The sequence below is a fragment of the Dermacentor andersoni genome, chromosome 7 (genome assembly GCF_023375885.2).
Source record: "Dermacentor andersoni chromosome 7, qqDerAnde1_hic_scaffold, whole genome shotgun sequence".
NCBI classification, from domain to species: Eukaryota; Metazoa; Arthropoda; class Arachnida; order Ixodida; family Ixodidae; genus Dermacentor; species Dermacentor andersoni.
In genome coordinates, this window is record NC_092820.1 from 97,470,029 (window position 1) to 97,542,117 (window position 72,089).

Here is a 72,089-nt window from a genome sequence, read left to right on the forward strand (position 1 = left end):
ACACAGACGAGAGATGCTATTTACACGCTATTTACACTGGAGCCAGGCAGCCAGGCTAACACTCGCTCGTGCCGAGGGCACCGACCAACTTCTTCGTCGTTCTCGCGGCTGCTCGTCTCTCGCGGAATCATATCGTAATAATATATTTAGAAGAACACTCATTGAAGAAGGCGAACAAGACACAAAATTAAACGTTCCCAGTGCAATGTCATGGATACGCATTGTTTCTATCGCAGATGCAGGTAAAGCACAAAGGAAATGAAGCAAGAAAGGAAGCTGCGGCTAACCAGCTGCGTCTACTCTATGGAATGCGCCGCAGTACTTGGCTGGAAACACATCGTACACAGGCGCATATTTGTGGCACACAACACATGGGACACATACACACTGCATACACATGTGGTCTTGTCTTTCTTTAGGGAATATTCGTGGCCCCCAGATTAACACACAAGGCGCGGACAACGTTAGCGCAACCCGCGCAGATTTAACGCACCGACACAATAGCAATTGCGGTCGACACGGTTGTAACCTGCACCATACGAGTGATGAAACCTCGTAGATTAGACGCTTTCCGACTGAAACAGTTGAAACGCGCAAAGAAACATCCCACGCCGCACATGTGTACCTCTGGGGTCATGATAAAAAATTACGAGGCTGATATTTACACTAGCAGCAAGGCATCTGAAACGAAGTGACGGCGCAAGCATTGCAGGTAGCACAGGCAGGAGCGCTAAACGTAAAGGAGGGGCGTCAAGACAAACATTCCCTCTCTTCCGAAGCCAACTTGTTGAAATCATGGCCGCTTTTTGTATGCATCGAAGCACGCAAGCAACTGGAACGCCAATGAATTTCGCCGAACAGTTTCAGAACTATCATATCGAAACTGCTACAAGCTTTAATATTCATTTCAATTGAACAAACCTCACCAGCTACAATTAGCAATTTGAACATGTGCAGGAAAGTCATTAATTAGGAAGGTAATTAGTTGGACTTTTTCTCGTTTAGTAGAAAAAGTCTCAGTTTCGCCCGCAAGGCGAAGCACTCATTGCGACAGCAAATTAGTAGATAGCTCTACGAAGTAATCATACCAGTTTTATGGGCCCTATAAACATTCAAAAATTCGCTTACTAAATAAATTATCAATGATAATGTTTTAGCACGACTCAACGAGGAGGTACAAAGATAGAGACACAGAAATCACTGTCTCTTTCAGTCTCTTTTTTTTTTTTTTACGTCATCGTTCTGCCGCGCCAACGCATGGTATCATGGATTCAAACCGACTAGCCTGCCAACGTGTTTAAACTAAATAAACAACGAGAGCGTCACGCGCACACAGATAAACATGAACACATCTCGCTCGATGAGCGCGGAAATTCGCTGTCAAAATGCTGAAGTGAGGAATCACGGCGGCAATAGCGATCGAGTTAAACTTCGCGCATCTCTCGCTTTCACGTAAACGAAACGGCGAAAGCATAGCGCACACGAAGCCACTGGCAGAACGTGCCCTCTGCAAACATCGCAGATCACTTTGAAAATCAGTATCTCGGAACTAGGGCTGTTCAGACAATTCGTTCCAAGTGAATGTGCCTTGCGAAATCAGCGGCTATAATTTGCAGATTAATATTTGTTGCATAAAATAATTAAAAATGGTGATTGTCCTGATTACGTTAATTATGCAAATGAACGTTTTTATTTCCCGCAAAAGTAATGACCCACTCATCGAGTTATTTAGATCATGGGTTTGCATTGTACTACCTGCCATAGGCAATTCTGCAATACGGTGTGCCTGTGTACACCTAACGCAGGTTGGTTCGTTGGTATCAGTGCTTCAAATATTAATAATAGGCAAATGCTAATTGATGTTTGCGGTGAGAAAGCTCGTCCCACAAAAAGGAAAGCTGTGTACATCTCAGCATTGGGGATGTCTGTTTACAACTTGCGTTTAACGTCCATGGCCGCTAAAAAAGCTTCAATATCTGAGTACTTTATTTTACGGTTTTGAAGATGCTTCCTATTAATATTATGATTTCTTCACTGAAAAGATTTGTCCTTTCGACGGTATTCGTATGCAATGTGTCGCAAGAATTTGTTTAACATTTTAATTTTCAAATATTCAACTCGGTAAGAATTACTCTTTTCATTAGCACTGCAGGCAAAGACACTTCCGTTATCTTTGATCATGAGACTATAATTTCATATTTTTTGTCTCCTTCAGATCAATATTACCACCTGCGTCTGCGAAATTCATCAGTCGAGAACGTGCCCGTGGATTGCGCAAAATACTTCCTTCAAGCTTTGCCACAAGGAGAGACCTTCACGACATTTTATAGTAATTTATGTCTCAATATTCCTGAAACATTGAAATAATTTTTACTGTTCGTAAAGAATAACTTAATTCGATTTCAGTAAGCAGAAAATACTGCCGCAACCTCTCCGAAGGCTCAATAAAGAAATATATATTGCCTTTTTCTGACGTGTTCATTTTTACAGCATTAGCTGACCTTTACATCAAATTCAGCCATAAGCGCCTATTTTAATAAAGCAATTACAATATTGTGTTTCAGGATGATGCCGAACCTAAACACTATAAAAGTGCAAGTTAACAATCTTACTTTTTAAAGGGCAATCTTGGACAAAGGAATGTCCGAATCGCTGGGGAAGGGCGGTATCAGATGCATTTCCAGTGACGTCAACTACTTACGCGCGATTTCTTGAAGCATACGGCAGTTGCAAGCTCATGAAAAGTATTGGTATAATATTAACAAAATAGAATGTTTGATAAGGATGGAAGGAGAGGATTTGCTCTTATTCGTAGAGCAATATTTACTTTTTACGGGGCAGTATTGTCGGCTTAACAACGTAAGATAATAACGTATCACAGCTTTCTTTGGCTCTTACTGGTGCTTTATAATACGATAAATGCAGTAAGCCGCTTTCTTATTGCGACAGCAATTATATGGACACTCGAGGCGCATTTTCGCCGTCACCTTGAAGTTCTGTGTGAAGTCCTAGCACGATAACACTGTCTCCGCGTGTCGTATGCTGTATGTGCAATCAAAACCACGGGAGGGAAGGCGTCCATCGCGGTTGAATTCGGCGCGCGCGCTGAAAGAATGCGGACAGCAAGCAGTCTTCAGTCCCGCGGAAGCTCCTGGTAGAAGGGAGGAAGGAGGGGACGGGTGGCGTTGTGGTGCGGCAGCAACTGACCGTTTCGCGGCCGGGCGCTAGGCAACTAACGATCGCGGCTCAATACCGCGCGCTATACGTTAAGTAAGGCGGGGAGCCAGCGTGGGCTGGCGCGAGGAGAACGGCGTCAACTCCTGCCAACAAGCGCATACTTTGCATTGCCCCGCGTGATCGCGCGCGCCGTGTCTTGTAAGGGATCTGCAGACGGCTCATACTAGAACACTGTAGCTCATACCTATGTGCGCGTTCTGTTCTCGCCGCTCTTGTGCTGAAGCGATAGCCCACACGAAGGTCTGTTCACTCGCTGCTGCTGCCGCGCTTGCTTACGTCAGCGTCTTGACATCGAGTGTCTGCGCTCATCGAATGGGATATGTTCATGTTTGGTGGCGCGCGTTGACACCATCCTTATTAATTCAGTTTGTAAGCTAATCGTTCCCAGATTATATGGCGAACAAATCTAATTTCCTTACATAGTACTGCTGTCTACTAATTTGATATCACATTCGATTCCTCGCCTTGGAGTGAAATTGCGACATTTTAAAATTTTTTCTTGTTATTCCAACTGATTGATTCCTGATGAATGTTGCCATTCGCCCACCACGACTTTGAGGCGGTCTCCATCATGATCAGCGGGTCCAAGGGCCCGCACCACCGACGAGAGTTAGCACAGAGCCCTGTCAGTTCTGGACTTCTATATAAGCACTGTGGAAAAAAGGAACTGCATTTATTTTTAATTTCTGGCCATAGAGACCCGAACTAACCAACATTTCAACTTGTACGGTGCGCATACATGGAAACAAAAGCGGGGCCACGACGAGGATTTAACGTGCGTTTGTCAGCCTTCTCACTGGTACGCTGGCGGCCGCACTAACCAGCGCTTCCATGAATGAAATGCAACAGCCTCGAGTGGTACGTCAACCACAATACTCTACGGAGATTTTAGAAAAACGAGAATGTCGGTGCAGCCTTAGAACGGATACTAGTTTTCGCATATATATCTTATAGTGGTATATGTGAACATCATTGTGATGTTCTGTTTTGCTTACTACTGTTACACGCTGATCATAAATTGAATGGTTCCGGAGATACGGCGGTCCATAACCTTTTGTGCTTCACTGTGCGTTTGCATGTATGACTATTCTAAGAAAGCTTCTGGCCGTTTCCACCGAACAGTCTCCTACGATAAATGCTAAACTGCTGCAATAGCCCGCAGCACGTGTCTATAATTCACGGCACCCACATCCGCGCGTGCATACAGCCGGCGTGTAAATTTGTATGACTTTATGCCAAGCACTCTGCTTCCTCCCACGTGACCAATGGGACGAGGACGCGCCCATCGGCGTGCGGTCTCTATACTGTTTCCTTCGGCGCAGTATCACACAGACGCCGGCTCTTGCAAATACAGTTGCTGTGGAAAGTCCACAGAACAGAGTTTCTGTCGTGTTTCCCTATTGCGACTGGGCGTTTGCACTGTTGTAGAGCCCTGCTCAGTTAGGTTATGGCGAATTCAATCAACTTCAATGGGGCACCGTCTCAGTAATCTGGAAAAGTTACATAGTGTTTTGTGCAACTAGGGCATGGATGATTGGCAGCAGCGGTCCTGAGACTGACGCTAGGAGATGCATCTCGGCAAGTGTGGACATGCGCGAAAGAACTGCTGCAACTTTGAGTACGTACGATATCAATAGTGTACATGCAGTTTCGTTAACCGGAATCGATGAGTGCCTTGGGCGAGTCAAAAAACAGACGCGTAGTTTGCTGCAGAGCTTTGCTCTAGAAGCGATTTGTCCAGGTTCGGACAACAGAGAGAACTTCATTTCAAGACAGCTTCTGTATTAGGAAGAAGCAAGGACGAGTAATTTGGTTCTGCGAAGTAAGACATCAACTGAAAACATCGACGCGCTAAATGAATGCCTCGAGCTACGTGTGTTACGGAACTATGCACACTACTAAATCTGGTTACACATTACGATGCATTCTTGGGGAATTTGGCAACACTACTTGCGCCGCTGCGTAAGTCGGTAGGAAAGAACATACCTTGGCAATAGGAAGCTAAGCGAGACGTTGAATACAAGGTATTGAAGTAACTGATAAAGGAGGCGCAGGTTTTGACCCACTATGACCGAATAAAACCATTCATATTGGAAACGGTCGCATCTTCATGCGGTGTCGCGGCAGTCTTGTACCAAAAAGTGCACGCGCAAACCAACCAATCGGGTTTCGATCTCACACCCTATCTTCAGCCGAGCGAAATTATGCACAGATTGACCGCGAAGGCTTAGCGCTGGTATTCGGCGTGATGAAGTTGCCGAAATGCTTGCTCTGAAACAAATTTACATCGGTCACGGAACAGAAGCAGCTTATCCGCCTTTTTAGTCCAGATAAAGCAATACCACCCTCGGCAGCAGCAAGGATAGAACATTAGGAACCAGCGGTAACAAGTACTCCATTCAGCGGAAATTTGGAAAAGACATAATTGTGTCCAACGCTTTCAGCCGTTCCCGTGCAAGTGCCACATGATGACAAGACAATTAAGTCAGTGTTGAAAGACGAACGAAACTATGTGCTGCTAGCAGACCATTAGCGCACTGCACTGGTGTATCCGCACAATTTGGTCGAAATGACGGAACGTGATGGCATGCACACGCCGGTTATGTGTTATTTTCGGGAAGGTTGGCCAAAGAAACAGCCGGCAACACAAGAAGCATTGCGGCCATTGTTCCAAAAGAAAGACGAGCTGAAAAGTAGCCATGGCATTCTGATACCCATCAAGGCATGGCAGCGACTAAAAAGCTGCTTCCGGCACTCTTCTGGTATTTCGGAATTGACAAGAACGTCCAGAATATTGTGCACGCATGTACTGTGCGCCAGCTAGACTACAGCATGTCATGCGCGTAAGATCCGGTTCCGTGGCCGGACACATTTGAGCGATGGTCGAGAATCAACGTTGATTTTGGTGATCGCGAATAATTGGTGATCGTAGTGGATTCACATACCAATTTAATCTAAGTTGTTCCACTGAAAATAGCCTGCGAATTAACATCATCGAAGCCTTGCGGGGCACTTCAAGCAGATTTGGGTTGCCGCGAAGACTTCTTTCCGACACCGGTCCGCTGTTTACAAGTACACAGTTCCGCAAATGTATGGATGGTAGTGACATCCTACTCATACGATTATCCACCTATCATCCGCAATTCAGCGGGCAGGCAGAGAGGGAAGTGCGCACTTTTAAAAAAGGGCTGCGCAAAAACGTGCATGGTACCGTTGAAGGTGCCTGCAGTCCGATGGCTGTTGCTTTATCTGCATACCTCCCTCCGATACGACGGAAGACATCTGACTTCCTGCTTGTCGGCTTGGAACCGCGTTAACTGTTTGGCAATGTGGTGTGCAGGACCTTTTTCTGCTGCCGTTCAACTTCCACACAGAGATTTGGCCGTAGAATCCGTATGGTGCAAGAGCTAAGGGGCAGGCGCCAGCTGGAGAGACTCGCAGTGATAGCGCATACCAGGGGTGTCCGCCTGTGCATGTTCTAGACGAATGATGGGGAACTGTGTGAGCGTCATGAAAATCAGCAAAGGTACTGCGCGGAAAGTCATCAACCAACATCATTCGACGAGGAACTGCATACCCTCTGCTGGGCTTCTCAGGTGCCATGCTCTTTTCCTCGGCCATCGCAGAGCACGAAACAGAAGCTAGCAACACTGGGTGTACCGGAAAAGCACGACACGCGTGCTGACAATGCTGGACCTTGGGCAGTACTAGTTCGCAGATGAAACCGGCGTGGCAAGGCGCCAGACTGTTTCTAGAGCTCTCCTTGAAGGAACGAAATTGACGTAACGTCTGTAATTCACGCATTCCACAAGCGCATGGGTCAATGCCTCAGTTACATAACGTAACGACAGAGTTGGACTACATAAACGACTAACTCATGAAAGCTACGTTCGTTCCTGTTCCGGCGTCTGTTACTTGAAACCCTTTATTAACATCCCATGAAATGCATGAAGAGTTTATTTCGGTCTATAAGGGCAAAACACACCCAAAAAGTTCCACAAAGGCTCTTCAGATTGCCTACGTGTGCGAATTTGAAAGCATTGTAATCGCTTTAGGCAAATGGTTTCGCTTATATATTGATCCGCATGTCGTCCTGCACGTCGTGAACTTCTGCTTTTCTCTTGCCTCCTCTTCTGCTGCGTGCTTCCGTGGGCGACCACGTTTCACAAATGACGCTCAAGTAGACGCTCCGTAGTACTATCATGTAGACAAAGCATTGCTACAGTCCATAGAGCAAGCGAAGCGCGGTAGGCAGCGACGTGACGTGACGCACGAAGATTATCTACTCCTGATTTGGCGTCGAGAGTGCATCGCAGTAGACACAGCACCGATGAAATTCGAACAGCAAATGACATGTGGGAGGCAGTGACGGGGGCAGTGACGTGATGTGTGCCGTCAATTCGAGCATTCGGGAATTGTTTTCACTCGTCGAGCAGTAAGTATTTTTGGTACCTTATTTCGGTCACGCCACCGGCGATAACACCGGATTTTCGCGTGATGGGGCATGAAATGCTGTGGCGTTAATAAACGTTATCAACAAAGCCAAAGCGATATTTTACGCAAGCTTTTCCAGAAATGGGAGGGAAACAGATAGCAGTAAACTAGAAGTGTGGATCCCCACGAGCCACCCGTGGCATCGCTTGAAATTTCTACAGACACTTCCTCATATAAAAGTTTACACATTTGTTTTACGTCCCCTGTGAGAAGCGAGTATAGCTGGAGATCTTGGATAGCTATGTCTCCTCTGCATACCATTTAGGCACAACGCGAGTCGCGTGCGAAAAGTTTTTTTTTTCGTTCAGTGTTGCTGCTGTAAACACATGTACATAAATTAGCTGAAGTCTGCTCACGATGACTCTCGACGCTAATGCGTTAGCATTGAGTAAATACAGCGACATAACGTAATGCCACAATCGAAAAGACTTATGTATTAGGCATGCGTTACAAGGGCACTCCTCTTTTGCACTTTCCTAAGAACACTAACGTCATCACTGCTGTGAAGCCTGCGGTCCGTGTCAAAATGTGCTGACACAACGTACATTTTGAATCCATATGAACTGGAGTTTTCATGCAGCGTTTCAGCAAATGCTATGAGGCCGTTGATATTCTGCCGCGAATTTTAAAGTCAAGAGATCATATGCCTTGACGGTAATCAGTTATTCGCGGAAACACCTACTGCGCAACTCACGAGATGCACGGATATGCGGAATACACTGCCTCTTAAATTGATCGAGCTTCAAATGTGCCATCTCCTGCATGCTGCCAGTGCACTATTGCACCATCTCCGCAAGAATACCGACCAACTGCACGCGCCAAACCCTGAGAAAGAGCGCAAGCTGAGATTCGTTTTCAATATTCAATTCTGATTTGCCGCAAGGAAACGGAAATTGCATTTTTGTTGCAGTTAAATCGAAAAAATTTTAAAATGAGGCAAATTTGAAAATTGGCGGGCACACATTGGCGTTTGTCTACAACCAATTCCCAATGACTACAAATATGAATTTCACTGTCGCTTGTTTAAATTGGGGCGGCCCCCAATAGTCGTCGTTACTGCTTGATGTACTGAGGTTGTGTGGAAACTCGCAGTATATAGGTGTTTAGTTACCTTTCCTGGATCTTTTCTACATTAAAATTCAGACCTCAATATTTTACGTTTGTGTGTGCCAGTAACGACTTCGGCTCTATCAATCTCTTCATTATATATTTGCCACCAATACAGCTAGCGTCTCTTCTTTTTGGATTGATGACCATGAAATGCTTCCATGCGATTTCAATTCCTGCTATCCTGAAACGCGTACCTTGCCTACGGTTTCGCCACATCCGGTCACTGAAGCACCCTCTATTTTAAACTTTAGGGTAAACAATTTCAAAACTTCTTAAGACATTACGTTCTTTGAAGCATATTTTAGAAGCGAGGAAGAAATAATAGTTTATGTAAAGTGTAATATAGTGAAAAAGAAGTAATATAAACAAGCGAAACAGAATTCCACTCTCAAGTGCACCGTGTACCCTTTTATCATTTGGATAAGTTGGAGACAAAATTTTTTGCTGTATAAACAGTAGTCTATACAGCAAAAAAAAAAAAAAGAATAATGGTGAAAAGTATAAATTTTTCAAGAAAACTGCTATTTCAAGAGTGTTGTCATACCTTTAGCGGATTCGTTTTAATATCACTTGCTCTTTGTGATCTATTGGCAAGATCCAGAACTAATCAGGGACAATATCCGGAATGATTTTTTTATAAAGCTATGTGTTTAAAACGTACAAATTCAGACGTCATCTTTAGCCAAAAAGTTCTTATCAGGGTCCGGGCATAGCAAATAAACAGGTGCACTGACGTACATCGCGGCCTAGCAATCCTGAATTCAAACCATGGGACGGCTTTTTGGTGCTAAAGGAGCTGAAATTTGAAAACAAAATCCCTCTTCTCGAAAGGAAGCCCTGCTTGAAGCTAGGGAGTGAGCGTCACACAGTCTAATGCCCTTGCGTAGGACGCACTGCCTGCTACATTTCTGATCATACACATGACTTCGCTAAATCAGCCCATGCAGAAAGCCTGCCGATGCCACTGGAATGCTGCAAGACACAAAAACTAAGAAAAACTGCTATTAGCGCTCGTGATTTAAATGTCACGTTGTCTCTAGGCTACGGTATGGGAGACGGTAGAGATGAAGGCTTGCGGACACAAGTTAATGCAAAGGAATAGACTATCTGTGTCCATGCGAAGCTTATTTCATTGCAGCATAGCCACCTGGCATTTTCAGGTTTCCTATATCTAAGAATGAACAAATTTGAATAACCATTATGATAAACTGCTCGTCAGGGGGCACTTTATAAATTCAGGATATCACCAAATATTTGAATAGTGCATGAGAACAGATCCATTTATCGAGAACTGGTACTTGAAATTTCACCCGTTTAAAATATTTCGAGATATTTTTACGAAGGTTTTTTTCTTTTATTCACCTAAAGATACACTTACCTAACTCGAATTTTCTTAAGGGAAGACTTCTCCGTATTCTGGTTTCGTGAATTCTTGTCAGGATTTTAACAAACATGCTCGTGCTGGCTTTTACTTATTCTTTCTTCGATTTGAGAATTTTGGGGATTAACAGGCGCCTTCCCAAAAGTTTTTCTCTGTGAATGATATGTTAGCTGCGCATATCAATTCGCAAAGACCCCTTATTAGCAAGTTAGACATGCGCGTAAAATATGTTCTAAAGGACACATTTGCCTCATAGAGGGCACACACATAATGAAAACACATTGCCGAGAACTTCGTCGGCAACGTGATTTCTTTGCTGCTAATATGCGTTTCAGCGTATGCCATCCTGGCAAATATGCAGTTGTTTTGAAAGTCTTTCTCACTGGGTGTTAAATTTCGCCAGGGTTTTCTATTTTACTATTAAATTCTGGCTAAAATTACGGGACTAGCTAATATAGCTACTGTGTCAGATTGTTTTATAACCCTCTCTTTCACCACATTCTGACTGGCTCACACGAGCAGAATTACGCATACTTCCAAATGAATGTGCAAGATATTCTGCTCCTAGCTCGTCAGAACAGCTCAGGAATACCGGAGCTTCTTCGCAGGTCAGCTCTTTGTGTCATCGACATTGATAATGCATTGATTGCACGCACAGTTAGCGCAAAAACTGAGAAGCGGGGTACGTTGATAATTACTGATACATAAGTTGGTTGCTTTCTTCTGGCGACTGCCTAGAAGAGCGCACAACCACACTACCTACTTCATTATTTGCAATGATCTGTTAAATGAAGTTCTCATCAAAGGTATGGTGTTAGTATAAACAGTACAAGCTGCTAACGGCGGCTATCAAGCTTCAGTGCAAAAACGAAAGGTGCCGACCTCAAAAAAAAAAAAAAAGTAGAGCCTGTAGGAGTTGGTCTGCATGTAATTCAATTTTATTACAAACATCATATTGCGCCAAGCAATTCGAGCAATTCTTTTTCTGTAGTAATTTATTTGCTTCTTGCCAGACTTATACAATACCGGACATAGCTAGATATTGAAACGGTGATCACCTTTCCCATCATAAACGGCATCAAGCCCGCTGGCTCTAAACAAATGGTGGTTCCCTTTATTATTCTGGGGGACTTTGTGATTATGGTATTACGAGGAATTTATCATGCTACAACAGTGGCTCTTAATGATACTAATACTCGTACTGTTTTCAGTCGAGTGTGTAAATTTTTTTTTGTGATTAAAGTCCTACTAGAGGGGGGGGGGGGGGGACGTTATGGACACTTCAATTGCAAACGACAACTGGGCCACGGGGCTTCGCATGTTTCATGCAGAACATCAAGCATGCCTCTGAAGTACCGTTAAACTTTAAGAATATCCTTTAAGAGGACGGCTAAAGCTGACGTAAAATCTGATCCTGAATATTGGTTGATAAGTTAAACTGATTTATACAAATCAGAATTGAGTGCACCATGCAAGGAAGATTTCGGAAAACAATAGCTTGTCCCTAGTACTCGGTGTGGTATTTACGATTTAGTGAAACTAACATTCATTTAGGTAAGTATTTACAAAAGATATTGTGCTCATTGAATGTAATATTGCAAAATGTGCTTCAATTCGGCAGAAAGCTTTTTAGGTTCTGTAAAACATATAATGTTTTGGATAGAATACAGTGGTTACATTTGTAGTGATTCGATCAAACCATTTATTTTTGGTAAACTGAAGCAAGCGTAGAAAGCGATTAAGGCTTTTTAACATATTACTTAAATACCGAGGCATAAGTATAAAAGAAAGTCGCAGTTCACAGATGGTAATCCGAAGGACACAGAAGTTCACTGGGAGATGAATGCTTGAAGTGATGAGCCGCGATATAATAAGGAATGTCGTTGGAGCCACGTTTCGCCAACTTGTGAAAAGCAAAGTGCAGGTTATTTATTTTGAAGGCAGTCATAGAGGGGACTCATTGTTTCTTTTCTTTTTGCAGAGAAATATTATTACGAGATAGAAAAATAACTACATGTCAGAAACTACCCTATTCCTTTTACGCGCGTGTTTGTGTCAGCTTTACTCAGAGAAGGTGACATGTGCGGTGAATGCGAATGAACGGCGCTGCGACTGAAAACTCATTAGGAATAAGAAACTATGTTATTGCGATACACAATTATATGGACACTCCAAGCCAACTTTAGCCGTATTCATTGCTTTCGGCATCACCGTAAGCTTCTGCGTATATTTAGGTATATGTATCCTATGTTACATACGGTATATGTGCGTTATATTACCAAGGAAGGAAGGAAATCAACTTTATTCAGGTCCTGCAGGCCACGAGAGCTTTGGGCTCTCATGGAGTGGGCGTCTCCCACGACGGAACCGGGATGTCGAGTTTCCTGGCGGCGTCGTGGACCTGCTGGACGGCCCAGAGTTGGCGAGCGAGTTCTTCGCTCCGGATGGCCTCTTCAAACTTGCGCAAAACATTCTGTCACTGACGTTTCTTATGCCACGTCTTAAATTCTTAAAAACATTGTTCCTGAGAACTTTGAGAGGGACAGCGCGCAATAAAATGTCATGAAACAAGATACCTACAGCGCGTGCCTTTTACCTTATCTATTCTCAGACCTGCATTATAAAAGTAGGAAATCACACCACTCCAACATGAAAATAATGTAATTTTATTGTCACCGCTGCGCTCTACCTCCAGGATTCCCACAGGAAAGAGGTTTGAGGCATCCCCGATATGAAAAAGGGCTGCAAAAGCGCTCAGAATGACGCTGGCGTTAATTAATAAGCATAAATGAAATTGTCCGATGAAAGGATTGAAACAGAGAACCCCGAGCTAAACAGCTCGTTTTTACTCAGTCAGCCTGCGTCTACTTCAGTTCATAATGGCACTACACACTCCTAAAACAGTTGCACCTTTTTGGTGTGTAAATTTGTCCCACAGCGATAACAGTCATCTGCCTCGCTTGCGCTTCGTTTCTTAAAAACACTGCGCTCGCTGCTTTCCTTTCGAGAATGATATGTCAAGCGAATAACGCACATGCCGTTCGTGAGATGGAAAGACCGGGCTCGTAGCGTTAAAGAAAGGAAATCCGGGCAATACAGGTGTCGATTGTTGTTGTGGGACAAGGTCCAAAGGGTGTAAATGTTTTAAAGAAGGCAACCAGGAGTCTTACACATCCCTTGGTATTCTAACAGGTTTCTTTCGCATTCATTGTACCACCGTAAAGCGAGCCTGATGTATTTAGTTTGCTACACTCAAACACGGCACAGATATTTGGAGAGGCGAGTGTAGTACAGAAATATGTATTAACCAAATACGACTAAATTAACAATTGTGTATAATCGTAGAAGAGCGTATCCGTATCCGAATTCCGCCTACACATTTCAAAAAACGGGACTACTATGCGATCTACGGTCCATGGAAAAAGGTTCTTCTTACATATCTCATTATTAAGCTAACCGTGAACCCAAGACGAATACAAATTACCGTTCTAAAGAGAAATAATTTTATTACAAGAAGGGTGGATCCACTCTATTAGAGCGTGTGGAATAAATGAATCCCAAACACCACTGCTGATGATGATGATGATAGCAACTTTATTGTACCGCCGGATAAGGAGGCCCCTACTCCCCGTCCCCGGTACACAGGCCTTGGGGACGGGGGCCGGAACCTCCGCGATTAGAAGCAAGCAAAGAGGTCTTGACTCTTCGCGGCTTCTTCCGCCAGGCGGATGGCGTGTTGCTGTGGAGTAGCTGCTGTTACAACTTCTGACGTGTACTTTATACTGGCGATATAAGCGAGCAGAACGATCAGACCAGGTTACAATCAAGAGAAGCTTTAGTACAGGATATTTATATATTTTGTTCAAAAGGTGCAGACATAAAGCCTTTGAAGCGTGTTTCATGTAAAACAAGGAATGTTTAGCTTTTGTTGATGTCATATGATCGCTTTTAGCAAAATAAAATGGGCTCCTTTGCGACACACCATTTGGAGAGTGGGTGTTAGGTGCGATTGAGAAAGATCGCAGACGGAGCATGCATGTTCTAGTTCTTGGATGCGCTAATCCGATAAACGTGACATGACAAGAACTTTATTTGAGTCCTGAGGGACTGAGACCTTGGGGAGCTAAAACCGAAGGCTCCCGAAGATCAAGTCGCTGGCGCCACCCACGATGGGACCGGAAGATGAAGTTCCGCCGCAATGTCGTGGGCCCTCTGGACAGCCTGGAGTTGCATGTGGAGATTGCTGCTCTTGAGAGATTCCTGCCATTGTTCTTTCGTGATGGGTGGAGAGGCGTTAAGGGCTCGGCACAGCCAGAGCATCTGTTCAAAAGAGAATGAGTCATGACCACATGTGGGGCACGACTGTGAGTGGGCAGGATCTATCCTGTTAAGAGACCGAGGAGTGGGATACGAACTGGTTTGCAGAAGTCTGAGTGTGCTAGCCTGAGGTTTGTTCAATTTAGGGTGAGGGGGTGGAAATGTCCTCCTGCCCAGTCAATAATGGGAAACAATTTCGTGGAAAGTACATAATGGATCTTTGTGGATGTTGACCTCGTTACAAGCCTGGCTACCCGCCACAGCGCGGTACGTGAAATCGCGCGCTCTCCGGTGGGCCTGCTCGTTAGGATTACATGCAAGCGGGTTAATTGAGCTATCTAGATGGGCTGGGAACCACGAGATGTGGTATCCGCCTTCGTTGCTCTCGCTAGTCCTGTGAAGTGCTTTAAGCAAAATACTGTTCGCCTGTTCAGATACGAGAGTGGACGAGAAGATAGTAACCGCCGTGCGCGAGTCCGAGAAGATGATAGCGGGAACATTTGAGCTGTGAAAAGCCAGAGCGATTGCCGCGTCCACCGCCACATGGGCAAACTTCGTATAAACAGAGGCTGCATTGACCAGGTTGCCTGCCGCTTCTATCACCGAGACAGAGAACTTATCCCCACTGTCATATCTGGCAGCATCGACAGAGAGGGCATCTAGTTTCTGCTGATTTATCTTTTTAAGGATGGACTTGGCTCTCGCTAATCTCCTACCCTCGTTATACACTGGGTCGATGTTTCGCGGAATGGGTTCAACCATGATGCGAGTTCTGGTTTCCCGGGTCAAGCTAACTTTGGTCACCGGTTCATGTCTTGGTTGGATTCCCGCTTCTTCTAAAATCTTGATCCCTGGCTTAGTGGATGAAAGTCTAATTATTTGACCCGCTGTGTGAGCTTCTATTAGCTCACCCATGGTGTTGTGGAGTCCTAGCTTCAGTAGCTTCTCAGTGCTTGTGGACTGCGGAAGGCCGAGCACGCGCTTGAGGCCGGTTCTGACTAGGGAGTCGAGCTTGGCCTGTTTCGCTTTACCCCAATTAAGGTATGCCGCGATGTAGATAACATGACTCAGGAAGAATGCTTGATAAGCTCTGAGCAAATAGTCCTCTTTGAGACCGTCTCTTCGATTTGAGACGTGGGCTACAAGTCTTAGGACATTACTAGCCTGCCCAGTGAGCCTGTTGAGGGCCGTCGAGTTACAACCCTCGGCATCAATGAGGAGACCCAGAATTTTGACCGAGTCCATCCTCGGTATGGGATGCCCATTTTTAGCTCGAATTTCTATGGGCAGAGTTTCCAGAGGCGCAGGGTTTCTGACCCCCTGTCTGGACTGGCGGTATAACAATAGCTCTCATTTAGCGGGGCAGAGTTCAAGGCCCGTGTTTTAAAAAAAGTCTTCAGTAGCCTCCAACGCGCTTTGTAACGAGTGTTCGAGCATGGCTAGGGATCCGCCCGGCTCCCAGATCGTGATATAATCCGCATAAATGGCGTGACCAACGTTTGGGATTGCAGCGAGGCGAGTGGAGAGCTTGTGCATGGCTATATTAAATAAGAGTGGGGAGAGGACCGAGCCCTGCGGCGTGCCGCAGGTGCCTAGTTCGTAGGGTCCTCCTGTGACCATGCATAATCCGAGGTGCACCTTGCGATCCGCGAGGAAAGATCTGGTGTAATCATGAAACCGCTGGCTCAGGTTGAGAGACGAAATCTCCGTCAGTATGTGTTTATGCGCGACCCTATCGAAGGCTTTGGAGAGGTCCAGTGCGTGGATCCCTCTTACGTCGCGAGTAGGGTTATCAAAGATTACTTTCTTAAGCAAAAGCGTAGCGTCCTGTGTAGACAACGCCTGTCTAAAGCCAATTAGGCTGTGTCTGAAGAGTTGCTTGTTTTGAATATGTTCAGTTCCCCTGTTGAGTATCGTGTGCTCCGCAACCTTACCTCCGCATGATGTAAGGGAAATAGGCCGCAGATTATTTATATGTGGGGGTTTTCCTGGTTTGGGTATGAGTACCACTTTTGCAGTACGCCATTCTATCGGGACCTGTCCACTTTTCCATACCTCATTTATTTTGGCCGTGACTATCTCGATTGCCCTATCATCTAGGTTCCTGAGGAGTTTGTTCGTGATTCCATCAGCTCCCGGGGCTGACCTGCCGTTTAGATTGAAGAGAACGTGTCTGATCTCTGACGCGATGAAAGGTTCGTCTATATCAGGTGCCGAGAATCCCATGTAGTTCACACGCTCTACCGGGCGATCCGCTTCTTTAGCGAGTGGGAGATAAGTATGAGCTAAGTTGTTGGCTAATTCCATGTCGGTGAGACCGATTGCAATTTGCTTCTTAATGAGCCTGTCCTTTTCAAGGTTAAGGGTATCCTTAGACTGTTTATCGTTCAGGAGACTTTTCAAGAAGGTCAATTTGCTAGCTCTTCGCATACGCCCGTCCGTTTCGCTACACGTCTCATCCCATTGCTGCTGGGCGAGCTGGGCCGAATAGGTTTCAATCTCCTTGTTAAGAAGCGCAATTTTGGATCTTAGTCTACGATTAAGCTTTTGGGTCTTGTGGTCTTTGGGTCTGAGAGGGCGTGTTTGGCCTCCAGAAGGTGAGTTAGTCTCGAGTCCATTTTAGGAAATTCAAGATCCGTAATGATTTCTTTGGTTGCTCCTTAAACTGCCAAGTTCAGATTCTCTAGCAGATCTGCATATGTCTCGTCTGACGGGACTGTGTGATTTCTGATTTTTTGGAAAAGGTCCGAGTCCACATAGTCATATCTCGCGGGTGGTCTGGGTTTGACACGCAACATAATTTCAAGTATGGAATGGCCACTGCCTAGTCCCTCCTGGAGGTTGCCCCACGTGCCTTCGATACCTCGGAGGACGGTGAGATCAGGGGTCATATCTAGACTGACCGAATTACCGGGTCTGGTGGGGAGCCTTGGGTCTGTGACGAGTATTAAGCCGAGATCTGCAGCGTTGAAGGCCAAGTTCGTTCCTTTTGCACTTTTGTAACCGTACCCCATTCGGTATTGGGTGCGTTAAAGTCACCCGCGACAACGACAGGCGCGCTTCTCGCCGCCCTAGGCGTGGTGCCTAGTAATGGTGCGCTGTACACCTTGAGAAAGAAAATGCGAGAATGGATTGTTTTGTTGAGTACGATCTCTATTAACTGGGCCTCGAGGCCCGCATCGTACGCGCTGACCTCGTGCTCAACGAACGAGATCTTCTTTCTGATTAAGGTAGCGATACCTCTGCCCTTTTCTCTGCTTACATGAATACTGCGAAGCGCCACACATATGCGTTCAGTTGCCTTAGGCAACCTCACATGTGCCTCTCAATTAATGAGATTACGAAGGAGGCTGAAATGTCGCCATTACCCTGAAGCAGCTGTCTCTTTTCCTTAAAAGCTACTCTTATTCAACCGCATGCTTATCTTCAGGGTTGCTTCTACCAGTTCCGATAATTCGGCCGGTGCTGTGATTGTCTCATGAAGTTCCTACTCTATACAGCTAAATGCTTCGCATTTATGACCTTGGGAACAGTCGAACTCATCCTCATCATCATCATCAGCCTGGTTATGCCCACTGCAGGGCAAAGGCCTCTCCCATACTTCTCCAACTACCCCGGTCATGTACTAATTGTGGCCATGTTGTCCCTGCAAACTTCTTAATCTCATCCGCCCACCTAACTTTCTGCCGCCCTCTGCTACGCTTTCCTTCCCTTGGAATTCATTCCGTAACTCTTAATGACCATCGGTTATCTTCCCTCCTCATGACGTATCCTGCCCATGCCTATTTCTTTTTCTTGATTTCAACTAAGATATCATTACCTCGCGTTTGTTCCCTCACCCAATCTGCTCTTTTCTTATCCCTTAACGTTACACCTATCATTATTCTTTCCATAGCTCGTTGCGTCGTCCTCAATTTAAGTAGAACTCTTTTCGTAATCCTCCAGGTTTCGGCCCCGTACGTGAGTACTGGTAAGATACAGCTGTTATAAACTTTTCTCTTGAGGGATAAGGGCAACCTGCTGTTCATGATCTGAGAATGCCTGCCAAACGCACCCCAGCCCATTCTTATTCTTCTGATTATTTCAGTCTCATGATCCGGATCCGCAGTCACTACCTGTCCTAAGTAGATGTATTCCCTTACCACTTCCAGTGCTTCACTACCTATTGTAAACTGCTGTTCCCTTCCGAGACTGTTAAACATTACTTGAGTTTTCTGCAGATTGATATTTAGACCCACCCTTCGGCTTTGCCTCTCCAGGTCAGTGAGCATGCATTGCAGTTGGTTCCCTGAGTTACTAAGCAAGGCAATATCATCAGCGAATCGCAATTTACTAAGGTATTCTCCATTAACTCTTATCCCCAATTCTTCCCAATCCAGGTCTCTGAATACCTCCTGTAAACACGCTGTGAATAGCATCGGAGGGATCGTATCTCCCTGCCTGACGCCTTTCTTTATTGGGATTTTGTTGCTTTCTTTATGGAGGACTACGGTGGCTGTGGAGCCGCTATAGATATCTTTCAGTATTTTTACATACGGCTCGTCTACACCCTGATTTCGCAATGCCTCCATGACTGCTGAGGTTTCGACTGAATCAAACGCTTTCTTGTAATCAATGAAAGCTATATATAAAGGTTGGTTATATTCCTCACATTTTTCTATCACCTGATTGATAGTGTGAATATGGTCTATTGTTCAGTCGAACTCACGGCTCCTCAAGTTTCCAGCTTTTCTACAGTTAAGCAACTGCCTATGTGCTTAGCAATGATCCGTGTTTACATAAACCATCTAGGCTTTTTGAGCAGGTGGTAAATGAAACAAGGCATTCTAGCAATGAAGCTTTTGAGAACGACCATGTTGTTATAATTGCCTTCCGACACACAAGAGTATTCCTGCCAATGACAGGGCAGGAAAAACAGCGTGCTCAGGTCACCAGGAGGAGCAGCACATAGTAATACTGCTGTCGAGAACCGATGCAGCTCGGCAAGTTTGCTCACTTGCACGTAGAATTACATTTCGACATTGTACAAGTCGGTTGATTGTACCAACTCTCGATTTTTTTCACTGGAACCTTGCTTGGTATCAGTTGGACCGCTCGGATTCTCCCTTCGTAAAGCAACTTTACTTCACGCTTGTGGTTGGGCGTCGCAATCAGGAAGGCTTCTTCGTTCTCAATCCAAATGAACAGCGCCGTGCGGTACCTTTGCAGACGTGATGAGACTACTGCCCCTTCAGTTTCGCTGTATACATTTGTGGACGGGACTCATTTTTGCCATTACCGTGCAGTTGTGGGAAGGAAGAGACCATAAATATTAAGCTTAGCTTAAATTGAACGTTCTCATCGGTTCAAGTACATTCACTTTAGTTCTGCAGGAAACCTATCGCTACAGAAGATCACTTTGGATCAGGTAACAGCAGATTTGTTGAACGATGGTGAGCACATTGTCCTAGAAAAACTGGCGACCCTGTATACACAATGACTCATGACCTCGAGCGTACCGGAAGCTTGGAAGAACGCTAACATAATCCCAATCCATAAGAAAAGGGACGCCAAGGACTTCAAAAATTATAGATCGATCAGCTTACTGTCCGTTGCCTACTAAGTATTTACTCAGGTAATCGCAAATATAATCAAGAACACCTTAGACTTCTGTCAACCAAAGGACAAGGAAGGATTCCGTAAAGGCTACTCAACAATAGACCATATTCACACTATCAATCAGGTGATAGAGAAATGCGCGGAATATAACCAACCCTTATATATAGCTTTCATTGATTACGAAAAAGCATTTGATTCAGTCGAAGCCTCAGCAGTCATGGAGGCATTACGGAATCAGGGTGTAGACGAGCCATATGTACAGATACTGAATAATATTTATAGCGGCTCCACAGCCACCGTAGTCTTCCATAAAGAAAGCAAAAAACCCAATAAAGAAAAGCGTTAGGCCGGGAGATACGACCTGAAACCCGGAATGGGAAGAACTTTGGATAATAGGTACTGGAGAATACCTCTGTAACTTGCGACTCGCAGATGATATTGCCTTGCTTAGTAACTTAGGGGACCAATTGTAATTTCTCCGCTCTCTTTCATTCTCTCTTAATATTTTCCTTCCCACTTCCCCTACCCTGTGCAGTGCTGTTGAGGTGTCCTCCTTTGAGAGACAGTTACGGCACTGCACTTCTCTCTTCCTTTCACCCTTATAATCACTACACACACCAATTGTAATGCATGCTCACAGACCTGGGGAGGCAAAACAGAAGGGTGGGTGTAAAAATTAATCTGCAGAAACCTAAAGTAATGTTTAACAGTATCGGATGAGAACAGCAGTTTACGATAGGTAGCGAGGCACTGGAAGTGGTAAGGGAATAAATCTAGTTAAGGCAGGTAGTGACCGCGGATCCGGATCATGAGACTGAAATAATCAGAAGAATAAGAATGGGCTGGGGTGCGTTTGGCAGGCATTTGCAGATCATGAACAGTAGGTTGCCATTGTCCCTCAAGGGAAAAGTGCATAACAGCCGTGTCTTACCAGTACTCACGTACGGGGTAGAAACCTGGAGGCTTACGAAAAGGGTTCTACTTAACTTGAGGACGACGCAACGGGCTATGGAAAGAATTATGGGTGTAACGTTAAGGAATAAGAAAAGAGCAGATTTGGTGAGCGAACAAACGCGAGTTAATGACATCATAGTTGAAATCAAGCAAAAGAAATGGACATGGGCAGGACATGTAATGAGGAGGGTAGATAACCGATGGCCATTAAGGATTACGGACTGGATTCCAAGGGAAGGCAAGCGTAGCGGGTGGCGGCAAAAGCTTACGTGGGCGTATGAGATTAAGAAGTTTGCAGGGACAACATGGCCACAATTAGTACATGACCGGGGTAGTTGTAGAAGTATCGGAGAGGCCTTTGCTTTGTGGTGAGCGTAACCAGGCTGATGATGATGATGAAGCTCAGCTATGGAAAAACTTTGCTCATTCCCATAGGTTGCGAAACAACGCTTTCGTTTGGTCTTTAAAGAATTGCCAGTAACATCCGGTGTTCCAGCTAAACTTAGCAAAGCGGTTCTAAGAAAACAGTGCATAAATAATGGTGGAGTGTATGGCTATAAGAGGTTTAGTGCTCGGTAGAGAGACCTGTGACGAACGAATATCGTATGTTTGTAATTGTATATTCCAATAAGATTTGTTCTTGATTTATCAGAATTTACCTAACTTTGTGTGCGACACGTTATATAAACTTGTTACATATAATTGCTGTGCGACTACTTCTTGCAGGGGTCTACACGAGGTTATTTTTATGTCTGTTTACCACCTGTTCATCTATGTAATATTTTGGTGCTACAGACAACGATTCTAGTGAAAAAAATGATAGAAGTTGATTTATCGTTTGCTTCCGATACGTTATAAATGATGGGTGCCACATTCCCGGCAACGCCGTGATGCATGATTTCATGTTTTTACCATAATTCATGACAGATTAATGATGGTCCAGCATGCCTAATCTTCTTCGAAAACCAAATGATCCCGTCTGTAACGAGAATTTGTGTATATTCGAAAGCAGCCTATTCGCGAGCCATATCTGCCTTCTAATATTGGTTTTAGCTTGCGGTCCAATACATCAAAATGACAACTGGCGTACGCACTAAGTCAATGCAGATTGGTGCGCGTTTCGTTATTTACTTTGTAATGAGATTTAATTACAACAGCGATAATAATTCAAGGAGTACCTTAGCAGCAGCCAACTGCACCAGCTCTCCTGCGATCACCGCACAGGTCATCGTCGTCGTCGTCTTCGAGCTGCCACCGAAAACATGAAACCGTCTGCTTCATTACATTGACCTCGGGCGTGAAACGGAGCCATCTTGGCGACTCAGGGAGCGAAGAAGATAATGTGGTCGTACTATGGTTTGGCGTCGATAACGTGCACTGTCTCGCGACCCCAACAATGAAGGCCCTGCAATGGTGTGGCGGGTTCAGCGACATAGTTCACAGGTGAAGTGAACGCCCCGCCAAGATGATGCGCCCCGGACGGTGGCATCACGCAAGTAGCTTAAAAGAAAGGTCAGGTCTGTGAGGCGGCATCCATACCGAAACAGGGGTACCGGTGGGAAAGTTTGGGAAGGCCTAATGACTGTCACGTCATGTCACGTCATGTCACAAGCCAGCTAGCAGCTCTATTGAGCGTAACGGGTGACTTCTGAAATTGTAATGCGCTGACAGGCGTCAGGTGAGTAGGAAGTACCGCATCAATCTGACACGAAGGCTCGCGTTCACACAAGAAAAAAAAGTTGAAACGCCAGTGGTTGCTTACGTCGTGGTGGTATATGTGAAACTAATGATGCGGAGTACGGTGCCCCAAATGATGTGGTCAGACGAGACGTATATCCTAAACACGTCGACGAATGTTCGATTGAAGCACTCAGCGAGACCGTTGGTTTGCGGGTGATGCGCGCTCAATTTCCGGTTAATTGTGCTTTATTCACGAAGGAAGGATTGTATTACATTTGAGATGAAGTCACGACGCCAATCATTCAGTAGTTCTCGAGGAGCACCGTGGCGTTGGACGAAGTTAGGAACAATGAACATCGCAGCATCACGCGCGGTCGCGGCGAAAAGGGCCGTGTTCTCGGCGTGGTGCGTCAGGTGATCGACACCAAGAAAAATACAGTGATTTTTACAACCGCTCTGTGGAAGCGGGCCCTAGTTACGCGGTAGTTACTGCAGTGCGTCAGGAGATGCGCTGTCGAGTGGTGTTGCTTCTTTGATAGGCAGTGCATGGTCGAGCCCATTCGACCATGCACCAATGTCATTATCCTCATCAAATCTATTTTGCTTGTGATAAAAAAATATCTCTGCTTACTCTACAGGCCGCTGAAGTGTACAGCAACTCCTAATGTATGGAGGAATTTTGCAATATATGATGATACTCAAGCAGGTACAGTGCATCTGATATGCGCCAAATAAGACAAAGCGTGTATTGAATTCACACGGCCTAATGTTCCCATGACTGCCACATAAAATAAAGTTCAAGCTCATTGACTGCTCTTTGCCTCAAGACAGAACGCGATAAGGCACTGACATTTCTATAATATAGCCGTTGCCTTTTGGGGACATATGCTGCCCTTATTGCCTCAGCACGCCGTTAGGCGCAGGATCTCTGTCTGGAAAGTTCGCAAAAACACATACCGACTATGGTAAAGAAAGACGTGTTACCTTTTCATATATATGCGAACAGCATTTGTTGCCCGCTTCAACCGTTTAGAGTTTAAAGACTTATCTACTTTTATATCTGTCTGTCTGCCTGCCCGCCTCGTTGTCTGGCTGTCTATCTGCCTGTCTGTTGTAAAACCTACGACGGTATTACAACGTATGCGTAATAACGTATGTGACAACGGCGCAATGACGAAAATGCTATGAAAACAGTGGAATATGCATGATTGAATGACAAGAGCATGATTTCGGTGAAATGCGGAGCAACGAATTGGGTCGAGGACCATTGAATGTCTTATGACGACGGTGGCATGAGAATAACATGCGTTCATGGTCGTGCCGCCATCGTCATCTCTGTATCTTCATTCGGTTAGCATCTTGCAGTTGTTAAACGTCTTTGTAGTTCAATTTGTATTATACCATAGTTATTCCGCAATCCCTTAGTCGGCGTCATATAGACGTCGTCATGCCTCCGCTCTCATGGTCGACATTGGCCACGCCATTGCCACAATAAATCTTACGATATCGAAATATTTCGCATAAAGCCCAATCCACGAAAGCCTCAGAATTACCACTACTCGTGTCAAAACCCTTGACTTCAGCGATTTAGTATGTCACCCCATTGCTCGATTGCTATTAGCATTACCGTCGGCAGTCATCGTGAGGTGAGCTCTGGTACAGTTCTCTCTGGCAATACCCGACCAAGAAAAATACCTCTGCGTATTATCGAACACGCAGCGTAACACACCTTTACAATTTTCGGTATCGGATTCATGAGTAAAACTGTTTGAACTTAAAATTTCCTGACATAAGATTGTTTGCGAGAAAATTAGTTTTGCTACGAGAGCAACACCCACAAACAGTTCGGTCTCCAGTTTTTGCACATACCATGGAACCACACAATGTGAACTAGGAATCGAACCCGGGTACGTAAGCAGCGAACTAACCACAATATCACGCTGGCTCTGTTTTGTGCTTATATGCCATCGCATCTAGACAAGCAATACAAGAAGTTGAATTAGCGAATGCATCCGTGTTCTGCATGGCGCTATTAATATAGTTACGCAGTCATTTGATGGTGGTGGCAGTGGGTTTGAGCCACATCTGACGTGTTCGCTCGGCTCCCGCTTTTTGCCAACATTTTCGTATGTTTTTCGGGTGTGTACCCCTGAACTTTCCACATTTTCAGATCCGTGAAGTCTAGAGGAACACGCCGATACCCGACTTTTGTGGGTGGGTGGACTTTTGTGACATTTCTTGCCGTTTTTCTTTCGACTGCACCATGACTGTGTGCTGAGCCTAACCGTGTTAGGGTTCGCGAGGCGAGGCATCGCTCGCCCACCTCTTCTCGTCGGAGGCTTTTTCCACGGACTTTGTGATGGAGTGGGAGGTTGAAGGGGAGTTTTTATCCCCCGAGGACTTCACTAAAGACTCCGGGTGGCAGCTCGTTGCCGCCAGACGTTCTTCAAGGAGCATGAGAAATGCGGCCAATGCCAGTGCGGCCGACGTTCAGCATAACGCCGGTTACAACGCTCGGCGTCCCGCAGACCGCGCGGGCAATAAAAGCAAGATAATTCGAGGGGCCAGGATGCCTCCGATGCCCAAGGAAGAGGCAAAGATCGTCGTGCGGCCCAGGGGAGGCCTGTGTATCAGCAAGTGTGGACCTACCGCAGTCGCCGACGCCATATGGCAGGCTGCCGGGCTCGATTCGACGTCGCGAGACACGGACACGATGTGTCCCAACTTTCAACAAAACATAATGGTGATCAGCACACCAAACAGGGACAACGCTGCACGCTACGTCGGCATCGAGGGCATCTCCGTCACCGGTCACCGCTTCGAGGTGAGCGCTTACGAGGCCGCCCCCCACTACACGTGCAAGGGCGTCATACGAGGCGTCTCCCTTACCGACGGGCCCGCGGTGATCGACAAAAAGCTCGTAAACCCGAGAAATCCCAAGGCGCTGGGCGCCAAAAGAATCAAGAACACCGGCACCGTGGTGGTCCTGTTCGAGGGGTACCGAGTGCCAAATTTTGTCTCCTACGGCGGCACTATCGTCAGGTGCACTTTATTTCGCAAGCAAATGCACGTGTGTTACAGCTGCGGCCGGCTCGGGCACCGCTCCGACGTCTGCCCTTCACCCAACGACGCCATCTGTAGAGGCTGCGGAGAAGCAAACCCCGACGCCCAGCATAGGTGCGATCCCAAATGCAAGCTGTGCGGTGGCGACCACCTTACCGCCGCCAAGGAGTGCAAGCGACGATTTCAGACGCCATATCTCGTTAGGCGCAGACGGGGGGAACGATCCCGCGCCCTCAACGCCGAACATTTCCCGCCCATTGAGGGCGCGAATCAAGCCCGGCAGGCATCGCCTGAACGCCAATACGGTCGCAGCCGCTCCCGCTCCAGGGGGAGATCCAGGTCTCGTGGCCGCTCCAGGGGTCGCACCAGGAGCCGCTCCGTCTCCAGGGCCAAGTCGATGTCAAGATCCCGAGTCCGATCCAGATCCAGATCCGGTTCCAGGGGCCGCCCGGGTTGCAGAACCCAGCCAGCATCTGGACCTCAGCCCGCCTCCACACGTTTGGGGAAGCAGCCGACCCTCCTTTGGGCCGATCTGGCACGTCGCAAGCCCGGTGCCATTATAGAAGCTGCTCAGGCACCTCGTAACAATCCACACGCAGAGCGAGCTAGGGACAAGGAAGTCATTCGCTTACGCAAAGCGAACGACGACCTCAAGAGCATGATCACGAGGCTAGTTAACGAAATGGCAGAGATTCGGAAACTCGTTTCGAATGCGTCGGATAACGGTGCACCAGGCAGGGCCACTGAGACTCCAATCCCAGCCCCAGTAGACGGTACTGCGACGTCCTCCAAACGCAGAGCAGTAGTAAAACAAACAGGTGAATCGGGAGCGTTGTCCGCAGAAGTCAGCGAGATTAAGCAAACTCTAATTGGGCTGGCAGATGGCCTCCAACAGGTCACTGCTAGCGTCAGTTGTCTCCCCGATAACGTTCGTCAAATTCAGGGTGCACTCGGAGACCCCAACAGGGGCCTCGGAGCTCTCGCTGATCGCATAGACGCCATTGAGGCGCGAATGGCTTCATCCGCCTCCGTCGTACAACCGCTCACCGTTCCCGCCATACTAAAGGAAGCTAGACTTCAATATCCAACCAGGGCGGCCACCGGAGGTCCGAGCCTTTGCACAGCCCTAACTGCCCCGTTAGGTGGTAGTCCATCCGGTCCGCCATAATGAATAGGTCCAAAGAGAGTTTTCGCATTTGGCAATGGAACTGCAGGGGGTATTCTAACAAAAAAGCCCCTCTGCAGCAGTTCTTCAGGTCTTTCGCTGTCAAGCCTCAAGTCATTGCTCTCCAAGAAACATTAGTCTCCGCCGCCTCTCTCCAGGGCTACAGGGCCGTGTCGGGCCTGCCCGGGGGGCGAGGGATTTGCACCTTGATTGATAAAAGGCTGACTCATCTCACCCACGATCTCAAGCTGGCGAGTGGTAGAATTGAGTATGTGATGGTTGAGATCCTGCTCGACGTACCACAGCAGAATCAGCGCAGAAACAGCGTTTTCGTCCTCAATATCTACAGCAACCCCAGGGACTCGCGCCAGCAGTTCAAGACCATCCTCAAGAAAGCGACCGACTTGGCCGGCCCTCGACCCTTGGTCGTCGTCGGTGACTTCAATGCACCGTATGGCATCTGGGGTTACGTCTACGACACTACCAAGGGGCGCAGCCTGTGGCAAGACGCCAACGAGATGGACCTCACTCTGGTCACTGACCAGAATTTTCCTACGCGCATCGGCAGCTCCGTCACCCGGGACTCAACATCCGACCTCGCGTTCGTCAGGAACGTTGAGGACGTGGGCTGGGAGAAAACCGCAATGGAGTTCGGCAGCGAACACTACATTCTCGAGACCAACTTCAAGGTATCTCGGAGTAGGATCAAGGAATTCACGTTCATCGATTGGGACCGCTTTCGCAAGATTCGCGAAGAACCCGGCAGAGCCAGGGCACCCGCCACCCTTGAAGAATGGTGCGAAGGCGTCCAGAACGGCGCTTCCGCGGCTACCAAGAGAGTGGAAACCGATCTCGACGTCGAGCGGATGGACAGCAGACTTGCCCACCTGATCGAGGCCAAAAACGCCCTGCTCCGCCGATGGAAGGGTCAAAGGCTCAATCGCAGACTCCGAAAAAAGATCTCGGAGCTCAACAAGGTCATCGATGACCACTGCAAGGCGCTATGCCAGCAGCAGTGGGACGAGCTCTGCGAATCCATCGACGGACAGATGCGCAACGGCAAATCCTGGGGTATGCTGAAGCACCTTCTCGACGAAAGCGGCTCAAAGTCAAATCAGAGGCATACGTTGGCCCGGGCCCTTCACGAAGCCACCAGGTCTCACACGGTCGACGAGCTCGTCTCAAAACTCGTACAGAAGTACTTGCCCGTCCGTCGCGACGGAGATCCAGTGACCCAACTCCCTGACTACCGAGGCCCTCCACGCCCTGATCTCGACGAAGACTTCTTCGTTTCCGAGGTCAGACAGGCCATCTTCGCGCTCAACCGCAAGTCTGCGCCGGGTCCAGACGGAGTCACCAACAGAATGTTGAGAAACCTCGAGGACACGTCGATCGTCTTTCTGACCGACAAAATCAACGAGTCCTGGCATAGCGGCGTTGTTCCTGCAGAATGGAAGATGGCCTGCACGGTGCTCATTTCCAAGCCAGGCAAGGCCCCGAACATCGAGAACCTCAGGCCGATTTCTCTAACCTCCTGCGTCGGCAAGGTCATGGAGCGCGTCGTCCTCAACAGAGTCAACGGGTACCTCGAAGACAACGAGGTTTGCACGTGCAACATGATCGGCTTCCGAGCCGGACTCTCGACGCAGGATGCAATGAAACTAATAAAGCATCAGATTGTGGATGGCCGTTCCAGAGACGTCAAGGCTTTGCTCGGTCTGGACCTCGAGAAAGCTTTCGACAACGTGCTCCACAGCTTCTTCGTAAAGACCATTTCAGACCTGGGTCTAGGTTCCAGATTCCATAGCTACGTCAGCTCTTTCCTAACGGATAGGAAGGCCAAGCTTCGCATTGGGGACTTCCGCTCCAACGATGTGCCCCTCGGAGGGCGGGGCACTCCTCAGGGCGCCGTCATCTCACCCACCCTGTTCAACATCTGTATGATTGGCCTTTCCGAGAGGTTGGCACGTGTGGAGCTCGTCAAGCACACCATATACGCCGACGACATCACTTTATGGTGCTCCGAAGGCTGCGAGGGCAGAGTTGAAGAATCCATGCAGGAGGCGATCGACGTGATCGAGGAGTATCTCCGCCCCACCGGACTTCGATGCTCCCCCGCCAAGTCGTAGCTTCTGCTTTACAGAAAAGAGAAGGGAGGCAGACCCAAAAATTGGAAGCCAGTCTCCGAAAGCAGCATCAGTCTTCGCACTTGTGACGGGGGGGTGATACCCAGGGTCGACGTTATTCGGGTCCTGGGCATGTTTGTCGAATTCAACGGCGGGAACGGAACGGCTCTCCGCAAGATCATCGCAAAGACGGACAACGCTTTCCGCCTCGTTCGCAGAATAGCAAACCGGCACCGAGGAATGAAGGAAAACAATCTCCTCAGGCTTATCAATGCCTTCGTACTATGTCACTTTACGTACACAATGTCTATGCACAACTTGCTCAGAGCGGAGCGAGACAAGCTCAATGCTCTCATCCGCAAAGTGGTCAAGAGGGCTCTCGGGCTACCCATCAGGACCCATACCGAGGATGTCCTCAAGCTGGGGGTGCATAACACTGCCGAGGAGATTGCCGAAGCCCAAGAACGCGCGCAACTCACTCGCCTGAGCACCACAGCGGCAGGTAAACACATCATCGAAGAGCTGGGTTACCAACCTGCGGGATTCCTGATGGTCACTACCCCGATCCCTAGGTGCATTCGAGACAAGTTCGAAGTGGCCCCTGTGCCCCGAAATGTCCATCCCGTCCATAACGAGGGCAGGCGCAAGGCCAGAGCAGCAGCCATCCTGAAACATATCAATCAACGAGACATTACAGCAAGCTTCGTCGACGCCGCGGAGTACAGCGATGGGAAGACCTTTGCCATCGTTGTGGTCGACTCTAGCGGCAAGATTTCCAATTGCGCCTCCATTAGCACTTCAGACCCCGGAGTCGCCGAGCAAGCCGCCACCGCCCTCGCTCTGCTAGACGGTCGTGGGTCCGAGATATATAGCGATTCCAAAACGGCAGTTAGGGCTTTTCAGAAGGGTTGCATCGCCAAGCAAGCTGCTCGTCTTCTTAGCAGCTCGAGTCGATATGCTCTCACGCATCATTCAAACCATTGGTTTCCAGCTCACGTAGGGTTGGTCGAGGGTGCTCCCCCGAACCTCAATGAGTCTGCTCACGAGGCTGCGCGTGAACTGACCGACCGCGCTTCCTCTGCAAGAAGTACCGACTCCCCTCCACCCTACGGCCACAGCGACGCTCCCGCTACTCACAACGAGATTATTAAATTCTTCTACATGTCTAGAAGGGTCTTTCCGCCCCCTCACCCCAAGCTGAATAGGGCGCAAGCCGTTTCGCTTAGGCTTCTGCAGACCAGTACGTATCCGTGTCTGTCCGTTCTTCACGAGGCTTACCCGGACGTGTATCGCGACGACGCCTGCCCCTCCTGCGGGCAGACCTCCACTCTAGCGCACATGCTGTGGGAGTGCGGGTCGACATACCCCAAGTTCATCAAGGAGGAGTGGGACTCGCTTCTGCGTAGCCCTGCTCTCGAAAAGCAAATCCTGGCTGTCCTGCGTGCCCGCGACCGGGCCGGTGGGCTAGACCTGCCGGTCCCGACGTGGGACTAGCCAGGTGCGCGACGAGTTCGCGTCCTCGCCGGACTTGCAATAAAAGTTTCTTCACTCACTCACTCACAGTCAGTTGAACCGTGCCATAAAGACGTTCATAGGAGAAGAGGATTATGGTACGCTGGTATCGATAAGTGGTATGCTCTACGCTTGTGCTATAAAGGTACATATTCTCTCTATATCTATCTATCTATATATATATATATATATATATATATATATATATATGTATATATATATTGTGATGCAGCAGTTATCACGACGTTTATTACGCGTCGGAGATGCGGCGAACCGACCACGCGCAAGGCACGCATCACACAAGAGCGAGCCCCACAAGCGATGAAGAAGAACCCCTTATGAACCTCACATGATGATGATCATGTACAGATGACAAAGTATAGCTTATGAATGCCCACACTAATGCCCCCTCACGCGAGAGCGGCCATCCTGGCCGCAATTCAAAGGGGCGGCGAACGCCTCGTGAAAGGCTTCATACGGGAAACGTGCACAGCCTCAGCAGCGCGGCAGCGGCGGTCATTTGGAACAATAACTGGTGCCATGCGATAATTAACCGGAGAGGTCTGCTCCAAGATTTTGTAGGGGCCAATGAACCGAAGCTGAAACTTGTCACACAAGCCAGGAGTACGAACTGGTGTCCAGAGCAGCATTTCCTCGCCAGGGCGGAAGCACACAACGCGGTGAGAGGCGTCGTAATGCTGCTTGCGGTCCTGTTGCCGTGCTGTTGCCGTGTTGATGCGGGCGAGCTGGCGACAACGCAGAGTGCGGGACACATATTCTTCACAGGAGGATGGGTATCGATCGACAGTTGGCGCGAAGAAAGAGACGTCAAGGCAGGAAGAGGGCGAATGACCATAGACAAGGTAAAACGGCGAGTAACCGGTCGTGCGTTGAACGGCGGTATTCTACGCAAAAGTCACGAAGGGCAAAATTGCGTCCCAGTTTCTGTGATCTGGTTCGATGTACATAGCTAGCATGTCGGACAGCGTGCGATGAAATCGCTCCGTTAGGCCGTTGGTTTGCGGATGGTAACTGGAGGCAGTCTTGTGGGTGGTTCCGGAGGCTCTGAGTACTTCGTCTACTAGTTGCGAGAGGAATGCTTTTCCACGGTTGCTCAGGAGGACGCGATGAGCACCGTGATGCAGTATTAAGGCTTGAAGTACGAATGCAGCAACTTCAGACGCTAAGGCAGAACTCACACAAGCTGTTTCGGCGTAGCGTGTCAAGTGATGAATGGCTGTCACAGTCCATCGTTTACCGATGAGAGTCACAGGAAGAGGACCATACAGGTCAATGGCAACGACTTCAAATGGTTGCGACGGACACGGAACTGGTTGCTGTTGTCCACTTGGAGCTGATGTAGGGAGCTTTCGACGCTGACATAGGGCGCAGGAAGCCACATACCTCGCTACACTGGCGGACAAGCCAGGCCAGTAGAAGCTACCTTTGATGCGGTCATAGGTTTCCTGGAAACCAAGGTGACCAGCAGTCATGTCGTCGTGAGAAGCCTGCAGGACATGAGCACGTAGAGAGCGTGGCAGGATAGGAACCCAGCGTTGACCGTAAGGGTGATAGACATGACGGTACAGGACGCGGTTGTCAATCTTAAATTGCGTCAGCTGTCGACGAAGGCGGGCGTTAGGCGGGCGCGAAGCTCCTTGAAGGAGGTCTATGGTGCGCCGGCAGTAAGAGTCCGCAAATTGAGGAGATTGGAAGAATCTGTTGTCGTGTTTAGGCATCTCGTCTTCAGTGGCCAACAAGAAAGCATGTGAAGAGGGGTCGTGCGAAAGCTTGTCACGGATGGTAGTTGGAGGTCCATTGCATGGTGTCGTAGGAAGCGGACAGCGAGAAAGCGCGTCTGCATCCTGGTGTTTTTTTCCGCACTTGTAGGTAATAGTAAAGTCGTATTCTTGTAGACGAAGGATCTACCGACCAAGCCGTCCAGACAAGTTCTTCAGCGTCGAAAGCCAGCATAATGCATGATAGTCTGTAACGATGGTGAAATGGCGGCCGTGAAGATAAGGTCCAAACTTCTGTACAGACCAAATGATAGCTAGGCATTTCTGCTCCGTGGTGGTGTAATTCTTTTCGGCGTTTGTCAGAACGCGACTTGCGTGTGCGACGACCCTCTGCCCTAAAGTGTCGTCTCGCTGTAGGAAAATGCCACCAATGCCGTGACCACTAGCATCCGTATGCAGGAGGGTAGGAGCAGCTTCATCAAAATGGCGTAGTACTGGTTCAGATGTGAGAGCGCGCTTCAGATGGGCGAACGCAGATTCACATTCGGGAGACCACACAAAGGGAACATTAAAACCCAGTAATTTGTGCAGAGGTGACGCCATGGAGGCGAAGTCTCGTATGAATCGGCGAAAATAGGAAGCGAGGCTTAGGAAACTGCGAAAATCTTTGGTCTTTTCGGGACGAGGGAAGTGCTGAAATGCCGAAACCTTCTCAGGATCTGGACGAATGCCATCTTTGCTCACAATGTGACCTAATACCTTGATCGTCTTGCTCGCAAAATGGGATTTCTTGGTGTTTAGCTGAAGTCCAGTGTTGGCAAGGCACGTGAGAACTTCATCCAGACGTTTCAGGTGCTGAGAGAAGGTTGGCGAGAAAACAACAATATCGTCCAGATAGCACAAGCAAGTCTTCCACTTCAGACCACGAAGAACGTGTCAATCATGCGCTCGAACTTTGCGGGCGTGTTGCAGAGGCCGAAAGGCATGACATTAAACTCGTAGAGCCCATCTGGTGTCAAAAATGCTGTTTTCTCTTTATCGTCCTCATGCATAGGTATCTGCCAGTAGCCAGAACGCTGATCGAGACTGGAGAAGTACTCGGCACCCTGCAGGGAAACCAAAGCATCGTCTATTCGCGGCATAGGGTATACGTTCTTGCGTGTGATCTTGTTACGTGCTCGTAGTCGATACAAAATCGAACAGAGCCGTCTTTTTTATGAACCAAAACAATGGGGGACGACCAAGGGCTAGCAGAGGGGCGTATTATGTTCCGCTGGAGCATGTCGGTGACGTTCTCGTCAATGACTTTCCTCTCGGCTGGCGATACGCGATAAGGTCTACGGCTCACGATAGATGTGCCATCTGTCTCTATCGGATGCGTCGAAATCGAAGTTTTTCCCAACGAAGATAAATGCGCATCAAACGAAGCTTCATGTTTTTGGAGCAAAGCAAGCAACTGTTGTGACTGCGAAGGTGTCAGGTCGGAACTGATGGCAGCTGCAAGAGCTGAAGGAGATGCGGTCTGTCTAGTGCAAGGAATTTCAGAGGAAGCTGCTTTAAAGGAAACAACAGAGATAGACTCCGATTCAGTGGCGCAAGCCAATGTACAATCTTTTCGGATGTGGGGTTTGTAACGCAGAGAAGTGCAGAGCCATGATGAAACTGAACCAGCCCTGATGCAAAGGCTATCCATCTTGCGAGACAGCGTACAGATGGTAATACGAGCACGGCGCCGCAGTCAATAACATCAGACGTGATAGTAACAATGCTTTGATGGCGAGGTGGTAGCGCGGTATCTTCTGCAGCAAGCAAGTGAAGTGGTGCGTCATCTACATGAAGTGAATAGGTAGTGTCAGTCATGTGGAGAACGCGTTGCCCGCAGCAGATGGAGGCGGAGGCCGTAGAAAGAAAATCCCATCCCAATATGAGCTGCTGGGCACACGAACTAAGCACCGCAAATTGTACGTGATGCAGAAGTCCGTCAATGGAAATACGAGCAGTGCACATGGCGATAGGTCTAATGGCGGCCCCTTGAGCAGCGAGTAACGTAGGTCGCTCATAGGGGGTCGTAACTTTCCGGAGTCGCGAACACAATGCACGGTGAATAATTGAAACACTAGCAACAGTGTATATCAAAGCTTCCACTTGTACACCTTCTACTATAACCAATATCATATTGTATGGACGCGATGAAGGAATTTCTGTCCTGTCGTTCGATGCAGCTTTTCCTCCAAAAGCTGCATAATTCAGTTCTCCGGACGACGCTCGGTGAATTGAGAAGCAGGTCGAAGTGGGGACGTAGAGCGGCGAAGGGGTGACGGCGAACGGCGTCTCGCAGTACGATACGTCGGAACCGTCTCGGAGGCTACAGTAGGTGATGGAGAGCGGCCGCGCGGTGGAGCACAAGGACGGCGTTGGTCATGCAGGCTCCCTAGACGTTGGATGCTAGCTCCGGGCGAAAAGTCATCCCGTTCGTATGCGTCATATCCACGACGCTCGTCTTGCTGGCGCTTGCGGCAAAAACGTGCTATATGGCCGCGATAGCCGCAGTAGTAGCAGATGGGACGAGGAGGACGCCACTGCGGATAGCTGGTTTGGGTTGGTGCGCTGGTAGTCACGGAAGCCATGTGGGCCGGCGTTGGTTTTTGGGGCATCGGTGGAACGATGACTGGAGTAACGGCGGCTACTTGTGTGTACGTTGGTGGGGCCCGAGGGGTTAGAGGGTCCGTGTATGCTGCGCCAGCCATGGACGCCAATTCCTCCTTGACAACGTCTCGCAGATTGGTATCCGATACATGAGAAAGCATAGGCCCTGCGGCGAAGCCAAGATACTGTAGCTCTTCGCAAATTATTGCGCGGATCATCGCTCGTAACATGGGGTCGTCGGCGGTAGTTGTTGCAGTGGTGTCTGGCTGCAACCGTACTGATTCGAGTTCGTCGAGGCGCTGGCAGGTAGCGACGATATCAGTGACGGTAGCAGGGTTCTTGATGGCTAAGGCATTGAAAGCGACCGCTCCGATGCCTTTGAGGATATGGCGAACCCTGCCTGATTCGGTCATGCCCGTGTTCACGCGTCGACAAAGAGCAAGCGCATCCCGATGTACGAGGTATAAGATTCCCTGAGGTGTTGCTTTCGAGTGTCGAGCGTCTTTTTTGCTAGGGCGGAACGAACAGCCGGTGTGCCGAAGATTTGGCGGAGCTGCTGTTTGAAAGCACTCCAGTTCGTGAAATCAACCTCATGGTTGAAAAACCAAGTCTTCGCTACTCCTGTGAGATAAAAGGCGACGTGACGTAGCTTGGACGCGTCGTCCCAACGGTTAGCCGAACTCACTCGGTCGTAGTCGTCCAACCAATCCTCGACGTCTTCACCGCGAAGTCCAGCAAACAGATGGGGATCACGCTGGTGCCCACTGATAATCCAATACGGAGAGGCTGGGGTAGCCGAGGCCGAGATGGTTAAAGTAGAAGTGCCCGTTGGCTCGTCCTGCGACATACTGGCGGACAGCTGGCACAATCGACGACCTGATCGAAGCTCCAGGAGGTTGAACGGGGAGTCAGAGGACGGAGGACCGTAAAGCACACTCCACCACTTGTGATGCAGCAGTTATCACGACGTTTATTACGCGTCGGAGATGCGGCGAACCGACCACGCGCAAAGCACGCATCACACAAGAGCGAGCCCCACAATCGATGAAGAAGAACCCCATATGAACCCCACATGATGATGATCATGTACGGATGACAAAGTATAGCTTATGAATGCCCACAATATATATATATATATATATATATATATATATATATATATATATATATATATATATATATATATATATATACATATATTTGCTGTAAACATTCTTCACCATATTATTTGTTTGGTGGAGCTGCTGGGTAAACTGGCCGCAACCACTGCATCTTCGCAGCGGACGTCACGTCTGTTCTGCTGCCCTGGACCCTGGATAATGATGCTGCCCCCCTCGCTTAGACAGCACAGTAAGTTGCCCACTGCCAGCCACCTGAGCCGGGAAAAATCACCGGAACCGATGACATCGATGTAGAAGAATGGTAGGCGTGGTACTAACGCGCCAGCAACAACAGGTGGGATGCGATATTTAGGCTGCCCGATGTTATATTTTTTCTCGCAGGTAACCATAATGTTATGGTTTGAGACGCAGAAATTTGACCTTACGACATTTCACATATGCAAAGAGAAGCTATGCAGCTTTTTCGGAAAATTACCTTGGGTTGGCCCAATTCCATATAAATGAGGAAGGGTAGCTTGACTAGTACTAATGCGAATAATGCCAACCATTTGTGGTAAAAACGCATTGAACTGCAAAAGAGAAAGGTGTATCGCACAGGTACACCTGTGAAATAGCCGTCTCTCTTACTTGAAGAACAAGGAACCACATCAAATGGACTCGCGCAGCAAGGAAGTGCAGGAAGAAAACTGCAAGGTAAGTGTAGAATGAAGATTTCTTCTAGCGTTTTTTGAATTAGCTCTGGAAGAATTACAGATAAATTTTTATTTCGGGAACAATGCCAGCTCTTTTGGATCTCTCGTTTACAGCTCAGACAAGTTAAATGCCAAAACCAGCTCGTATTTTTATTTGGGAAATGGCGCAACGATGCGTGGCCGCCCGTCCTGTACAGCCACGTAAAGCGCAGGACGTTTCGGTACTAGATGCACTGCGCCCACCACCGAAGCTTAGGGAACAGTCACGTAAGTACAGCAGGTAAGGGGCTATGCCAGGTGGCTCGGCTGATAAATGTAGAACCGTCACTCAAAACACGCGGAATCATTCTCCACTACCAGCGGCGTTTTCTCACATTCTTTTTAAATAAAAGGACACTGTTTCGCATGATTTTATTTCCCACCTTATATAACCCATATCAAGGGATATGATTCCGAGGATCTACCAGTGTCGCGGAGAGCCGCCACTCAAGAAAATGACGAAGAGAAACGGAAAAGGTAAGCGCAACTGGCGTTTTCTCCGGCCGCAACTCCTTCCACGAGCATACAGACCAGCTGACTACGAATGGGATTCCTTTCCTGGTCCCTGGATCAAGCTAAACAAAGTTGAACTAACCAAGCAGCAGTGACGCACGTGACTGTTCCAATAGACGGTGACAACTGAACGCATCCTGAGTTGATTGCGCGTGCACCTAATCGATGAGAAAACCGGTGTTCACATCCGAGGAGATGCCGATAACTACCGCCGCCAAAAAGTAGCGAGAAAGGCAGCAAAATGTTGACCGACCAATGGCTGTCGAGTGTCAAGATTGATCTGGCGGTGCTTTAGGAATGTGTGTGAGGAGTGGTGGAGTGGGTGAAGGGGAGTAGGGGGCAGGTACACGCCTATTTCGGGGGAGGGGGCGCCCCACCCCCCCACAAGGAAACGTGCCTGGTTGGCACCCAGGTGGAGCTGCTGGACAAGGCATCAGTGCTCCGGCCCTCAACCCGAGAGAAAAGAACACCTGCACGTCGCACCTCTGTCTCAAGGGGTCCAGAGGCTTCTGCTGGAGCTGGCGGCAGCAAGTAGGCCTTAGAGTACACAAAGGTCTCCATGTCGATGCCGAAGGACCGGTTTCTTTTCAAGAAAACGGCACCTTCTCGAAGCAGCAATAACTACGAGTGCCCACAGAGCGCTGTGATTATGGAAGTTTGCCTTTCGGACACAGATGAAACGGAAGGGCCTAGATCTGGGAAGCAAACGAAACTTTCTGCTATACCACCTAGAAAACAAAAAAGGGGTAGACTTCCGGTCCCTGCCCCTCCAAAGGGAACAAGACCTCAACGGCTATTCCGCAGTCTTTGTGCTCATTTACATGTCATCTTTGTGAAGTGCTTAATAATTCAAATTATCAATGATAGCTGACATTGTACAGGGGAACTGCCGCGGCTCAGGAACTAATATTCACGACATTTATGATATTTGAGAAGATGCTGAGGCTTCTGTCAAGTGTTTGCGAAAAAGTAATTTGAATTGTTGTCATAAACAACATCTGCGTCAATGAAGCATGTTACGCAAATATAGAGAACAGCCCGCCGTCGTGAGCAGAAAAGTCGCTATACTGGTTACTCAAGGAATGTCAGTGCGCAAAGCGAAGCTTAAAACCAACATAGAAGCGGCTACGGTAAAAGAATACAAAGAAAACAAAATCAATTACAGTATGCGCTGTGGACTTACCACCAGGTAAGAATATCACAACAAACGAGCTAAAAAATCTTGCAAAAATACTTCCGGTAGTTCCTTGTATTGGGTGATATTATTGCCCATAACAGAATGTGGGGCTGAATCCGCAGCGATGCGACAGGAAGACTAGTGGAAAAATGTTTGACAACTCTAATGTGTACCATTTTAACGGTGGAAAGCGGATATATGTTATGGTAAAACACAAAATATTCATGAAGCCCTATTCTCTCTTGCGGGACACCATCACTTCCTACATTGTTTTTCTTGGGTTGTTAGAAAAAACCCACGTGGCTGTGACCACAACGATACAGTACTTAAACCAAATGACGCGCCTCGAACAATGAAATACGAAGACAGAGAGGGAAATTGGGAAAAGCAGGCTTGCACCTTTTTTTTTTAGAAAGCTTTGATATAAGGATTGAATATGTCATCGCACTGGATATTGTTACGAGGTTAAAAACACTCAGACGTGTATTTAAGGAATCTTTACAATAATTATAGCAGCTGACAAGATGGTAGACAGCGCGCGAATACCAGTACATCCTCTTCCGACATGACCCTTGGCGGCTGAAGCACCGGCGCGGTGCTGGTTACGAGGAGGGCGAGTGATACAACTTAAGACGCGCGACGTGAACCACGTCGGAGCGATGATGAGCCATGGTTGGCCCAAGAGGGGCGATTTCGTACGTGACGTCAGTTACTTGACGCAAGACACGGTAAGGGCCGGAGTAGCGTGAAAGTAACTTCTCCGAGAGGCCAACGCGACGCGACGGCGACCAAAGAGAACCAGGGCGCCCGGTGTGTAATGGACGTCAAGATGGCGGACGTCATATAAGCGCCACTGATTGTCCTGCGACCCCACAAGTCGACGTCAAGCAATATGGCTTGCTTCTTGTGCTTTGAGGATGGCTTAACGGGCGTACTGGGATGTGGAATTCAGACTAGGAGGTAGAACGGTGCCGAAAGGTAACTTAGGGTCGCGGCCAAACAAGAGGAAGAATGGAGAGAAGCCTGCGGTATCATGGCGAGACCAAATATGGGCGAAAGTAACGAACGGCAGTGCAACGTCCCAGTTGCGATGGTCATCAGAGACATACATGGACCGCATGTCAGTAAGGATACGGTTCAGGCGTTCGGTTAGACCGTTCGTTTGTTGATGGTAAGCCGTAGCAATTTGTGTTTAGTCGCGCACGAGTGTAGAATGTCATTGACCTTAGAAAGAAAGTAGTGGCCTCGGTCGGTGAGGCGCTGTCGAGGGGTGCCGTGGTGAAGGATGAGGTTGTCTAGAAGCAAGTCGGTGACATCGGTTGCACAGCTTGTCGGAAGAAACCGTGTGATTCCATATCAGGTGGTGTAATCTGCTGTTACAGTAATCCACTTGTTTGCCGAAGCAGACGTAGGGAAAGGGCCTAAAAGATGAACACCTACAGGGAAGAAGGGTTCTGATGGTACGTCAAGTGGTTGAAGGCGACCAGCAGGGAGTGTGGTCGGCTTTTTGCGTCATTGACAAATGTCACACACAGTGACATAACGGCAGATGTCACGGAATACAGCAGGTCAAAACAAGCGCCGACGAACGCGGTCTTAAGTCCGTGACACGCCAAGGTGACATGCAGTCGGTACATCACGAAGCTGGCCGAGTACAGCCTGACGCAGATGCTCAGGCACAACGAAGACTCGGGCAGGGCCGTCCAGGAGCTATTAGCGTGGTACAATATACCGTCTTGAAGTTCAAACATCCGGAGGGAAGGTTCGGGCGTCGTTGAAGTGAGCCGTTGAATAAGGTGTTGCACGGAGGCGTCCCGACGATGTTTGGCTCCAATCTCGCGAAAAGCACCCAAAGAGAGAACGGTGACAGGGATGCCGGCCGCAGAAACGTCAGGAGGGTCGAGGGAATGGCGCGACAAGCAGACCGCATGATGATGTAACCGGCCGGTCTTGTATACAACTGAATAGTTGTATTCTTGGAGGCGCAGAGCCCAGCGACCAAGGCGCACTGAAGGATCTCTGAGGGACGAAAGCCAACACAGAGCGTGGTGATCAGTGGCGACTGTGAATTGGCGGCCGTACAAATAGGGGCGGAATTTACCCACTGCTCAAACGAGAGCCAGACACTCGTGTTCGGTGATAGAATAATTGATCTCCGCAGAGGAAAGAAAGCGGCTGGCGTAGGAAATAACACGTTCGCGCCCTTCTGTTTCCTGTGCCAATACCGTGGCCACTGGCATCGGTACGGACTTCTTGTGAGCTTATCCATCAAAGTGAGCGAGAATAGGCGAGGACGTAAGCAGCCCAAGCAGCTCGGTGAAAGCACCAGCTTGCTCAGGGCCCCAAATGAATGCAGCGTCTTTCTTGACGAGCTGATTGAGAGGGCGCGCAACGTTCGCAATATTTCGGACAAAGAGACGCAAGTAGGAGCAGTAAGCTGAGAACATCCTTGGGACATGTTGGCACGGGAAAGTCTTTGACTGTACGTATTTTATCGTGATCAGGGCGTACACAAGAAGAATCCACGAGATGCCCGAGCACAGACATTTCACGGCGACCGAAGTGGCACTTGGACAAATTCAGTTGTAGCCCCGCCTGACGTAAAACAGATAGTGTCGTGGACAGGCGTTCGAGGTGTGTCGCAAAAGTCGGAGAAAAAACGATCACATCGTCCAGGTAACAGAGGCAGATGGACCACTTGAAACCGTGTAGGAGGGCGTCCATTATTCGTTTAAATGTGGCCGGGGCATTACATAAACCGAATGGCATCACTTTGATCTGATACAGGTCATCGGCAGCAATAAAAGCTGTCTTCTTGTGGTCCATTTCATCAACGGCAATTTGCCAGTAGCAGGAGCGAAGGTCGATGGACGAAAAATATTGTGCTCCATGCAGGTAATCCAGGGCATCGTCAATGCGCGGTAGCAGATAGACGTCTTTCGTTCTTACCTTGTTGAGGTGTCAGTAATCGACGCAAAATTGCCAACTTTGTCCTTTTTAACTAGTACAACAGGGGATGCCCATGGGCTGCAAGAAGGTTCGATGATGTCTCGAGAAAGCATCTTGTCAACTTCGTGTTGGATGATATGTCGCTCAGTAAGACGCGGTAGGTTCGCGGATGGATCGGGCTCGCATCACCGGTATTTATTCGATGTTTCACGTTAGATGTTTGTCCTAGAGGACGTTCTCCAAAGTCTTATATGAACAATTATGAGGCAAGGAGCAACGTAGTTCTTGAGCACGCTGGGGAGGAAGGTCGGGAGCAATCATTTTTGTTAGGGCATTCAAGTCTGAGCGGACAGGGGGCGAAGCAAGAGTTGAACACTCGGAGCTGTCACAAGCTAAAGCCGAAATGTGGTAGTGTATGCCTGGCGTTATTTGCGCCAGGAATATTCCGCGCCGGAGTACTTGTGCACAGAGTGCAAATTTCACAAGCGGAAGGCAGGACGTGTTGTCCGAAATGGTAACGACGGTGTGAGGAAAAGCGGCGTTATGCGAGAGCAGGACATCCGGATTAGGAGATACAATATAGTCACCGTCTGGTACAGCTGGAACGGGGGAGACACCTATGTAGGTAACGGCATGGTGAGGGAGGCGAATCTGCTCTGTGGAACATAACCGTATCGGAGCAATATAGGGAGGGTCAATAGCAGCAGGTAGAGCGAGTTGCACAACAGCAGCAGAACAGTCTATCAAAGCGGAATGTGTAGACAGAAAGTCAAGGCCCAAGATGAGGTCGTGAGGGCAGTGCTCTAGTAAATAAAATGAAACAGAAGTATGATGTCCGGCGGCTATCACGTGATCCCGACACACGCCAATAACGGCTGGTGTTATACCGTCGGCGACTTGGATCACAGGTGCAGGGGCAGGAGTGAGGATTTTCTTGAGATGATTCCGAAGCTGAGCATTCATCACAGATATGTGCGCGCCAGTGTCAATCAGAGCCGTAACAGGTACACCACCCACATTCACGTTAAGGAAGTTCCGATGTGTGGGCCAGGTCAAAAAAGGATTTTTGCGTCGGGTTGGTTTGGCAGCATCACCTCCAGGTGCTGCATCAGTTATTTTTTCGGAAGGGTGTGCCGGAAGGAGCTAGGGGACGGTGAACAGCGAGATGGGGACGATCGAGAAAAGCGGCGACGTGGCGAAGGAGAGCGGCTAGAGCGGGTAGGAAGAGAAGTGTCGCCAGAATTCGCTGGCTGCGTTTGCGGGGCGAACCGAGGAGCAGCATAAGTGCCGTGGTATGGGTGGTAGAATCAGGGGGTCAAATTCCACGAAGACCGGCAGTGACGTGAAATATGGCCGATACGGCCACAAGTAAAGCATGTAGGCCTGTCATCTGGAGTACGCCATTCAGACGGGTTTCAATACCGTGTTGGGGCATCTAGGTGGCGGGTGCGTATGACAGTGCTGGACAGAGTGTAGTCAGGCCGATTAACTGAGCAGACATTGGTCAAGCCAACGTTGGCCAATTCTTGGCACACGACGGACTGTATCAATGAGAGGGTCGCCTGGCAATTGCCGGGGCCATAGGTTGGGGTCGTGACAGGAGATGTGGCTTCTATTTCACGTCGGATGACATGGCGGATGTCATCAGAGCGATTGGGTGTGGGCGTTCTGCAGAGGTCTTCGCAGGTGGACGTAGCAGCCGTATTTGGAAGGCGGAGAAATGGCTGGGCAGTGCGCCGGCTCCTGGCTTCTTCAAACCGCCAGCATTCGGTAATGAAGGCTTGAACAGTGGAATAATTCTTGAAGACAAGGAAATGGAAGGCATCATCTGCAATGCCCTTAATGACATGTGCAACGTTATCAGGTTCAGACATCTTCGGATCCACTTTGCGGCACAGAGCGAGTACGTCCTGGATGTACGTGCGATAGAATTCAGTGCACATCTGGACACGCGAAGCGAGGTCTTTTTAGGCCGCACGCTGACATCCAACAGGCTTGCCAAACAAATCTTTCAGTTTCTGTTTGCAAATGTCACAGCTGGTAAGTTCCTCCTCGTGGGTCTGAAACCAGACGCGTGCCGTGCCAACGAGGTGAAATATCAAATTAGCGAGCATGATGGTCTGGTGCCAATGGTAGCTGGCGCTCACCCGCTCATATAGTTGAAGCCAGTCTTCAACATCAGTGTCGTCGGTGCCAGAAAATGTTCCTGGGTCGCGGGGTTGTGCTAGAATGACGGTGGGCGTGGGTGCCGACGGGTCCGAAGCATCCTTGTCTTGAGCTGGCATTGCAGATGCAGCCAAGGTGCGCCCGCGGCGTAAATCCGTCTTGATAACGATCACCCAACCTCCACCAAAAATGTTACTGGGTTAAAAACAGCCAGACGTGTATTTACAGAATATTTACAATTATTATAGCAGATGACAAGATGGTAGACAGCGCACAAAGATCAGAACATTGTCTTCTTCCGACGATGATTAAAACATCTTCTTCGTCAGCGTGCCACAATATTGATAGCTTACGTGATGCGATAACTAAGCAAGTTTAAGAAGCAGCTGAAAAACACTGTGCCGCTTTCACAGGGGAACCTTCCACGTAGACCAAAGCCGTGATGGAACGGCGCATCTGATCAAGCTCCAAGGAAAGAAAATTGTGCACTGTCTCGACCAAACAGATGCCAAACATTCCAAAATTAGTCTAACCAAAAGTATTTAAACACAAGCGCAGTTAGGCTGGGATGGAAAGTTGTTTAAGAAAAACATAATCATGGATAATATGCGTGAGCTCTGTAAACAGTCGTAGAAGGAGTCAAATATTTAGGGAAAAGTTACAAAAGTTGACGTAGTTCATCGACAACACACACTCCCTATATTTCATGAGAAAACGGATAATAAAGAACCAGTAGATATACTTGGAGAGCGCTTTGCTGGAATTTCGTGCGTTGCTCACTACAGTCCTGAATTTCTCACAATAAAGTGCCTTGGGGAATTTGAAAATCTTCAGATATCATTGATTACTACCAAACAGTATTACTGGCATTCTACAAAAACGAAACTCTTCGATGCGATTAGATTAAGGAAGAGCCATTCAGCCAGCGCGGACAGCGTACACTATGAAATCGTGGGACACCTATACAATACTGAACCTCTCGAACAGGTTGCTGAAGAAAAGCTATATTCCAGAAGCCTAGAAGAAGGTGATAATTAAACCATTTCAAAAACATGGGAAAGAACGCTCTGAGCAGTACAGCTATTGTCCCCTTACCTTAACCACCTCTTTAGGATAAACATTTGAAAGATTGGTCAACAAGTGGGTTGTACTCTTTTTGGGAAGTAATGGGTTAAACGAACAGTTCGATATGTGCTTTTAGAAACAATTGCAGTACAACCAACCAATTAGTCAGGTTAGAAACAAGAATCCGTGAGTCTTTCATCCAAATGAAACACTGGGTCAGCGTTTTCTTTGACTTATCAAACGCCTATGGTGCGACGTGTAGAGATGGTTTGTTAAGTCACATGCACAAATACAGGACGATGAGCAAAACGTGAACAAGGTGAATGCAGGAGCCAACGTGTGGACAAGTGGACTTGTCTTCTTCAAGGCGACCTACGCTTTCCTCGCCACAGAACACACAGGTGGGGTTAGTCTAAAGGGGAAAGGGTGTGAGGCGGGAGGGTGCGGACACGAGGGAAGGTGTGTTAGCGTGTCGAATTGAGAGTAAAGAAACGCTGTGCACAAGGTCAAAGCCAGGGCCAGACCTCCCCCCGGTCTGTCAACACACGCGTGGTAGCCGGCGTGTAAAGGGCGTCTGGCACGCCGGCTTAAAAAATAATAAAATGAATAGAAAGGGGGAAAAAGGCGGGGATACGCCAAAAAATGGTGATTTCTTGGCGTATCCCTTCCTTTCTTTCCCCTTTCCATTTCTGTTACGACCAGGAGAAACTCATAGCTTATGCGAGCCGTAAGCTTTTGAAAACTACTCTGCAAACAAGTCAAACTACTCGGCAAACAAGAAACAGTGTCAATATGTAAATTTCGAGCCTACTTTTATGGTAGACCATTCAGAGCAGTGCGCTGTCACCTTTCGCTTTGCTGGCTGGCGAATCTCAAGGTTCTATCATGATGACTAGCAACATCGAACGTTAGACTGCAAGAGTATGAAATTACTGTCGTATACAGGTCCGATAGCAAACAAACCGATGCCGACTGCTTGTCGTGTGCAGCAGTCGAGGCAACTGTGTCAGAAGAAGAAGACTTCCCATTCCTTCGCATCCTTGACGCGTCAGAAATCGCCCAACAACAACGATATGACCCGGAATTGTTGCCACTTATAGTGACTGGAGAGACTCAACAATAAACTCCTGCGTATTTTCTCTGGAGGCGCGTCCTTGCTCTGTCTGCGAGGATATGCCCTCTACAAAAGAAACTTAGAACACAGCGAGCGAAAGTTTTTACTTTTAGCACCCATGGTTATGCGAGAAGAAATTTTTAATGCATGTCACGATGAACTGACATCTGAACACAAGAGATTCAGCCGTACATTCGACAAAATTTGTCTAAAATACTACAGGTTTATGTTATTAACATCAGGGCAGCACTATGTCAAAGCTTGTTGCGAATGTCAAAGGCGCGAGACTCTATCTATAGAGCCGGCAGGCCCATTCCTTAGCCAATGAATCCACCAACATCCCCGTATCAACAAGTCGGCATGAACCTCCTTGGACCCTTCTCAGCGTCTCCTTTAGGCAAAAAGTGGATATTTGTAGCTACGAACTGTGCGACCCGTTACTCAGAACTGATTCCCTGTACAGTGCTAACGCCAGTCGAAGATGAAAAATTTTTTATCAAGAATATCGTGCTCAGGCATGGAACTCTCACCGTCGTTATTACTGATCTTGAAACAGCCTTTACTGCGGACCTAATGCAATGCTTGATGCGAATGACTCATACTGATCATAGAACTGCGGCGTACAACCCTCACAGAAACGGTATAGCTGAAAACCTCAACAGAACACTGAGTGACATGCCTTCAATGTATGTCGATGCTCAACATAGCTTGTGAGATGAAATTTTGCCGTTTATCACCTTTGCATATAACACGACCATCAAGAAACAACACCAATCACACCGTTTGATCTTGTATTCGTCCGCACAGTAACCACAACTTTGGGTGCTATGTTACAGTTAGATGAAGAAAACAAGAAGCCATTCGACGTGGGTGATTCCTTGCAAAGAGGCGAGGAAGCACGACTGATGACAAGGTAGCAGATACACTGATAACAAAGCACCGACTCCAACCAGTACAACCATCGACGTAGTGAAGTACATTAGCAGCCAGGTGAGAAGGTACGGATGTGGACACCAGTGCGACGCAGTGGACTGTCTGAAAAGATTCTCAGGCGGTTCTTGGGCCCTTACGAAATACAAGACGTCGCATCTGCAAGAAAGTTGTGTGTGTTCTCCGCATGCAACACTGCCACGAGAGGTCATAATACAAAAACAAAAAACGACAGGAATCGCTACTGTTTTTCAAACATCGTCGATGCCTTAAAGGAATGCTGAAGGCAAATACTAAGTCGACGTCGACTGTTTGAATACCATTCCAGAAACCTCGGAACGCTTGTTTCTTGCCAAGAAGAAACGTAGTTTGCGAGAAAAATTGCATCTGAACGGTCCGAATATCTCTTTCGAAATTCAAATCTGCCGCCTACCAACCGAGGGAGTGGTGACATTGCATGCGCCATCACCGCCCTTTGCTGCCGTCGGGGAGTAAAACAGCGCCCGACAAATGGCGGCACCCAGCCACGGCAGAGAGGCGGATTCGATTCGCCGTTGCAGCTTCTTTTCGGTCTTCGGCAAAGTGGCGCAGACCGTTCGGGCATCACGCGACAACGCATGCAAGATGAATTCTCTGCTACTTGCAGTTTGTCCGAGTTTCACGAGCCAGCAAAACCAGTGTAGAACTACGCGTTAACCACTGAAATGCGAAAGCGTGGGCAGCGCGGACTGGAGCGATTACAAAACCTTTCGACAGCCTGCGTCGTTGTTGAGGGAAAGTTCAATGAGTTATTTTTTCTATATGTGAAACAGAACGGGACAAGTATCATTTTATACCACCTTGTAATACAATACAATGATGCCTTGTGGAACGAGTGGTTGAGTACTAGCGACGGAATTTAACTGAGGAGTGCTTTCGTCACCGGGCAATTACTTGAATGTCCCGGGTGAGTCTCTAACCATGTCTTGCGTTTACCTCAATATCTCGATTATTAAGGCTCTCTTCGCGATAATATTGACGCCTTAGAGATTCTCGAGCACATATCCATGACTTTAGCTTGACTTAATATGTGCCTTTAAGGTTGGGGATAATGCCACAACAACTTGGCCACATTCACGTAGCGCGCCTATCGCCCTTCTTAATGGACACTGTGCGCGCCATACCATGGTGTAGTTCAGCGACAACAGGCAGCAAACATCGTGGCACGAGTAGGCGGTTGGGCGTGGCTTGCATGAGCCACGTGCACGAGGGATGACGCGAGGAAAAAGTAGGAGACAGTTCGAGTCCATTTTTGGAACGCGACTGACGGGCGTTTTCAGGACAGTAGGGAGTTGTGGGCACAGGTGCGCCCTTAATAAATATGGTTCTTTAAGTAACCTGTGTTCCTCAACATCGCTACAATATAAAGAGACATCTCGACCGCCACCACAACACACGGATACCCCAGATATAGCTGAACGATTTAGTTGTCAGAAACGTTCTTCCAGGTACGCAGCAGGTGTACAGGGAAAGGTAACGCGTGGTGCCGAATGCAGTGCAAAAATGGGTTTCAAGGGATTGGTTACGTCAAGAATGAAGACGCGCTCACACTTGCAACCAATGGGCACGACTTTATGTATCATGTAAGGAGGAATAAGTCTTCAAATAGGGGGAGTGTATGTGGACGTTTAAAGAAGTTAGAGCGGGTCTTAGCGAAGGCGACGAAGGGCCAGGAAGTTCGGAGTAAAGAAGATCGCCGACACCATAGCTTAGCCCTATTGTGCATTATTACGTACTGTACAATGGCACCGGAGCGCCAAACTTCCGATACATTCTCACGCCTACATCAAACTGCCGCCAATATCATTCCTCTCATTAGATCTACTTTGCTCATGTTTATACTAAAATGTCTGTTTACTCTGTAGGCTTCGAAGTGTACAGCAACCCCTAATATATCAAATCAATTCCAGTATACAGTGAAACCCAAGCAGCTACAATGGCTCTGATGTGCGACAAATGAGGCGAAGAGCATATTGAATTTGCACGGACGAATGCTTCCATGACTGCCACATACATTAAAGTTCAAGCTCATTAGCTGGTCTTTGGATCAAAAACAGAACTCAAAAAGTGCCGACATTTCTCCAATAATGCGATTGTCTTCTGGCTTCATATGGTGGCCTTATAAGATCAGCACGCCGTTTGGCGCAGGATCACTGTCTGCAAAGTGACTAAGTAAAATAAATATACGTTACCTTTTGATATATATTCGAATAGGATTCCTTGCCCACTTCATCCGTTTCGAGCCTAGCTTCCTGTATATCTTTCTGTATGTCTGCATCTATATATGCATATCTATCTATCTATCTATCTATCTATCTATCTATCTATCTATCTATCTATCTATCTATCTATCTATCTATCTATCTATCTATCTATCTATCTATCTATCTATCTATCTATCTATCTATCTATCTATCTATCTATCTATCTATCTATCTATCTATCTATCTATCTATCTATCTATCTATCTATCTATCTATCTATCTAATGATGTGACAACGACGCAATGACGACAATGGAATCAAAATAGTGAAATATACATGATTGAATGACGAGACCATCATTTCGGTGAAATGAGGAACAAGGAACAAGGTCGAGGAGCGTCGAAAGTCTTATGACGACAACTGCATTACAATAACATGCCGTCTGGGTCGTGCCATCATCGTCATTCCCCTATGTTCATCCGGTGGGCGTATTCCAGTCGTTGTTGTGCGCCTTTGTAGTTCAATCAGTCTCATACCATGGTCATTGCATCGTCCCTGCGTCAGCGTCATATTGTCTTCGACGTGCCGCCAATATCATGGGCAACCTTCGCACGCGATTGCCTTATGAAAGCTGACGATATCAGAATTGCGGCATAAAGCCGAATCCACGAAAGCCTCGGAATTCCAACTACACATGTTAAAAAGCGCCAGTTCAGGATATAATGTGTCATCACATTGCTCGATTGCTATTAGCATTGCCGTCGGCAGTCATCGAGAGGTGGGTTCTGCCGCAGTTCTGTCTGGCAATACACGACAAAAAAAAAATCCCTCTGCGTAATATCGAAGACGTAGCCTAAAGCACAACTACAATTTTCTGTGCAGGCTATATGCATAAAACGTTTTCGGTATCAAACGACTCAAGAATATGCAACTCAAGTTTAAACTTCCTGACACAAGAGAGTTTGTGAAAAACTTAGTTTTTGCTACGAGAGCATGACACATGAACACTTGGTGCTCCAGTTTTTGTACATATCATGCAACCACACAGTATGAAATTGCTACGCTGATACCTAAATACTAGGGATTGAACCCGGGTACATAATATGATAAGCAGGCAAATTAACCACATTATCACGCTGCCTCCTTGTTTATTCCTTATATGGCATCGCATTTAGAAATATAATGCAGGGAGTTAAATTAGCGAATGCGTCAGTGTGGTGCATTCGCCGTTTAATATTGTTACGCAGTAGTTTGGGTGGCTACGCAAAGGCGTTGTGAGGAGAAGGGGATGATTATGTGACGCTGGGATCGATCAGTTGTATCGCTCTTCCGTGTGGTATGGAGCAACGTATTCTCCTGTCTCTCTCTCTCTCTATGCACACACGCACACACACACACACACACACACACACACACACACACACACACACACACACACACACACACATATATATATATATATATATATATATATATATATATACGAAAGTGATCACGTTCTCGTGAAGCCTGCGGTAGCAAGAGTGTTTCACATGCGCCGCCAACATTTGTGAGTGGCTAGCACTCCCATGCAGGGCGCTAGTAGGCAACATAAATACCCAAGGAAGTGGGTGGGGAAACAGCGCCGCGGTAGGTCAATTGGTTGAGCATCGCGCGCGTACTCTGAAGTTTATGGGATCGTTCCCCACCTGCAGCAAGTTGTTTCTTTTCATTCACTTTGTTTCGCTTGAATTTATCTTTTGCTTATTTCAATTTTTAGGCGCAGGTAATTTCCCCTATGTTGTCCTTGGTGTCAGTGTTTCTTGGCTTCTTATGAGATGACTAATCAAATCAGGCCTCTCGGTTAACCCTCTTTCATCACGTATATATATACACATCCCTTCAATTTCCACTTACATTCATGTATCCATTATTTATCCATTGTATTCATGTATCCATTAATTATCCTGCAGCAAGTTGTTTCTTTTCATTCACTTTGTTTCGCTTGAATTTATCTTTTGCTTATTTCAATTTTTAGGCGCAGGTAATTTCCCCTATGTTGTCCTTGGTGTCAGTGTTTCTTGGCTTTTTATGAGATGACTAATCAAATCAGGCCTCTCGGTTAACCCTCTTTCATCGCGTATATATATACACATCCCTTCAATTTCCACTTACATTCATGTATCCATTATTTATCCATTGTATTCATGTATCCATTAATTATCCATTATATATATATATATATATATATATATATATATATATATATATATATATATATATATATATATATGTATTGACTGTAAAAATTGTTCGCTTTCATATTTCATGGAGCTGCTGGGTAACCTGGCCACAACGCAAATCTGAATCTCCGCAGCGGATGGCACGTCTGTTCTGCTGCCGTGGCTAATGACGCTGCCCCGCCCACTTAGACAGCGCCGTAAGTTATCCTCTACTAGCCACCTGAGTCGGAAACCTTCCGCGGCATCGATGACCGTAAACGTCGAAGAATAATTGGCGTGGTACTGAGGCGTCAGCAACCATAACCTGTGGGGTGCCACACTTATGCTGGAAAGTGCATCTTACTTGCCTGGAGCCACGAAGGTATGGTTTGAGACGCCCTAATTCGGCCTTAGGGCTATTCGCACATGCAACGAGAAGCTACGCAACCTTTTCTAAAAGCCTGTTGGACGCCCCTTAAGAGCCAAGAAAGTGCTCGTGTCTCGTGCCCAGACGTCAACGGTATCGCACGTCTACTACATTCAGGACCACGCAGGCCCGTCTGCGTGAGCAGGCGTTTGGTGGGGTATGACACCACGTACCCGAGTACATGATTGTTGGACCCACCTGCCTGTAGCCATGCGCGGCATAGCCGTGTCTAGGGAGAGGGCGATCCTGGGGATATAGTCGATGACGGCTGTTCGGGCCATTAAGACGCCCAAAGGAGGCAACACACCTCTTTGGCCTCTGCTTCACATAGAGCGTGCCTCCAGACAGGCCCCCCTGGAGTAAATCTGCAGTCGCCTTTTTCGGCCCTCCTAAAATTTTATCTTTCCCTTACACTATTCTATGTTTTCTTGTCTCATATTTACTTCATTTTATGCCTATGTTTCCCCGTGGCCAGGGTTGCCCATGTGGGTATCGCCTTTCTTGGTCATGGCCATATGATTAGAGGAGTTAAATAAATCTAGTTGCCTTTAAACAAAGCGGCGTTGGGTTCCATGGTAGACGGCCTTAACTGCCCGACAATACACTGCCTCGAAGGGTCAGTCTCATGAGTGACCTCAAGATAGAGGAAGTGCCTATCCTACCGAGTTCACGTGGAGGGCAGGCGTGGTGGTGGACTTGCCCGTCGTATTGAAGGCTTAATTGCCCAAGCTACGCAGGCTCGTACGTGTTCATCTAGCGTTAGAAGATGTCTGTAGTCTGACTTACAATTAAAAAGGACTGTTTGTGGGAGAGAGCAGAGGCGGTATCCCTGCACGATATCTATTTTTGACCTCAGAGAAGCCCATCGCATACAGCAAAAAAATACAGCGTCATATTAAGAAACACTTATCAAGGATAGAAGGAGATTTGGAATCTTATAAGCCGTTATTTTTTTGTGTGTGGAGAAGCATATGTGGTCTTGCCTTACCACCACAAGAACTTCGCCCCTTTACTGCGCTGGGTCTACAGTAGAACCGTTGAATCATTGATGTGGCTGGATCAATTTTTGTGCAAAGGGCGCTTGCAACGTTGCTCCTAAGAGTGTCCTCTCGCTACTGAACGAAGTTCCTATTGTACAAGACAAAAGGCATGGGTGTAGCTTCCAGACTTATGCAACGAGTGCAAGACAAACACATACGCACAGCGCTATATATATAATCCCGAGCACTGTGAACATGTCTTGCGTTTTCGTGTTCTGATTGGAAAGTTGCAACAATTTACTGTTGCACGAGAGCACGCAGTCACCCCATACGTCATCATTGATATCCTCCGAGTGCAAATGCGATATATTTTGTGTACTTTCGGATCAGTTAACCTCTTCGCTAGCGCATATGCTATGGGCTACATTCACAGGGGCTGTGGTCAGTCAGCGAGGCTCACTCCGAGCTTACATCAAGGCTGCGAAGCGCTACACATATGCGGTCGGTTGCCTTAGGCAACCTCACATGTGTCTCTCAATTCATGAGATTACCAAGAAGGCTGAAATGTCACCATTACCCTGCAGCAGCTGTCTCTTTTTCTTAAAAGTGATTCTTATTCAACCGCATGCTTATTTTCACAGTTGTTTCTACCAGTTCCAAAAATTCGGCCGGAGCTGTGATTGCCTCATAGACTTCCTACTCTATAATGCTAACGCTTCGCATTTTATGACCTTGGGAGCAGTCGAACTTACGGCTCCTCAAGTTTTCAGCTTTTCTACAGTTAAGGAACTGCCTATTGCGTTAACAATGATCTCTGTTTACACCCGCCGTGGTTGCGCAGTGGCTATGGTGTTGGGTTGCTGAGCACGAAGGTCGCGGGATCGAATCCCGGCCAAGGCGACCGCATTTCGATGGTGGCGAAATGCGAAAGCACCCGTGTACTTAGATTTAGGTGCACGTTAAAAATCCTCAGGTGGTCGAAATTTCCGGAGTCCTCCACTACGGCGTCCCTCATAATCAGGAAGGGGTTTTGGGACGTTAAACCCCATAATTTAATTTTTTTAACTGTGTTTACATAAACCATCTAGGCTTTTTGAGCAGGTGGTATATGAAACAAGACATTCTCGCCATGAAGCTTTTGAGAACGGCCATGTTGTTATAATTGCCTTCCGACACACAAGGGTATTCCCGCCAATGACAGCGCATTAAAAACAGCGTGCTCAGCTGCCCAGAAGGAGCTGCGCATACTAATACTGCTGTCGAGAACAGATGCAGGGCGGCAAGTTTGCTCACTTGCACGTAGAATTACATTTCGTCATTTTACAAGTCGGTGGATTCTACCAACTCTCGATTATATTCACCGGACCCTTGCTTAGTATCAGTTGGACCGCTCGGATTCTCCCTTCGTAAAACAACTTCAGTTGCCGCTTCTGGTTGGGCGTCGCACCCAGGAAGGCTTCTTCATTCCCCATCCAAATGAACAGCGCCATGCGGTACCTTTGCAGACGTGATGAGACTATAGCCCCTTCAGTTTCGCTGTATGCATTTGGGGACGGGACTCATTTTTGTCATTACTGTGCAGTTGTGGGAAGGAACAGACCATAAAAATTAAGCTTAGCTTAAATTGGACGTTCTCGTTGCTTCAAGTACATTCACTTTACTTCTGAAGGAAACCTATCACTACAGAAGATCACTTTCGATAAGGCAGTGCACTGTTGACGGGACGTCTGACGGATGTTTCTTTAGTAATTGCGAAATTTCGTTTTCTTTATAGTAGTCCATGGAACGAATAATTACCTGGTGCAAGTAACTCGCGCTAGTGATTATATATTTTTGTGATGGAGCGAGTCATTACTGAGAGCGCAATAATTAGATACCTAATCACTCTGTAGGAATGGCGACTCTTTATAAAATTCAGAACGAGCCACTCTGACACCTTGAGTGGCGTCGGCCGCAATTTGGCATATAATTTTGTAGATTTTCAATATTTACTCAAACTCAATCTTAATTCGTGACCGAAGGGGCTAGAACCCATTCTATGTCACTGTCTTATCTACATATCTCAAAGAATATGTTCAGGGCAAGATTTTCTCTGATTGAACGCCAGACCGTCCCCTCAAACTAAAACATTGGGACATTGGCCACAGGCCTCTGCCGTATGCACATGACCACCAAAGCTCTCGTGCGTGTTTTTCAAGACAACCGGGCTGACGAGTGCCTGTGAGTGAACATTCATCGTGTTCATGAGTGAAAATTCATCTTTGGGTGTGCAAATAATGATCTTTCTTATTCTCTTCTTTTCCCCTCTTATTCTTCTTTACCACTTATCCCTTCGTTAGTGGTAGAGTAGCAAACCGGGTGAGTCGTGGGTAACATCTCTCCCTGAATTTGCTTCTTGTCTACCTCTCTCCCTCTTGAAATTATTGATAGGAGTGGCTCACTCAGAAGAAAGCACCAGCCATCCTCGGCTATCAGTTATGGCTGTTCGCAAATGAACTGCAAGAACACGTTCCATCATTAATCAGTGAGTGCTTAGGTGGTAATGTTTGGCACAATAATGTTCCTAATGCTGCTAATTCCATCACGTAGATAATAATGTTCGTAATGCCACTAATCCCATTACGTAGGACTTGTTTCTTCCATCGGGAGCTGGAACGGCCGTTTATGTTATATTATTTAGGTTACGATTATTTAAGCCCTTGCATAGAATTTCTCACCTGTTTTGCCACTACATGCACCCCGGCTGTCTACAGCGCTTCTTTTTGCTGCAGTCGTTATCGTAAGCCTATTGATCTTACGGGCATCTTTAGCTTTCTGAAAGTACGATTCTTACATCAGGCAAAATTTTTTCGTAAGCTCGATTTGCAAATTCACTGCTCTTTAGCATACAGAATTTTATTTTTTCATGTTCTTGTGCTTTTTCAGTCGAATCTAACCTCCGTCTACGAAATTCATCCAATGAGAATGCGCCTGTGGATAGTGCCAAAGACTTCGTTGGACTTGTGCAATGAACGTAGACAATTGCAACGTACCGCAATATCTTCTTCCAGGAGTTTGTTCAGAAAACAAAATACCGTTCACTGCTGTTGAACACCAGCAACCTAACTCTCTTTTTGTTAATTACAACGGCTGTCCTCCATTTCTCTGAAACAGCTGCGACGAATTATCCTTCTCGTAATTCTTCATGCGAAGTGAAATATACAATTAGTAGTTCAAGTGTGCCGCAATGAAGATGAACAACCTGCAACATTTTGATCATGGCAATATTAAGACGTAACGAAGATGAAAAACCAAAAACTGCAAAAATATCAGTCATCAATATAAATTGGTATTTGCGAACTTCTAAGCACAGACCGCCATAGGAATCTTAACATGGCAATGTTTGACGTTAGAACGTTATCTAGTGAGGCGAGTCTAGCAGTGTTATTGCAGGAATTAGAGGGTAGTAAATGGGATATAATAGAGCTCAGTGATGTTAGGAGGACAAAGGAAGCACGTACAGTGCTAAAAAGCGGGCACGTCCTCTGCTACCGGGGCTTAGCAGAGAGACGGGAACTAGGAGTCGGATTCCTGATTAGTAAGGATATAGCTGGTAACATACAGGAATTCTATAGCATTAATGAGAGAGTGGCAGGTCTTGTGAAACTTATTAAGACGTACAAATTGAAGGTCGTACAGGTGTATGCCCCTACATCCAGTCATGATGACCAGGAAGTCGAAAGCTTCTATGAAGACGTGGAATCGGCGATGGGTAAAGTCGAAACAAAACACGCTGTACTGAGGCGACTTCAATGACAAGGTAGTCAAGAAGCAACGTCGTGACAAGTCAGTGGGGGAATATTGCATAGGCTCTAGGAATAGCAGGGGAGAATTATTAGTAGAGCTTGCAGAACAGAATAATATGCGGATAATGAATACCTTCTTCCTTAAGCTGGATAGCCGAAAGTGGACGTGGAAGATCCCGAACGGCGAGACTATAAATTAAATAGATTTCATACTCTGCGCTAACCCTAGCATCATACAAGATGTGGACGTGCTCGGCAAGGTGCGCTGCAGTGACCATAGGATGAAGTCGAATCAGCGTAGGCTTGAGGAGGGAATGGAATAAACTTGTACATCAGAAGCCAGTCAATGAGCGGTAAGAGTGAAACTAGAGGAATTCCGGATCAATCTACAGAACAGGTATTCGGCTTTAACTGAGGAAGAGGCCCTTAGTGTTTAAGCAATGAACTACAATCGTATGGGCATCAATAAGGAGTGTGCAATAGAAGTCGGTGGTAACTCCGAAAGACAGGATACCAGTAAGCTATCGCAGGAGACGAAATATCCGATCAAGAAACACCAATGTGTGAAAGCCTCTAACCCTACAGCTAGACTAGAACAGGCAGAACTTTCTACGTTAATCAACAAGCATAAGACAGGTGACATAGCGAACTCTAATATGGATAGAATTGAACATGCTCTCAGGAACGGAGGAAGCTTAAAAGCAGTGAAGAAGAAACTAGGAATAGGCAAGAATCAGATGTATGCGTTAAGAGACAAAGCCAGCAATATCAATACTAATATGGATGAGATAGTTCAAGTGGCTGAGGAGTTCAATAGAGATTTATACAGTACCAGTGGCCCCCACGAAGATAATGTGAGAGAGAATAGTCTAGAGGAATTTGCAATCCCACAAGTAACGCCGGAAGAAGTTAAGAACGCCTTGGGAGCTATGCAAAGGATGAAGGCAGCTGGGGAAGATCAGGTAACAGCAGATTTGTTGAAGGATGGTGGGCACATTCTTCTGAAAAAACTGGTCACTCCTTATACGCAATGCCTCATGACTTCGAGCATACCGGAATTTTTGGACGAACGCCAACATAATTCTAATGAATTAGAAAGGGGACGCCAAAGACCTGAAAAAAATAGACCGATCAGCTTACTGTCCATTGCCAAGAAACTATTTACTAAGGTAATTGCAAATAGAATCAGGGACACCTTAGACTTCTGTCAACCAAAGAACCAGGCAGGATTCCGTAAAGGCTGCTCAACAATAGACCACATTCACACTATCAACCAGGTGATAGAGAAATGTTCGGAATATAACCATCTCTCATATATAGCTTTCATTCATTACGAAAAATCGTTTGATTCAGTCGAAACCTCAGCAGTCATAGAGACATTAGGGAATCAGGGTGTACACAAGCCATATGTAAAAATACTTAAAGATATGTATAGCGGCTCCACAGCCACCGTTGTCCTCCATAAAGAAAGCAACAAAATCCCAATAAAGAAAGGCGTCAGGCAGGGAGATAAAATCTCTCTAATGCTATTCACAGCATGTTTACAGGAGGTATTCAGACACCTGGAATGGGAAGTACTGGGGGTAAGAGTTAATGGAGAATGCCTTAGTAACTTGCGATTCGCTGATGATATTGCCTTGCTTAGTAACTCAGGGGACCAATTGCAATGCATGCTCACTGACCTGGAGAGGAAAAGCACAAGGGTGGGTCTAAATATAACCTGCAGAAAACTAAAGTAGTGTTTAACGGTCTCGGAAGAGAACGGCAGTTTACGATAGCTAGCGAGACACTGGAAGTGGTAAGGAAATACGGGTACTTAGGGCAGGTAAAGACCATGAATCCGGATCATGAGACTGAAATAATCAGAGGAATATGAATGGGCTGGGGTGCGTTTGGGAGGCATTCTCAGATCATGAACACCAGGTCGCCATTATCCCTCAAGTGAAAAGTGTATAACAGCTGTGTCTTACCAGCACTCACGTACGTGGCGAAAATCTGGAGGCTTACGAAAAGGGTTCTACTTAAATTGAGGACGACGCAACGGGCTATGGAAAGAAGAATTATGGGTGTAATGTTAAGGGATAAGTAAAGAGCAGATTGGGTGAGGGAACAAACGTGAGTTAATGACATCTTAGTTGAAATCAAGAAAAAGAAATGGGCATGGACAGGACATGTAATGAGGAGGGAAGATAGCCGATGGTCATAAACGATTACAGACTGGATTCCAAAGGAAGGGAAGCGTAGCGGGGGGCAGCAGAAGGTAAGGTGGGCGGATGAGATTAAGAAGTTTGCAGGGACAACATGGCCATAATTACTACATGACTGGGGTAGTTGGAGAAGTATGGGAGAGGCCTTTGCCCTGCACTGGGCGTAACGGGGATGATGATGATGAGGATCATGAAGCTCAGCCATAGAAACACTTTACTTATTCTAATAGGGTGCGACAACAACGCTTTAATTTGGTCTTTAAAGAATTGCCAGTAACATCCGGCGTTCCAGCTAAAGTTAGCAAAGCTGTTCTAAGAAAACAGCTCATAAAAGATAGTGCAAGGTATGGCTATAAGAGGTTTAGTACTCGGTAGGGATACCGGTGACTAATGAATATCGTATGTTTGTAATTGTATTTTCACTTAGATTTGTTTTTGATTTATCAGAATTTACCTAACTTTGTCAGGGACACGTTATATAAACCTGTTGCATATTATTGCTGTGCGACTACTTCTTGCAGAGGTTTACACGAGGTTATTTTTATATGTTTGTTTACCATCGGTTCATCTATGTAATATTTTGGTGCTACGGACAACGATTCTAGTGCGAAAAATGATAGAAGTTGATTGATCATTTGCTTCCTATACGGAATAAATGATGGGTGCCACCTTTCCGGCAATGCCGCGATGCACGATTTTATGTTTTACCATATTCTATAACAGATTGATGATGTCCCAACATGCCTAATTTTCTTCGAAAACTATATGATCCCGTCTGTAACGAGAATTTGTGTATATTCGAAAGCAGCCTATTTGCGAGCCATATCTGTCTTTTAATATTGGGTTTAGCTTGCGGTTCAATAAATCAATATGACAACTGGCTTACGTGCTAAGTCAATGCAGATTGGTGCGCGTTTCTTTATTTACCTTGTAATTAGATTTGTTTACAACAGGGATAATAATTCGAGCAGTACCTTAACAGCAGCCAACTGCACCAGCTTTCTTGCGATCACCCCACGGGTCATCGTCGTCGTCTTCGAGCTGCCACCGAAAACATGATACCGTCTGCTTCATTACATTGACCCCGGACGTGAAACGGAGCCATCTTGGCGACTCAGGGAGCGAAGAAGATAATATGGTCTTACTAAGGTTTGGCGTCGATAACGTGCACTGTCTCGCGACCCCAACAACGAAGGTCCGGGAGTGGTGCGGCGGGCTCATCGATATACCTCACAGGTGAAGTGAACGCCACGCCAAGATGATGCGCCACGGACCGTGGCATCACGCAAGCAGCTTAAAAGAAAGGCCTGGTCTGTGAGGCGGCATCCATGCCGAAACAAGGGTACCGGTAGGAAAGTTTGGCAAGGCCTAATGACTCTCACGTCATGTTTTCTGGCGGCCCTGATCCTCGCTGGTCGGCAAACAAGCCAGCTGGCAGCTATCTTGTACGCAACAGGCTACTTCTGAAATTGTAATGCGCTGACAGGTGTCAGGTGGGTAGGTAGGACAGCATCAATCTAACATGAAGGCTCGCGTTCAAACGAGAAAAAAAAAGTTGAAACGCCAGCGGCTGCTTACCTAGTGGTGGTATATGCAAAACTAACGATGCGGAGTACGGTGCCGCAAATGATGTGGTCAGACGAGAAGTACATCTTCAACACGTCGACGAGTGTTCGGTTGAAGCACTCAGCGAGACCGTTGGTTCGCCGGTGATGCGCGCTCAATTTCGGAATAATTGTGCTTTATTCACGAAGTAAGGATTGTATTACTTTTGAGAAGAAGACACGACGCCAATCGTTCAGTAGTTGTTGAGGAGCACCGTGGCGTTGGGCGAAGTTAGGGAGAATGAACATCGCAGCATGACGCTCGGTCGCGGCGAAAAGGGCTGTGTTCTCGGCGTGGTGCGTCAGGTGATCGACGCCAACAATAATACAGTGCTTTTTACAACCGCTGTGTGGAAGCGGGCCCTAGAGTCCGATGCCCATGCGGTCGAGCCGGACGCGGTAGCTACTGCAGTGCGTCAGGAGATGCACTGTGGAGTGGTGTTGCTTCTTTGAAATGCGGTGCATGGTCGAGTGCATTCGACCATGCACCAATATCATTAGCCGCAACAAATCTATTTTTCTTGTGGTAAAATAAAATCTCTGTTTACTCTATAGGCTGCTGAAGTGTACAGCAACCCCTAATATATCATGTGAATTTGCAATATACGATTATACTGAAGCAGGTACAGTGCATCTGATATGTGACAAAATGGGCAAAGCGCATAACGAATTCGCACGACCGAATGTTCCCATGACTCCCACATAAAATAAAGTTCAAGCTCATTAACTGCTCTTTGCCTCAAAACCGAACGCGATAAGGCACTGACATTTCTATAATATAGCCATTGTCTTTTGGGGACACATGCTGCCCTTATGGCCTCGGCATGCCGTTAGGCGCAGGATCTCTGTCTGGAAAGCTCGCAAAAACACATAGCGACTATGGCAAAGAAAGACGTGTTATCCTTTTGGTATAAATGCGAAGAGCATTTCTTGCCCGCTTCAACCGTTTAGAGTCTAGAAACCTCTCTACTTTTATATCTGTCTGTCTGCCTGCCTACCTGGTTGTCTCTCTGTCTATCTGCGAGTCTGTTGTGAAACCTACGATGGTATGACAACGTATGCGTAATAACGTATGTGACAACGACGCAATGACGACAACGCTATCAAAACAGTGGAATACACATGATTGAATGACAAGAGCATGATTTCGGTGAAATAAGGAGCAAGGAATTAGGTCGATGACCATTGAACGTCCTATATGACGACGACGGCATGAGAATAACATGCGTTCTTGGTCGCGCTGCCATCTTTATCTCTGTATCTTCATCCAGTTGGCATCTTGCAGTTGTTAAACGTCTTTGTAGTTCAATTTGTATCATACCATAGTTATTCCATCATCCCTGCGTCGGCGTCATATAGTCGTCTCCAAGCCTCCACTCTCATGGTCGACATTGGCCACGCCATTGCCACATTAAATCATACGATATCGGAATATGTCGCATAAAGCCCAATCCACGAAAGCCTCAGAATTACCACTACTCGTGTTAAGAAGCTTGACTTCAAGAATTCGGTATGTCACCCCATTGCTCGATTGCTATTAGCATTACCGTGGGCAGTCATTGTGAGGTGAATTCTGCTGCAGTTCTCTCTGGGAATGCCCGACCAACAAAAATCCCTCTGCGTAATATCGAACACGCAGCCTAACACACCTTTACAATTTTTTGTGTGGGATTAATGAATAAAACTGTTGAAATTTTAAATTTCCTGACACGAGATTGTTTGCGACAAACTTAGTTTTGCTACGAGAGCAACACGCACAACCAGGTCGGTCTCCAGTTTTTGTACATACCGTGCAACCACACAATGTGACACTGCTACGCACACACCTAAACACTAGAAATTAAACCCGGGTACGTAATATGAGAAGCAGGCAAACTAACCACAATGTCACGCTGGCTCTTTATTTTTTGCCTATATGCCATCGCATTTAGAAACACAACGCAAGAAGTTCAATTAGCGAATGCATCCGTGTTCGGCATTGCGCTTTTGATATGTTTACGCAGTAATTTGTGCCGTTACGTGAAGACGTTGATAAGAGAAGAGGCGGATTATGTTACGCGGGCATCGATAAGTGGTATCGTTCGCGCTTGTGCTGTAGAGGTACCTATTCTTTCTCTCTCTCTCTCTCTCTCTCTCTCTCTCTCTCTCTCTCTCTCTCTCTCTCTCTCTATATATATATATATATATATATATATATATATATATATATATATATATATTTATATATATATATATATATATATGTTGTTACGGGAAGGAAGAAGCGTTCGTCTATTTACAGATGGCTTTTAATGGCTGAGCCAACAAGCGTAGAGCATCGATACTGCTAACCACTTTTTCGTCATCTCCAAGACCACCATCAGCGTCGTCTTCTTTCCACATTACCGACTGTGACATGTGACATGTGACTGTAACAGGTAAGGTTTGAGACGGCTGACGTGGATGATGTCAGAGAGAGGTGAAGGCACCGTGGAATTCAGCGCAGACACTTCACATGTGATAGGGGTCACCTGGCGAAGGATGCGGTAAGGGCCATAGTATCGCGGGAGGAATTTTTCAGAAAGAAGAACATGTCGAGTTGGATACCAAACTAGCACAAGAGCACCTGGTTCGTAGTTCACGTCGTGATGGCGCTGGTCGTAACGGCACTTCTGGCGTGTCTGTGAAGCGGAAAGACGAATGCAGGCAATCTGGCGTGCTTGGGTCGCTGTGGCTGTTACATCCAGAGTGCACTCTGTCGGCGAGTCGAGTGTGGTCGAAAGGAGAGTCTCGAAAGGCAAAGTCGGCTCACGGCCGAAGAGGAGGTAGAATGGTGAATAGCCAGCTGTGTCATGGCGCGAGGAATTGTAGGCGAACCTGACAAATGGTAGAGCAATGTCCCAGTCGCGATGATCGGAGGAAACATACATTGCTAGCATGTCAGTTACTGTGCGTTTAAGCATTCGGTAAGACCGTTAGTTTGAGGATGGTAAACGGTAGTAAGTTTGTGTCTAGTAGCACATGATTGGAGTAGGTCGTCTATGATTTTGGCAAGAAAGCATCTACCGCGATCGGTGAGAAGTTGACGAGGTGCAACGTGGTGCAAGATAACGTCGTGCAGCAAGAAATCAGCGACGTCTGTAGCGCAGCTGGTCGGTAGGGCTCTAGTAATGGCATAGCGAGTTGTATAGTCCGTAGCGACGGCAATCTACCTATTTCCGTCCTTGCATATAGGGAATGGCCAAAGGAGATCAAGGCCAACGCGAAAAAATGGGTCGGCTGGTATATCCAAAGGCTGCAGCACTCCGGAAGGAGGCACAGCTGGTCTTTTTCGGCGTTGACACGACTCACACGCGGTAACATAGCGCCGGACGGAGCGGTTGAGACGGGGCCAGAAAAACCATCGCCGAATTCGGTCATAGGTCCGCGTGACGCCAAGGTGTCCAGCCGTGGGAACGTCGTGCAGTTGCTGTAGTAAAATCTGTTGCAGATGAGACGGAATGATGGTTAGGAGCTCGGGCCCGCTGGGGTGCATGTTGCGGAGATACAGGTTGCCATTTTGTAGTACGAACATGTGAAGGGATGGGTCAGACGGAGCAGAAAGCAGGCGTTCGATAATGAGGCGTAGCGACTCATCGCGTCGTTGTTCAGCGCCGATGTCTTGCAAGGCCGAGAGCGAAAGAATGCAGATCGGTGCGACATCCACTAAACCGTCCGGTACATGGACGGGATGACAAGACAGGCAGTCGGCGTCCTGATGTAGACGACCGGACTTGTAGACCACAGTGTATGTGTATTCTTGCAGCCGTAGGGCCCAGCGACCGAGGCGTCCGGTGGGATCCTTGAGGGAGGAAAGCCAACAAAGGGCGTGGTGGTCGGTTGTAACTGTAAATGGTAGACCATATATGCAGGGTCGGAGCTTGCCGACCGCCCAAATGAGGGCGAGGCACTCGCGCTCAGTAATTGAGTAGTTGCGCTCGGCGGGAAAGAGGAGGCGACTGGCGTAGGCGATAACGCGGTCGTGCCCACATCGGGGTTGAGCTAAAGCTGCGCCGATGCCGTAGCCACTGGCGTCAGTGCGGATTTCTGTCCAAGCGGAGGGGTCAAAATGGGCAAGAACAGGAGGTGTGGTAAGCAGTGTGATGAGCTGCGAGAAAGCAGATGCTTGTTCAGAGCCCCAACAGAAAGGAACGTCTTTCTTCAGGAGGTCAGTAAGGGGACGGGCAACATGGGCGAAATGTTCCACAAACCTGTGGAAGTAAGAGCAAAGGCCCATAAAGCTGCGAACATCTTTGGCATAAGTTGGTACGGGGAAATTCTGCACAGCATGAAGTTTAGCGGGGTCGGGGCGAATACCTGACGAAACGACGAGGTGTCTGAGTACGGTTATTTGGCGGTGACCGAAGTGGCACTGGGATGAGTTGAGCTACAAGCCAGCGGTGCGAAAAACAGAAAGAACAAATGAAAGTATTTCAAGATGAGTCGAAAAAGTTGAAGAGAATACGATGACGTCATCCAAGTAGCACAAACAGATGGACCATTTCAAACCACGCAAGAGCATGTCCATCATCCGTTCAAAGGTCGCCGGGGCATTGCACAAGCCAAATGGCATTACTCGGAGCTGATATAGGCCGTCTGGCGTGACGAATGCGGTCTTTTCACGGTCTATTTCATCCACGACAATTTGCCAATATCCAGAGCGAAGGTCTATAGATGAAAAATAAGTGGCAACGTGGAGACAATCCAGAGCACCGTCAATGCCGGGAAGTAGATATACATCTTTCTTGGTGATCGTGTTTAGATGACGATAGTCAACGCAGAATTGCCAGCTGTTATCCTTCTTTTTGATGAGAACAACAGGGGACGCCCATGGGCTGGAAGAGTGTTCAATAATCCCTTTGGCAAGCATCTTGTCAACCTGGCTCTGGACAACTTGTCGCTCAGAGGGCGACACCCGGTATGGGCGTCTACGAACAGGTGCTGCATCACCGGTATTTATCCGATGCTTCACGACCGTAGTTTGACGCAAAGGGCGATCGTTCAGATCGAAAATGTCGGAGTAGGACTCGAGGAGGCCATGGAGCTGTGCGGCTTGTTGGGTTGAGAGGTACGGTGCAGTCATCTTTGTAAAGTCGTCGGTCGGGACTGATGCAGAAGGCGCAGAATGAGCAGTGGTTGAAGACGGCGCAACAGATAGAGCAGAAATGTGGCACTCGTGCGTTGGTGACAACGTGGCAAGAGACATGCCTCGAGGGACTACTTGCGGGCACTGTCCGAAATTTAGGAAGGGAAGACATGTCCGACCGCCACAGAAACGATGGTGTGTGGGAAGGAGACATTGTGAGAAAGCAGGACTGACGTCGCGGGAGTAAGGACATAGTCTCCATCAGGTACAGGTGGGCTGGCTAAAACACGGATGAAGGTTGCTGCAAGAGATGGCAGGCGTATAAAATCCACAGTCAACAGTCAATCAGAGCAGAATGGGTGGACAAAAAGTCGAGTCCGACGATCACACTGTGAGGGCAACGTTCAAGCACACTAAACAAAACGGACGTGTGGCTAGCGGCGACACTGACACGAGCAGTACACATTCCAACCACCGCCGGAGTTCCACCATCGGTGACTTGGAGCAGTCGAGTCAGAGCAATATATATATTCACTGTAAACATTCTTCGTCATAATATTTGGTGGAGCTGCTGGGTAAACTGGCCGCAACCGCTGCATCTTCGCAGCGGATGTCACGTCTGTTCTGCTGCCCTGGATAAGGATGCTGCCCCACTCGCTTAGACAGCACAGTAAGTTGCCCTCTGCTAGCCACCTGACCCAGGAACATTCACCGGTACTAATGACGTCGATGTAGAAGAATGGTAGGCGTGGTACTAACGCGCCAGCAACAACAGGTGGGATGCCACACTTATGCTGTTCATTGTTATATTTTTCTTGCAACTAACCAAAAAGTTATAGTTTGAGACGCAGAAATTTGACCTCACGACATTTCGCACCTGCAAAGAGAAGCTATGCGGCTCTACTGGAAAATTACCTTGCGTTGGCCCAATTCCATGCAAATGAGGGGGGTAGCTTTACTAGTACTAATGCGAATAATGCCACCCGTTCGCCGTTAAAATGCATAGACCTGCAAAAGAGGAAGATGTATCTCACAGTTACAACTGTGAAACACCCGTCTCCTTTACTTGAAGAACAAGGAACCACATCAAATGGACTCGCGCAGCAAGGAAGCACAGAAAGAAAACTGCAAAGAAAGTATAAAATAAAGATTTCTCGTAGCATTTCTTGAATTAGCTCTGGAAGAATTACAGAGAAATTTTTATTTCGGGAACAATTCCAGCTCTTTTGTATCTCTCGTTTACTGCTCAGCCAAGATGAATGCCAAAACCCACTCGTATTGTTATTAGGGAAATTGCGTAACGATGCGTGGCCGCCCGTCCTGTACAGCCACGTAAAGCGCAGGACGTTGCGGTACTAGACGCACTGCGCCCACCGCCGAAGCTTAGGAAACACTCATGTAAGTACATCAAGTAAGTGGCTATGCCAGGTGGCTCGGCTGATAATTGTAGAACCGCCATTTAAAACACATGGAATCATTGTCCACTTGCAGCGGCGTCCTCTCAACTTCTTCTTTAAACAAAAGGATGTTGATCCCTAAACATTTTTGCAAATAACAAGCCACTACGTTAATTTTCGCTTTTCCTTCCTGTTCGGCTGTAGCCTCAGCTCTCCCCTTTTCTATATCGCTTAAATCTCAGCTCCTAGCGACTGTTGTTTCCAATTGGCAGTTTTGCACGAAAAGTACCGTACAATTAGGGAAAAACCAGAACAGGTAACGGGTGACATTCATATTGCTTATGGGTATAACGGTTATTGCAGAGTTTGATGATGAACACTGTTTCGCATGATTTTATTTCCCACGTTATCTAATCCATATCACGGGATGTGGTTCCGAGGGTCTACCAATGTCGCGATGAGCCGCCACTCAAAAATATAATGAAGAAAAACGGAAAAGGTAAGCGCAACTGGCGTTTTCTGCGGCCGCAACTCGTTCCAGGAGCATACAGACCAGCTGACTACGAATTGGATCCCTTTCCTGATCCCTGGATCAAGCTAAGCAAACAAAGTTGAACTAACCAAGCAACAGTGACGCACGTGACTGTTGCAATAGATGGTGACAACTGAACGCATCCTGAGTTGATTGCGTGTGCACCTAATCGATGAGAAAACCGGCCTTCACATTCCAGGAGATGCCGATAACTACCACGGCCCAAAAGTAGCGAAAAAGGCAGCAAAATGTTGAACGACGATTGGCTGTCGAGTGTCAAGATTGATTTGGCGGTGCTTTAGGAATGTGTGTGAGGAGTGGTGGAGTGGCTGAAGGGGGGTAGGGAGTATGTAGACGCCTATATCAGGGAGGGTGGCGCCCCCCCCCCCCCCAGAAGGATGCGTGCCTGGTTGGCACCCAGGTGGAGCTGCTGCACAAGGTGTTAGTGTACCGGCCCTCAACCCGAGAGAAAAAGAACACCTGCACGTCGCACCTCTCTCTGAAGGGGTCCAGAGGCTCTGCTGGAGCTGGCGGCAGCAAGTACGCGTTAGAGTACACAAAGGTCTCCATGTCGATGCCGAAGGACCGGTTTCTTTTCAAGAAAACGGCACCTTCTCGAAGCAGCAATAACGACGAGTGCCCAATGGGCGCTGAGATTATGGAAGTTTGCCTTTCGGACACAGATGAAACGGAAGAGCCTACATCTGGGAAGCAAACGAAACATTCTGCTATACCCCCTACAAAACAGAAAAGGGGTGTACTCCCTGTCCCTGCCCCTCCAAAGGGCACGGGACCTCAACGACTATTCCGCAATCTTTGTGCTCATTTACATGTCATCTTTGTGAAGTGCCTAATAATCCACATTATCAAATATAGCTGACATTGTACAGAGAAAATGCCGTGGCTCAGGAACTAATATTCATGACGTTTATGATCTTTGTGAAGATTCTGAGGCTTCTGTCGAGTCTTTGCGAAAAAGTTAATTGAATTGTTGCCATAAAAAACCTCTGCGTCAATAGAGTATGTATCGCAAATATAGATAACAGTCCGCAGTCGCATACAGGAATGTCGCTATACTGATTACTCAAGGAATCTCAGTGCGCAAAGCGATGCTTAAAATCAACTTAGAAGCGGTTACGGTAAAAGAATACAAAGAACAAAAATCAATTACATATGCTCTCTGGACTTACCACCAGGTAAAAATATCACAACGAACGAGCTAGAAAATCTTGTAAAAATACTTCCGCTATTTCCTTTAATTGGGTGATTTTATTGCCCATAAAAACATGTGGGGCTGAATCCACAGCGATGCGACAGGAAGACTAGTGGAAAACATTTTGACAACTTCTTTTAGAAAGCTTTGAAATAAGGATTGACAGTGCCATCGCACTAGATATTGTTACGGCGTTAAAAATAGTCAGACGTGCATTGACAGAATATTCACAATAATTATAGCAGCTGACAAGATGGTAAACAGGGCGCGAAGACCATAACGTCTTCTTCCGACGATAATTAAAACATCTACTTCGCCAGCGTGTCACATGACCCCCGGCGGCTGAAGCACCGGCTCGGTGCTCGTTACGAGGCGGGCAAGTGATACAACTTAAGACGCACGACGTGGACCACGTCGGAGCGATGCTGAGCCACAGTTGGCTCAAGAGAGGCGATTTCGTACGTGACGTCAGTTACTTGACGCAAGACACGGCAAGGGCCGGAGTAGCGTGAAAGTAACTTCTCCGAGAGGCCAATGCGTCGCGACGGCGACCAAAGGAGAACCAGGGCGACCGGTGTGTAATGGACGTCACGATGTTGGACGTCATATAAGTGCCGCTGATTGTCCTGTGACTGCACATGTCGACGTCGGGCAATATCGCGTGCTTTTTGTGCTTTGAGGATGGCTTCACGGGCATACATGGATGTGGATTTCAGACTAGCAGGCAGAACGGTGTCGAAAGGTAACGTAGAGACGCGGCCAAACAAGAGGTAGAATGGAGAGAAGCCTGCGGTAACATGGCGAGACGAATTATAGGCGAAAGTAACGAACGGCAGCGCAACATCCCAGTCGCGATGGTCATCGGAGACATACATGGGCAGCATGTCAGTAAGGGTGCGGTTGAGGCGCTCGGTTAGACCTTTCGTTTGTGGATGGTATGCCGTAGCAAGTTCGTGTTTAGTCGCGCACGAGTGTAGAATGTCATTGACAACTTCAGAAAGAAAGTAGTGGCCTCGGTCGGTGAGGAGCTGTCGAGGGGCGCCGTGGTGAAGGATGACGTTTTCTAGGAGGAAGTCGGCGACATCGGTTGCACAGCTTGTCGGAAGAGCCCGTGTGATTGCACATCGGCTGGCGTAGTCTGTTGCTACATCAATCCACTTGTTTCTCGAAGCAGACGTAGGAAAAGGGCCTAAAAGTTCAACACGTACAGGGAAGAATGGTTCTTATGGTACGTCAAATGGTTGAAGGTGACCAGAAGGGAGTTTGGTCGGCTTGTTGTGTCGGTGATAAAGATAACACGCAGCGACATAACGGCAGAATTCACGGTATAGACCAGGTCAAATAAAGCGCCGACGAACGCGGTCAGAAGACCGTGACACGCCAAGGTGACCTGCTGTCGGTACATCAAGAAGCTGGGCGAGAACTGTCTGACGCAGATGCTCAGGCACAACGAAAAGTCGGGCAGGGCCGTCCAGGCGCATGTTAGAGTGGTACAATATACGATCTTGAAGTTCAAACATGCGAAGGGAAGGTTCGGACGTCGTTGAAGTGAGTCGTTGACTAAGGTGTTGCAAGGAGGCGTCCCGACTTTGTTCGGCCCCAATGTCGCGAAAAGCATCCAGAGAGAGAACAGTGACAGGGATGCCGGCCGCAGAAACGTCAGGAGGGTCGGCAGGATGGTGTGACAAGCAGTCTGCATCTTGATGTAACCGGCCGGTCTTGTATACAACTGAATAGTTGTATTCTTGGAGGCGCAGAGCCCAGCGACCAAGGTGCCCTGAATAATCTTTGAGGGATGAAAGCCGACACAGAGCGTGCTGATCAGTGATGACTGTGAATTGGCGGCCGCACAAATAGGGGCGGAATTTACACACTGCTCAATCGAGAGCCAGACACTCGCGTTGGGTGATAGAATAATTGCTCACCGCAGAGGAAACAAGGCGGCTAGCGTAAGTAATAACACGTTCGCGCCCTTGTTGTTTCTGTGCCAAGATAGCTCAAATACCGTGTACACTGGCATCGGTGCGGACTTCTGTTGGAGCTTACCCTTCAAAGTGAGCGAAAATGGGCGGGGACGTAAGCAGCCGAATCAGCTCGGTAAAAGCACCAGCTTGCTCAGGGCCCCAAATGAATGCAGCGTCTCTCTTGAGGAGCTGACTGAGAGGGCGCGCAACGTTCGCAAAGTTTAGGACAAACCGCAGGAAGTAGGAGCAAAAGCCCATGAAGCTGGCACATGTTGGCACGGGAAAGTCTTTGACTGCCCGTATTTTATCGTGATCAGGCCGTACACCAGAAGAATCGATGAGATGCCCGAGCACAGAAATTTCACGACGACCGAAGTGGCACTTGGACGAATTTAGTTCTTGGCTCGCCAGACGGAAAACAGACAGGATCGTCGACAGGCGTTCGAGGTGTGTCGCAAGAGTTGAAGAAAAAACGATCACGTCGTCCAGGCAACAGAGGCAGATGGACCACTTGAAATCGTGTAGGAGGGCGTCCATCATTCGTTCAAATGTGACCGGGCAATTACATAAACCGAAAGGCATCACTTTGTACTGATACAGGCCATCGGGAGTAATAAAAGCTGTCTTCTCGCGGTTCATTTCATCGACGGCAATTGGCCAGTATCCGGAGCGAAGGTCGATGGACGAAAAATATTGTGCTCCATGCAGGTAATCCAGGGCATCGTCAATGCGTGGTAGCGGATAGACGTCTTCCTTTGATGCTTTGTTGAGGTGTCGATAATCGACGCAAAATCGCCAACTGTTGTCCTTCTTTTAACTAGTACAACAGGCCCATGGGCTGCAAGAAGGTTCGATGATGTCTCGACAAAGCATCTTGTCAACTTCGTGTTGGATGATGTGTCGGTCAGTAAGCGAGACGCAGTAGGGTCGCCAATGGATCGGGCTCGCATCACCTGGGTTTATTCTATGTTTTACGACAGATTTTTATCCTAGAGGGCGTTCTCCAAGGTCGAATATGTCTCAGTATGAGGCAAGGAGACAACGTAGGTCTTGAGCACGCTGGGGAGGAAGGTCGGGAGCAATAATTTTTGTTAGGGCATTCAAGTCTGTGAGGCACAGGGGGCGAAGCAACAGTTGAACACGAGGAGCTGTCACAAGTCAAAGCCGAAATGTGGTAGTCTCTGGCTTGCGTTATTTGGGCCAGGGATATTCGGCATTGGAGTACTTGGAGTCCAAAGTTCACAAGCAGAAGGCAGGACGTGTTGTCCGAAATGGTAACGACGGTGTGAGGAAAAGCGACGTTATGCGAGAGCAGGACATCCCGATTAGGAGATACGATATAGCCGCCGTCTGGTACAGGTGGAACGGGGGAGACACCTATGTAGGTAACGGCACGGTGAGGCGAATATGCTCTGTGGAACATGGCCGTATCGGAGCACTATAGGGAGGGTGAATAGCAGCAGGTAGAGCAAGTTGCACAACACCAGCAGAACAGTCTATCAAAGCGGAATGTGTAGACAGAAAGTCAAAGCCCAGGATGAGGTCGTGAGGGCAGTGCTCTAGTACATAAAATAAAACAGAAGTATGATGTCCGGCGACACTCACGCGAGCCGGACACATGCCAATAACGGCTGGTCTTCCACC